This window comes from Arabidopsis lyrata, assembly GCF_000004255.2.
Source record: "Arabidopsis lyrata subsp. lyrata unplaced genomic scaffold ARALYscaffold_1, whole genome shotgun sequence".
NCBI lineage: Eukaryota > Viridiplantae > Streptophyta > Magnoliopsida > Brassicales > Brassicaceae > Arabidopsis > Arabidopsis lyrata.
Genome location: NW_003302555.1, coordinates 7,863,121 through 7,933,078, shown reverse-complemented (window position 1 = coordinate 7,933,078; position 69,958 = coordinate 7,863,121). Strand labels below are relative to the sequence as shown.

The following is a 69,958-nucleotide window of genomic DNA, read 5'->3' as shown; positions in this document are numbered from 1 at the left end:
GATGTTGTTCAAGACTCGTTCAATGAGACCGTTGAAGAAGAGGTTCTAGGTTTAGAGAATGAGGGAGATGTTATTTTTGACTCTGATCATTTAACTGAAGATGCAGCTCGATCTCAGTTTGTAGAAGTCTTTCGAATCTCATTAAATGAGATTAGTGAAGAAGAAGATCTAGGTTTGGAGGATGAACACGATGTTAACTTGTCCTATGAAGAAGCAGCTCTATCTTACCTTGAAGAAGTTGTTCAAGTCTCGCACAATGAGACCGTTGGAGAAAATGTTCTAGGTTTAGAGGATGAGCTATATCATCAAATTGAAGAAGAAGCTCGATCTCTTTCAGAAATTTCTCGATTCTCGCTCAGTGAGACCATTGAAGAAGAGACTATAGGTTATGAGGATGATTACGATGCTAACTTTTCCCATGAAGAAGCAACTCCATCTCAGCTTGGAGAATTTGTTCCATTCTACGGGCTGTCACGCTTATTGGTTCATCACGATGCTAGCTTTGACTTTGATCATCAAACTGAGGAAGCATTTCGTTCTCGGATTGCAGAAGTTTCTCGAGTTTCGTTCAATGAGACCAATACTGTCAGGTTAAAACCTGCGAGCAAGTTCGTTGTCGGATCTTTGAATAGGAAAATATACAAGAAGGCTAGAGATGTCGTCGTTGAGAATGCCATGTGCACTATTTGTTTGGAAGAGTTTGATGACGGAAGGAGTATTGTGACTTTACCGTGTGGACACGAGTTTGACGAGGAGTGTATTGAAGAGTGGTTTGTGAGAAATCATATATGTCCATTGTGTCGTTTTGAGTTGCCACATGAAAGATGAAGGGGACCGAAAAGGTTACTAAATTTTGAATAAAAGATTTGTGCAATATCATAGTATTTTTTTATTAAATCCTTTTCTATGGTTCTACACTATATGCTCTTGATTCAATTTATAGTGTTGGACTCTCATTCAAAAATCATAATTATATTGATCATACTCAATTATTATAGTGTGATTTCACGATTTTACGGTTCTTTGTTAATCTTTAAACGTTTTTATTTGTTTCATTATGCGATTAAGTAAAACCCTTGTTTGAAAAATCGCTAGGCGCTAGTCGGGCGCTCGGCATGGGCCTAGCGATTAATCGGAAAATCGGATTAAAATCGGGGATTAATCGGGGATTAGTTTTAGGGTTATTTTAATATTTTTAAAATATATTAATCCAATATTGTAAAAATTTATGATTTTTATTACAAATTTATGATTTTTATTAAAATTTGAACACAAGTTATTGTAAAACATCACAAACTCTCCATTCAAATGATTGAATAACAAAAATAAAAAGTTTTTTTATACTTGCAATCTAAAAAATAATCGGGGTATATAAGATTAGGCGGAAAATAATCGGATTAGGCGGAGAATAATCGGGTTACTGATTTTTTAGGGGATTAGTCATTAATCGAGGCGGATAGGGTGGGCCTAGCGATTAAGCGGGGAGTAATCGGGGCTAGGCGGGGATTTTTAGAACAGGGAGTAAAACATATCAATATCAAATATGATAAATACCTTTATATAATATTTTAGTTGAGTTAACATTTTCTTGCTTAACTAAATATAATCATTTTTTATCTACTTCATTTTATTTTTCAATAATTTCAAAATATTCATGTCACCAATCAAAACATTTAGGGAAATCTTTTAAATTTTTATACAACTTTGAAATATATAATATTTAATTAATCATGGATTTATATTGTTCATGTAGATAGATTTGAATAAAGGATTTATGTCTATCTTGTTGATTTTAGCAACTGAATAGAAATTAAATTATTATAAACGAATACAATAGATAGAGTTGGATTAGGAATTTAGGAATATTGTGATTAAATTATTGTGATTATAGAGTTTGATTGGATACCCTACAAGTTTCAGTTCCTCCAAGGGTTTTTCTTTTCCAATCCTTCTATATTGTAATCTAAAAAAAAGGGTAAATCAGATTTATAGTATCATGTAGATAGATTTGAATAAAGGATTTATGGAAATAAATGGAAACTTTGGAAAAAGTTGGAAAAAAAAAACTATTGTTAATATAATAAATATGTTTCCAAATCCCACCAGTAAAACAAATGCACGCAGAATCCTCTATAAATAATATTCGTGACAACAACATAAACACACAAGAACCATCCGAAGTTTTGAGTTCTTACTTTATTTTTTTCATCAACGTCTTCATTCTCCAATCAATCATGAGAGTATATTTGTACCACAATATCATACGCAATCCTCAACCAGAAAACGCCGGCACAATCACAATCAATGCAAAGATCGACGGTTACAATTCGACGTTTACTGGTTCATCGTTTACCGAAGAATTCTTCGACGAATATAACGACCAGTGTCGAAGCAAAGAAGACTTGAATTATTTCTTAATGGAATCAGGAATTGAAGACGACGATATCGAATATGCGATATCAGAGCTAATTTTCTATGTTTTTGAAGTAATTCTTCCCATATGTAGTAATTATAATCCGAGTGGTGATTTGTTAGTAGTGTCCTTGTTTCTTTCTCCTAATAATATCAGTTTGAGACCCGCAAGCAAGTTTGTGGTCAAGTCTTTAGCCAGGAAGATATACAAGAAGACTAGTAGTTCTACTAGTGATAGGTGCACAATTTGTTTGGAAGAGTTTAACGATAGAAGAAGAGTTCTGACTTTACCTTGTGGACATGACTTTGACGATGAGTGTGCCCTGAAGTGGTTTGATACCAATCAAGATTGTCCTCTGTGTCGTTTCAAGTTGCCATGTGAAGATCAACGAACTTGTTTGGTGCTGTGGCCGGAGTAACCTCGTTCGTAACACCTTTTTCGGTTTTTTTTGTCAGCAATCTTATATTAAAAGATCGTGTCAAACACCCTTTTGAGTTGGTTAGTATAATCTATATCTATATATAATAATATTTGAGAAGTGTTTTTGCTGACGTGTCGGACTCTCGGCTCTTGTTGAGTCATTGATTTTACGTAATTACTTAATTACCCTTAATGAAATCTAATTAATTTTGGAAAAATTAAATTGAATTTCGGATATTTAAGATGATAATGTCAAATATAGTTATAAATCTTAATTAGTTATGTTATTGTTCCATAACAAATAATTTAAAAATATATAACTTCCTTTTTGTAGTTATTATCGTCAAAAAAAAAGAAAAACCCTAAAAAAATCCTACACCGCCTCTTACCTTGATATAAATACCTTGCATGTTTACACTTTCGGATCATCACTAACCTTGATTTTTTGCATTGATTTTTTTTAGTTATACATCTTATTTTCGTTACTATAAATTCTAATGGTTTTTTTTAACGATTGTAGGTTTTGGATGAGTGAAAGCAACCATGATGCATAAAGAAGATTTAGTGATGTTTCAATTGATTAACGGGTAATCTTTTATCTTTAATGTCTCGATTTTCTTATTTTGTTATATTTTTATATGATTTACGTTACATATCTAATGTATGTCAGACTAATCAAGGTGCGGTTCAGAAATTTATGTTCCAAAACATTGTTACAAATCGATGGGGGAAAAGGTTTGATTTATATTTGTTCCTATCTATATGATATTGTGATTAATTTATGTGTTTTTATTTGTTTTACCGATGCTTTTGTGGAATTTCAAAATATTGAAAAGTTATGGCTAATCTCCACGAGCATGTAATCTCTCATATAACTTTGATCGTTTTTTTTTATGAGTCTTATTTTTTGTGTGATAATCAATGTTATTGTCAAATTATCTCCACGAGCATGTGATCTTCCATGTATTTTTAATCTACTCTTTGTTTTTCTTGTTTGATGAGTTTTAATTTTGTGTGGATATCATTGTTGTGATGTAGTCAAAATTCCAATAATGAGATACCAATATTTCGACTCTTTTAGGTATCACGTACGTTTCCCAACTTTATATTTGATACGTCTTCGCTTGTTAACAGAAAATTTGAAACATCGATCTCCATCTTCTAAAAGTGATTGAATTAAAATAGAATGACAACGTTTTAAAACCTAATTCCCAATTAATATTTGTGGTATATGTTTTTATGTTTTATTCCACTATGGTTGTGGGTCGATGATATCAATTATGAACATGTAGGTAATTTTATAATTTAGTCCTAATCAGTTGTCTGTTTTTGTGAAACTCCTAATCTATTATTTTTTTATTAATTAACCTAATAGACTATAGTCGTTGGGTATTCTTCTTCCTCTTATTCTCTTCACCGTATCTTCTCAGGGACATATTCCAAAATCTGATACACATGGTCTACAGTGTCACTCAACGTCATGTGGTGAGTTTTAGTTTTATACGTTCATGTTTAATGTTTGCTCTTCTGAGGATTTATTCTCTTCATGCAAGGTCTGTCTATTCAATTGTTCATCTTTTATTATCTGTTAAAGAGAGTTTGTTGCATTAATGTATCGTGCTCTACATTTCGAATTGTCATTTCGTTGTTACTTCCTGGTGTACAAAAAACGGCAGTGATATGGATTTGTGCTTTGCTAAATCTGTTTCTCAGTTCTCTGATGGCATTGAAGACAGAGTTGTGGTGGGGAGCCTTGATCTTAACCAATGCCGTTGGCTTCCTGATGAAATTGCTGGAACAAAACCAGAGGTATTTGTGTCGCCAACAATGCTGAACTTGAATCTGATATTGGACAAATTGAGAAGCCTAAGAGTATTTTATGTTATAGGGGATTGGTGTGGATTTTGCGAGAGCATACTTAAGCAACGTCTGTGTTGCAAAAGAGCTGCATCGTAATGGAGTTGGTTACAAACTCATTGATAAGTCCAAGAGAGTGGGGTAAGAATGTTTAATCAAACTCCTTAGACGTGTCCAGTTGGAGTTAAAAAAAGAGTTGTGAATATGGTTCAAGCATAACGGATATGTACGTGCATGTGATGGTAGCCAATGAAGCAGCACATAGGCTATACATGAAAAGCGGAATCGAGCAAGAGACTGCTGAGCAGCGTGGCAAGCTCGATACCTCAATAGACCACAACGGCTCCTCCTCTGGCTCCGCCTATCTTCTTCTTCCCTGGAGCTGATCCTCAGCTTTCTTCTTCCAATGGACGCTTTGCGATTCCTTCCTCTTCTCTCTTGTAAGTCTCTCTCTGAAACTCTCTGTTTTTTTCAATTACATTTCTCCGTTCTCATATTTTGGTTGAAGTTTTGGATTAATGAACAGCGTATATACTGTTCTGTCTCGTAATTTTTGTAATTCGTGTTCTGGGTTTGCGATTTCTGTTGCTACTCGCCACTAAATTCTCTGTTTTTCCTCTGAGCTTCTAAGAGCATCTCCAATGGGGGAGTTCTCTCCATGAGCTCTCTCAAATTTTTTATTATAAATTTTGAGAAAATGTTAGATGAGAACCTTTGATAATTTTTTTAATTTTTTTGTGTCCAATGGTAGGTTCTCTAGTAGGGTTCTTAGGAAAAAAAATATATAAAAAATTGTATATCATAAAAATTAATTTATTGCAATTCATAAAAAGAAGATTGTTGAAAAAAAAACAAGAAGAAGAATAGCAATGGTATTTAGGTGATCATAAAAAAAAAAAAGAAGAACAATGGTTTTTTTGGTTGGTGCTAAATTTTGGAGTAACAATAAAAAAAGAAAAGAAGAACAATGTGGATTTTTGGTTGGTGTTCCTTGTAAATTTTGGAGTAACAAGAAAAAAATTAAGAAGAACAATGGAATTTTGGTGAGCCGTAGAAAAAGAAGAAGAAGAAGCACAATGGAATTTTGTTGAGACGTAGAAGAAGAATAAGAACAATGTTTGTGTGTGTAATAATAAGAACAAGGATGTTGTTATATATAGCAAAGCTCAATCATATGGATGCATACAAAAAAGTGAGACTTGTGGTGTTTATACATAAAAACAAAAGCATATGCAACATAAAGCAAAAGCAAATGCAATAGGTCCGTGACTTGTGGTGTCTTCAGTCCTTGATTCTTTGTCTTCTTTCCACTTATACATCCCAAAGACTAAACTACACGGTGAAAATCATGGGTGACTGTGACTATAACTAACTGATCAAAAGAATGACAAGCAGATTACGATTATCATATTACCAAACCAGACACGGTGTGATGATGTTCACTTCAAAGTTGTTTACCTGATTTCAAGCCAAGGTCAGAGATAGTGAAGGAGGGGATAACATTCTTGAACTCCTGAAGCTGCTTGAAGTTCATCCATTGGGGTCATTGCTACTTCTGTTTCTCTCACTTCATTATTTTTCCCGGGCGTTGCAGCATCAGATGTTTTAGCAGACCTTTGAATAGACGCTCTTACATCCTCAAACAAAACAAACTCCTGACTATTCTCCACAGTGCAGTCACTTTGAAATGTAGAAATGGATTCTGTAGATCTATTAATATCCTCTAGAATGGTAGGTAAAGCTTTCTCCCACTCTTGTGATTGTTCTCCATCATGCTGGACAGTTCTTCAGGTTCCAAAACACCTGATATATTAACAATATATCTCAGCAAAAGTAAGTAACACATACAAACTACAACAAATCTAGGTGAACTTACCAGCGCTAGTGAAGAATTCATTGTCCCAGGCAAGACTTTTGCGCAAATTATACTATCCTTTCTTCATCACCTTCTTAGGCTCAGGCGACTCATGAGGTTGAAGTACCTCTTCCTTCTCTTCAATTGTAGAAACCAATATCTCATCATCACAATATAGTGTATCCCTCATGAAATTTAGATCTTTGTCATCCTTCAAACAATTTTCATCCTTATCTGCCTCTGAAATGTAAAACACAAAATTCACAACTTTAAATTAAAATCCAATGCCAGCTCGCTACAGTAGTAAGTAACAATGGATCTAAGTTCTAAGAAATCAATAAACCCTACATTGAAACTTGTCCAAGTAATCAATCAAATCAAGCAAAATCAAAATCCTCTAGTAATCAAGCAGATTAACAAAAACCCAGAACCCATAAATCCAAAATCAAAGGAGAGATATTGAAGTTCACCGGAAAACTCGTAGCTGGGTGGGTCAGGAAAGGAGGAGAAGAGAAGGCTATCGTCTTCAGAAGCGACATCAATCAAACCAAGGCCATCGGCTTCAACCTCGCTTTTTTTTTGTCGCGACAGAAATTAAAAAAAATGATTTTTTTTTTCTTTTGTTATAACTCTCCCTCCAATAGAACACTGACACGTGTCCGGCTCTCTCAAATTCTCAAAACTCTCTCAAGAGAATCGATTCTCTCATCTTAATTCAGTTTTGAATTATTTTTTTCCCAAAATCAGATGAGAACTCATCTAAATATGGAAGAGAACCTCCCATTGGAGGTGCTCTAAAAGCATAATCCATTTTGCGTAATTGAGATTTTTCTAATTGTGACTTTGATTTCTTCTCTGTTGGATCCACGGTTTTTACCCTTTCAATTGTTGTTTTCTATGAGTAATGCCTGTTTTCTTTCATTATGTTTTGGATCCAAATGCAATCAGTGTACAGTTTATAGTCTGGAAGCGGATTACTTCCAATTGGATCTGTTTCGTTCCGCATAATCACACTTGTGCTGTGAATCTTTGCTCTTGCGTTTTGAATAAGTTTACTTACTGGTACCGAATTGGTCGTTATTCTATTCATGAGATAAGCATTCCTGTTATGCTGCATCGTGTATTTCTTTATTTGTCTTTCTTCTCTTACTTACATACCCTGTGCTTATTCCACTGCCAGCGTTATTTCTTCTCTTCTTTAATGACATTTGTTTATCTAAGTTGGTAGTAAGATCATGAGGAAGAAGTATCTAGGCTTAGTTTTACCATAAAGTCTTTTGATTCTTTTCATGTGAGACAACACTTCATGGTTTCATCCAATTCAGTAGTCATTGACCAAAATTTTATCATTGCGTTTGATAAATAGATAACTTCCACTTCAGTCACCTGAGCATTGTGTTAACATCAATAAGTCCATGGCAAACACAGTGTTGGCAGATAAGACACCACTCTTTGGTTCCTTTGGTGTAACAAATTATTTTCACTTTAATGTTGGTAGATATGGTTTAGTCATATATTAATTACATGCTCAAATGATTTAAATTATAATACAACCAAAATAATTACGTCATACATTTAATTAATATGATTCTGATAATTATTTAATATTTAACTGCATAAAATTTGAAATAAATTTTCAAAACTATTTATGTATAATAAGAGGGGAAATTAATCAATCATATTTCTATTTTGAAGATAAATACAAAAAATAAGACATAACTAATAAAATTTGGTGCTTAAATGAATAAAATATACCTAAACTAGGACTGGGCATAAAACCCGAAATCCGAAAACCGATCCGAAAAATCTAGAACCGAACCTAAACCGAATAGTCCCTAAACCAGAACGGATAATAAATAATCCTATTCGAATTATCCGAACCAAACCCGATCCGAACGAAAACCGAATAGATATCCAAAAACCGGAAATAAACTTATATATCCAAAAATATTAGTTATATTTAGTTGTAATTTTATAGCAAATAACAAAAAATATCCTAAATAACCTAGATTCCATAATTTTTTTAGTTAGATTTGTTAAAATTATAAATATTTTTGTAAAATTTAACCAAATTTTAGAAAGATTAAACCAATTCTCATAGTATCTTGCCCATGTTATGTCTTTAAGACGTCAATACTATCCTGCACCCTATAATTCTAACCAATGAAAAGAACAAATATTTATTACCTTGGATACAGAGTTGACGAAGAAACCTTGGATAAAAACTCGACGAAGAAACTTGTAAGTGTTAATGTATGATGAAGCTTCCATGAACGTGAATTCGTGATCATAATGAAGAAACGTGTGAATGGAGACGGTTGATGGTTTTTTTTTCTTTTTTCTTTTTTTTTTTTTTTTTTTTTTTTTTTTCTTTTTTACCTTTTGTGTAAACAGATCTGTTTCATAATTTATCGGAAAAGGAATTATACCAAAAAAAAAAATCGGAAAAGGAAAATATTTATTATAATATTGATATATTTAAGATGATAATGTCAAATATCCGAAAATTATTAATCGGAGCATTAATATAAACATAAAAGAATACTATTCTAACCTTACTCAAATTAATAAGATTTAGATATCCGAAATTAATCGTAAACGGCTATTAATTGTTAAACTAATTAAAATAAAGATCAAACGTACCGGAATAGATGAAATTTTTGGTATGATCGTCGTGTTCGTCGTCGTTTCAATCTAAATATTTGGAAAAAAAACGAACAAAAAAAATAATATATAGATCAATGAAAGAGAACCCACCAATTTAGAAACGGTTATCACGCCATCGTATTGGTCGTCGGATGATTATAAGTCTCTAATCCGGAGATTGACTTGAACCCTGACAAAAACATATATTCATAGCATAAAATCGTAAATAGAAGGTAGAAGACCACCTATTAATCGGTTGTAACCTTGTGCAAACTCGATTTAATTTTGACGAATGAAATGTTGGTGTGGTGTCAAAACTTTCTTAGGGAGACTCGAAGATGAGAGAGCTGAAGTCAGAGATAGGCAGAGAGGTTTTTATGGAAAACAAACCTGCATTCATAATAAACACTACTATTAATTATTATTTTTTATGCAAGAATTAAATGGCAGTATAAAAAATTTAATGGTTAGTGCCGAAAAAAAAAGCAAGGATTAGTTATGATATCAAATCAAAATTAAATATCAAGCAAGATATTTACATAAAATTAAGGCAGGGGAGGATCTAAGAATTTTTTATATGACAATATCTACAACTAAACAAAGAAAATTTATATATTTTTAAAACAGAATCATTATTTGTTTTTTTGGTAAGATTAAAACCGAATCATTATCATATTAGTAAAATTATCATTTATTTATTACTATCCACGTTAATTTAAAAGTTTAAGAGAATATCTGCTTTTTTCTCATAAAAGGATGGGATAATAACATAACTCTTTTAGATTTATAACTATATTTGACATTATCATATTAAATCTATTAAGATAAATATATTTCTTTTTGAAAAATATAAATAAAATGATAATATAATTATTATAGATTTACAATTATATTATTATCCATGTCAAAATTTTAAAACATTTTACTTTTTTCTCACATAGGAAGATAGAACAATAACGTAACAGTTTAAGATTTACAACATAAAAATAATATCAGAATTGGAACGCCAAATCATAATCAACACAATTAACACAACTCTAATAGGAAATTAGAGTTATCTTGTGATTAAAATACTAAACAAACAAAACTAACCGAAACAAAACAAAAGTCTTCCTTTCAAAATCATTAACGTGACGGATTGCTGACTGATTAAGTTGAAGTTTTAGGCATTTAAAGATCTAGAAAGATTATTAAGGTTAAACATTTTTATTTATTTTAAACAACGTTTGAATGTTGACAAAAAAAGAAGAAGAGAGTGTTGGGACCATCGGGAGAGACAACGTTGAGCAGCTGCGAAAGAAGCCAACGTTGTCTATTATGTTCCTCACAGTGTTTGATTTGACTTTTGATGACATTACACTCCTATCCACTTGTTGTCTCGAAAGTTCATGCAATGAAAAATTATTAAACAAAACAATTTACTTTTATGTATAAATCCTAGGGAAGAACCGATCAAGCTAAGATCAATGGTTGTGGTTTTAGTACCGTATACTTCTCAAATATACCCGTTGAATAACGGAAATCCGCAAGACGGAGAGGAGACGAAGTCAACCTAGCTGGCAAAGGAGCTAACCCAGCTCCTTTGGTCTTATTTATGGTCATATGTATTTAGCAAAATATGGTATACAAACCGAACCAATCAACAACAAAACCTGGTTTTAAATTGTTGTATATTTCTCAAAAGTCAAAACCCATAATAACCAATGGAACAGAAGAAGCTAATGCAGAGCATACTTACGCTTGGAGTAAAGAGTGATGCAAGCTTCCATTGGCACACCCAAAAACGCATCAGAGCATGGAAAGAAACCTAAAAACCAATAAATTAAACAATAATTAAATCTTAGTGCATGGAAAACGAATCCTATACATACCAAAGTCCGAATCTCAGTGCCTTAGAATGACCTCGATACCAAAAACTTTAAGTTACTACTTCCATATATGTAATATTTTAGTTTGGGGAGAGAGATTGGCAACGAAGAGTAATTCCTGAATTTAACAGCCAAGTTTGTTATCCCTAATCTAAAGAGAGGAATACTTAAATTGTATTAACGACAAAAATTAGCCTCCTCTGAAGATTCATCCCTGAAATAAGTCATCTTTCTGACTTTGTGGCAACTGTGTTATCAAAAGTTGAGTGTTTCTTCTGAGAAAAGACATATTTGAAAATAATAAGAACATGTACCTCAACAAAATCAGGAGGTACCTCATCTTTTTACAACAAAAATAAACATACCAAACCATCGATGATTACCTTCTCAAAAGTTGAAACCAAACTTTTTGATTATAAAAATTGATTAGTGGTGAAAATAGTGAAACCATAAATACAAAAAAAAAAAAAAAATCAAATTTGTACATATAAACTATAAGATCACCTGTTTATTCATTGAATTAGGTCCAAATTTTCCATACACCAGTTCACATCGTCTCCTCCATACATCCACCCTACAATAAAAAGAAAAATTAAAATTAGGTAGATGCAAAAAAAAAGTTTGAAAAAAAAGAACAAAAAAACAAGGGTTAGTTATGATCTGAAATTGAATACCATGAGCAAGGTATTTATATTGAATAGGAGGCGGTGCATGTTTTAGAGTTTCTAAATTTTTCGACGATAAATACAAAAAAAGAAAAGAAAATTTACATATTTTAATAAGCAAATCACTATCATAATAATAAATATTTGTAAAACTGCCATTTATTCATTGTTATCCATGTTTATTTAAAATAATATTTACTTTTTTCGGTAAAAATATGGAATAATAACAACTATTTTAGATTTACTACTATATCTGATACTATCTTATAAAATATATTAAAATTTAAGGGAAAATTCCTTTCTGTTTCAAAAATAAGGCGGAACAATAATATAATTTTTGATTTACAATAGATAGACATGCATGGTATCCATATGCGTCATGTCACGCTGATCCATATTTTTTTCCAAAACTCGATCTAATTGCTATTATGTGCAAAAATCACCACCGTTCACGTTCATGTTCACGTTAGCACTCCATACCTTAATTCACATGTAAACCTCTCTGCCTATCTCTGACTTCAGCTCTCTCATCTTCGAGTCTCCCCAAGAAAGTTTTGACACCACACCAACATTTCATTCGTCAAAATTAAATCGAGTTTGCACAAGGTTACAACCGATTAATAGGTGGTCTTCTACCTTCTATTTACGATTTTATGCTATGAATATATGTTTTTGTCAGGGTTCAAGTCAATCTCCGGATTAGAGACTTATAATCATCCGACGAACAATACGATGGCGTGATAACCGTTTCTAAATTGGTGGGTTCTCTTTCATTGATCTACATATTATTTTTTTTGTTCGTTTTTTTTTCCAAATATTTAGATTGAAACGACGACGAACACGACGATCATACCAAAAATTTCATCTATTCTGGTACGTTTGATCTTTATTTTAATTAGTTTAACAATTAATAGCCGTTTACGATTAATTTCGGATATCTAAATCTTATTAATTTGAGTAAGGTTAGAATAGTATTCTTTTATGTTTATATTAATGCTCCGATTAATAATTTTCGGATATTTGACATTATCATCTTAAATATATCAATATTATAATAAATATTTTCCTTTTCCGATTTTTTTTTTTTTGGTATAATTCCTTTTCCGATAAATTATGAAACAGATCTGTTTACACAAAAGGTAAAAAAGAAAAAAAAAAAAAAAAAAAAAAAAAAAAAAAAAAAACTATCAACCGTCTCCATTCACACGTTTCTTCATTATGATCACGAATTCACGTTCATGGAAGCTTCATCATACATTAACACTTACAAGTTTCTTCGTCGAGTTTTTATCCAAGGTTTATTCGTCAACTCTGTATCCAAGGTAATAAATATTTGTTCTTTTCATTGGTTAGAATTATAGGGTGCAGGATAGTATTGACGTCTTAAAGACATAACATGGGCAAGATACTATGAGAAGCTTGACTATTCTGCTTCGACAGATCAACAGGTGAAATTCTATCACTAAATTATTAGATCTCTGTTATTGCTATGAATATATGCTTTATGTTAGGATTTCAAGTTTTGCCTTCGTTTAGAAGAATTATATTCACACGACGAAGAACACGATGAATTCAATTAAAGCTTCCTAACTGGTACTTCGTTGTTCCTTTTTTTTTTTTTGGTTAATTATCATGTGTATTGTTTCCAAAATTATTTTTTCCTGGTTAATTCCGAAATTCAATTTAATTTTTCCAAAATTAATTAGATTTCATGAAGGGTAATTAAGTAATTACGTAAAATAAATGACTCAACAAGAGCCGAGAGTCCGACACGTCAGCAAAAACACTTCTCAAATATTACTATTTCCGATTTTTTTTTTTTGGTATAATTCCTTTTCCGATAAATTATGAAACAGATCTGTTTACACAAAAGGTAAAAAAGAAAAAAAAAAAAAAAAAAAAAAAAACTATCAACCGTCTCCATTCACACGTTTCTTCATTATGATCACGAATTCACGTTCATGGAAGCTTCATCATACATTAACACTTACAAGTTTCTTCGTCGAGTTTTTATCCAAGGTTTATTCGTCAACTCTGTATCCAAGGTAATAAATATTTGTTCTTTTCATTGGTTAGAATTATAGGGTGCAGGATAGTATTGACGTCTTAAAGACATAACATGGGCAAGATACTATGAGAAGCTTGACTATTCTGCTTCGACAGATCAACAGGTGAAATTCTATCACTAAATTATTAGATCTCTGTTATTGCTATGAATATATGCTTTATGTTAGGATTTCAAGTTTTGCCTTCGTTTAGAAGAATTATATTCACACGACGAAGAACACGATGAATTCAATTAAAGCTTCCTAACTGGTACTTCGTTGTTCCTTTTTTTTTTTTTTGGTTAATTATCATGTGTATTGTTTCCAAAATTATTTTTTCCTGGTTAATTCCGAAATTCAATTTAATTTTTCCAAAATTAATTAGATTTCATTAAGGATAATTAAGTAATTACGTAAAATAAATGACTCAACAAGAGCCGAGAGTCCGACACGTCAGCAAAAACACTTCTCAAATATTATTATTTCCGATTTTTTTTTTTGGTATAATTCCTTTTCCGATAAATTATGAAACAGATCTGTTTACACAAAAGGTAAAAAAGAAAAAAAAAAAAAAAAAAAAAAAAAAAAAAAAACCCATCAACCGTCTCCATTCACACGTTTCTTCATTATGATCACGAATTCACGTTCATGGAAGCTTCATCATACATTAACACTTACAAGTTTCTTCGTCGAGTTTTTATCCAAGGTTTCTTTGTCAACTCTGTATCCAAGGTAATAAATATTTGTTCTTTTCATTGGTTAGAATTATAGGGTGCAGGATAGTATTGACGTCTTAAAGACATAACATGGGCAAGATACTATGAGAAGCTTGACTATTCTGCTTCGACAGATCAACAGGTGAAATTCTATCACTAAATTATTAGATCTCTGTTATTGCTATGAATATATGCTTTATGTTAGGATTTCAAGTTTTGCCTTCGTTTAGAAGAATTATATTCACACGACGAAGAACACGATAAATTCAATTAAAGCTTCCTAACTGGTACTTCGTTGTTCCTTTTTTTTTTTTTTGGTTAATTATCATGTGTATTGTTTCCAAAATTATTTTTTCCTGGTTAATTCCGAAATTCAATTTAATTTTTCCAAAATTAATTAGATTTCATTAAGGGTAATTAAGTAATTACGTAAAATAAATGACTCAACAAGAGCCGAGAGTCCGACACGTCAGCAAAAACACTTCTCAAATATTATTATTTCCGATTTTTTTTTTTGGTATAATTCCTTTTCCGATAAATTATGAAACAGATCTGTTTACACAAAAGGTAAAAAAGAAAAAAAAAAAAAAAAAAAAAAAAACCATCAACCGTCTCCATTCACACGTTTCTTCATTATGATCACGAATTCACGTTCATGGAAGCTTCATCATACATTAACACTTACAAGTTTCTTCGTCGAGTTTTTATCCAAGGTTTCTTCGTCAACTCTGTATCCAAGGTAATAAATATTTGTTCTTTTCATTGGTTAGAATTATAGGGTGCAGGATAGTATTGACGTCTTAAAGACATAACATGGGCAAGATACTATGAGAAGCTTGACTATTCTGCTTCGACAGATCAACAGGTGAAATTCTATCACTAAATTATTAGATCTCTGTTATTGCTATGAATATATGCTTTATGTTAGGATTTCAACTTTTGCCTTCGTTTAGAAGAATTATATTCACACGACGAAGAACACGATGAATTCAATTAAAGCTTCCTAACTGGTACTTCGTTGTTCCTTTTTTTTTTTTTGGTTAATTATCATGTGTATTGTTTCCAAAATTATTTCCTTTTTTTTTTTTGGTTAATTATCATGTGTATTGTTTCCAAAATTATTTTTTCCTGGTTAATTCCGAAATTCAATTTAATTTTTCCAAAATTAATTAGATTTCATTAAGGGTAATTAAGTAATTACGTAAAATAAATGACTCAACAAGAGCCGAGAGTCCGACACGTCAGCAAAAACACTTCTCAAATATTATTATATATAGATTAAGGTATGGAGTGCTAACGTGAACATGAACGTGAACGGCGGTGATTTTTACACATAATAGCAATTAGATCGAGTTTTGGAAAAAAATATGGATCAGCGTGACATGACGCATATGGATACCATGCATGTCTATCTATTGTAAATCAAAAATTATATTATTGTTCCGCCTTATTTTTGAAACAGAAAGGAATTTTTCCTTAAATTTTAATATATTTTATAAGATAGTATCAGATATAGTAGTAAATCTAAAATAGTTGTTATTATTCCATATTTTTACGGAAAAAAGTAAATATTATTTTAAATAAACATGGATAACAATGAATAAATGGCAGTTTTACAAATATTTATTATTATGATAGTGATTTGCTTATTAAAATATGTAAATTTTCTTTTCTTTTTTTGTATTTATCGTCGAAAAATTTAGAAACCCTAAATCATGCACCGCCTCCTATTCAATATAAATACCTTGCTCATGGTATTCAATTTCAGATCATAACTAACCCTTGTTTTTTTTGTTCTTTTTTTTCAAACTTTTTTTTGCTTCTACCTAATTTTAATTTTTCTTTTTATTGTAGGGTGGATGTATGGAGAGGACGATGTGAATTGGTGTATGGAAAATTTGGACCTAATTCAATGAATAAACAGGTGATCTTATAGTTTATATGTACAAATTTGATTTTTTTTTTTTTTGTATTTATGGTTTCACTATTTTCACCACTAATCAATTTTTATAATCAAAAAATTTGGTTTCAACTTTTGAGAAGGTAATCATCGATGGTTTGGTATGTTTCTTTTTGTTGTAAAAAGATGAGGTACCTCCCGATTTTGTTGAGGTACATGTTCTTATTATTTTCAAATATGTCTTTTTTCAGAAGAAACACTCAACTTTTGATAACACAGTTGCCACAAAGTCAGAAAGATGACTTATTTCAGGGATGAATCTTCAGAGGAGGCTAATTTTTGTTGTTAATACAATTTAAGTATTCCTCTCTTTAGATTAGGGATAACAAACTTGGCTGTTAAATTCAGGAATTACTCTTCGTTGCCAATCTCTCTCCCCAAACTAAAATATTACATATATGGAAGTAGTAACTTAAAGTTTTTGGTATCGAGGTCATTCTAAGGCACTGAGATTCGGACTTTGGTATGTATAGGATTCGTTTTCCATGCACTAAGGTTTAATTATTGTTTAATTTATTGGTTTTTAGGTTTCTTTCCATGCTCTGATGCGTTTTCGGGTGTGCCAATGGAAGCTTGCATCACTCTTTACTCCAAGCGTAAGTATGCTCTGCATTAGCTTCTTCTGTTCCATTGGTTATTATGGGTTTTGACTTTTGAGAAATATACAACAATTTAAAACCAGGTTTTGTTGTTGATTGGTTCGGTTTGTATACCATATTTTGCTAAATACATATGACCATAAATAAGACCAAAGGAGCTGGGTTAGCTCCTTTGCCAGCTAGGTTGACTTCGTCTCCTCCCCGTCTTGCGGATTTCCGTTATTCAACGGGTATATTTGAGAAGTATACGGTACTAAAACCACAACCATTGATCTTAGCTTGATCGGTTTTTTCCTAGGATTTATACATAAAAGTAAATTGTTTTGTTTAATAATTTTCCATTGCATGAACTTTCGAGACAACAAGTGGACAGGAGTGTAATGTCATCAAAAGTCAAATCAAACACTGTGAAGAACATAATAGACAACGTTGGCTTCTTTCGCAGCTGCTCAACGTTGTCTCTCCCGATGGTCCCAACACTCTCTTCTTCTTTTTTTGTCAACATTCAAACGTTGTTTAAAATAAATAAAAATGTTTAACCTTAATCATCTTTCTAGATCTTTAAATGCCTAAAACTTCAACTTAATCAGTCAGCAATCCGTCACGTTAATGATTTTGAAAGGAAGACTTTTGTTTTGTTTCGGTTAGTTTTGTTTGTTTAGTATTTTAATCACAAGATAACTCTAATTTCCCATTAGAGTTGTGTTAATTGTGTTGATTATGATTTGGCGTTCCAATTCTGATATTATTTTTATGTTGTAAATCTTAAACTGTTACGTTATTGTTCTATCTTCCTATGTGAGAAAAAAGTAAAATGTTTTAAAATTTTGACATGGATAATAATATAATTGTAAATCTATAATAATTATATTATCATTATATTTATATTTTTCAAAAAGAAATATATTTATCTTAATAGATTTAATATGATAATGTCAAATATAGTTATAAATCTAAAAGAGTTATGTTATTATTCCATCCTTTTATGAGAAAAAAGCAGATATTCTCTTAAACTTTTAAATTAACGTGGATAATAATAAATAAATGATAATTTTACTAATATGATAATGATTCGGTTTTAATCTTACCAAAAAACAAATAATGATTCTGTTTTAAAAATATATAAATTTTCTTTGTTTAGTTGTAGATATTGTCATATGAAAAATTCTTAGATCCTCCACTGCCTTAATTTTATGTAAATACCTTGCTTGATATTTAATTTTGATTTGATATCATAACTAATCCTTGCTTTTTTTTTCGGCACTAACCATTGAATTTTTTATACTGCCATTTAATTCTTGCATAAAAAATAATAATTAATAGTAGTGTTTATTATGAATGCAGGTTTGTTTTCGATAAAAACTAGATTGGATTTATGGAAGCACGTCATTGTTTCCAGTGCGAGGAAACAAATGTCGTATCACTGCTGTTGTGGCTCTTTAGTACTTTCGTTTCTGTTTATGGCTTTGCTTCGGTTGTATGGTTAGTCATCAATCATTGATCTTCTCATTGTTTGAATATTGTTGCATAGGAAAAATCTTCCTTTTTTATGAATCTTTCAAAAGTTGGGTCCATGCTATTCTCAGTGATTGATTACGTTTATTGAATATTTGTGTGCTTCCTCTGCTGATATTCTAATTCATGCTTTATTCGTCGTCTTTGATACACTCTGATTAACCATTGTGGACCTCTAGAGTCTAATTTGCAATATTAATGCAAGTCTCTTTAACTTACGGATTATGAAGAGCATCCTAAGATCGTTTAATTTGATTCAAGCTTTATGTGGCTAATGTTTGGTCTTGGATGTGAATTAGTCTATCATGTTTCTTGGAAGGTAGGAAGCAATCTTGATGTTTACCAAAATCCAATGTGCTCTTTTGTAGCTCAGTTTTGAAATATGTACTAATTATTGTAGAGGGAACCCAAAACAAAGAGACCATATGTATGATTTTATATGCGAAGAGAAGCTCCGAATTTGAAATCGTCTCCACTCCGGTGATATGTGGCCATGGTGTGAAGGAGTCTGGAGCCATGGTTATTTCAGATTCGGACATAACCGTAATTGTTAAACTAATAAAAATAAGATCAAACGTACCGGATTGATGAGAATTTTTGGTGTTCTTCGTCATGTTCTTCGTCGTATGGATCTAACAAAACAAAAAAAAAATATATACCCCAAAATTTTTTTTTTGTTTGTTAATAGAGAGAACCCACCAATTTTGTAGCGTTGATTGTGACATTGAATTGTTTGTCGGATGAATATAAGTCTCTAATCCGGAGACTGAAGTTGAACCCTAACAAAAACATATATTCATAGCATAAAATTCATAAATAAAAGGTAGAGCATCACATAGCTTTTTCTTCAAAGCCAACACATCTCTCTTTGTAGCCGAATTACTCTCCAGTTTGGTATATACTCAAATTTTCCAATGACTTCCTTCTCGAACCTGGAGCGTTTTTGCTTTGCCGGATATTTTTAGGATATGGCTCTTATGTATCTCTTGTGAGTCACTTGATATGTTGTTTAGGTAAAACTTTTGGTTTGAAAGAGAATGATCTACGACAAGCATAATCGGTTATTTGTTATATATGTGGCCATGTTCATATTGCTTTCTCCACAAGCAATTTTCCAGTTTTGTAGCATTCGATATTTAAATTTAAAAGCTTCAATACGTTGTATACATGTGTATGTATGTACATATATGAATTATTCTCAGTTGCACACAGTGGTTTCTAAGGGATAGATACTTGCTCTCTGTAACCCTCTCATTTTTAGTACCTATCTTCAGTGTTTACTTTGCTAAGAGCTTCTTGATAGGCATACATCTTTGCAATCTCAGATCAATATACTACAAATACATATACGATACAGTTAAGAAAATGATATTTCTCTTACAACTTTTTATATGGTTTTTATAAACAAGAGATCAACTAAAGGGTTACGCAGCGACCAATGGCGAAGGTAGAGACAAAGATACTACAATAGGGACGATAAATATGACACGATATATACAAAGGAGATGCCTGTTTCTATACCATTGAAATTTTACGTACATAACTACTTCAAAGAGCAAGATGACTTACTTGATAGGTAAGAGATATGGTAAGAGATTATATTTTTCAATTATTTGTTTCCAACTACGAAAAACTCCAGTGACATACAATCTAAAAGCATGAATATGTCATAAAATCAAGAATACAACAAAAACCAGGAAGATGGGCCCAAATTAAAGTCCGAAACTGGACGTGGGGAACCCACGGACAGTGGCGGTCGGAGCGTTACAAATATGAAAGAAACGAGGAAGCGTGAATATGTCATAAAACCAAGAGTACTACAAAACCAAGAAGATGTGCTCAAAGAACGAAACTGGACGTGGGAACCCACAGACAGTGGCGGTCGGGGCGTTGCTAATATGAAAGAAACAAGTAAGCATGAATATGTCATAAAATCAAGAGTACGACAAAACAAAGAAGATGGGCCTAAAGACCGAGACTGGACGTGGGAACCCATGGACAGTGGCGGTCGGGACGTTGCTAATATATTGTTGGTTTAAATATATAGATTTTTTATATTTAATTCTATTATATATATCAAGATATAAACACTAATAATTGTTTGTGATTCAAAAACACTATTAATTGTTGATTACTAATATTATATATCAAAAGTTATAGCGTTTTACCATAATTCTATATTAATGTCGTTATAAAAATTAGACTCTTGACAAAATTAATTCAATAAATATCCCTAACTTGATAACCCTAAATATTAATTATTAATTCTGGTCTTAATCAACATACAACCCCGCGCTGGGCGCGGGGACCTCCCCTAGTTATCTAATTAAAATTCTTTTTTTGTTAACAACTTCAACTTATATCAAATGACGCTTTTTTGTTAATATGTAAACATTTTTATTTGTTCATTATGCGTAAATATATCAATACCAAACAAGATATATGCCTTTTTATAATATTTTAATTGAGTTAAGATTTTCTTGCTTAACTAAATATAATATTTTTTAAGCTAATTCATTTTTATTTTTCAATGATTTCAAAATATTAATGTCACCGATCAAATGTTTATACAACTTTAAAATGAAACCGTCGATTACCTAAATATATAATATTTAATTAATCATGGATTTTACTTTTCTGAAAAATAATGGATTTACAAAATAAAAGTATTGTTCATATATATGTAGATAGATTTGCATAAAATTTTAAGTCTATCTTGCTGATTTTAGCAATAGAAACTGAATATAAATTAAAAACCATTAATATAGATCGTTGAATTAGGACTTAACTTCAAATCCTCCATGGGTATTTCTTTTTTAAATCCTATAATGTGATATACAAAAAAAAAAAATGGTAAATCAGATTTATAGTATTAAAAAATGAAAAATAATAAATATGTTCCCAAATCCCGCCAGTAAATAAAATGCATGCAGAATCCTCAATCCTCTATAAATAACGTTGTGGCAACAACATAACCCGCACACGAATTCCATCAACATTTTGATTTCTTATTTTATTATTTCATCATCGTCTTCTTTCTTCAATCAATCATGATAATAGATTTGTACCACAATATCATACGCAATCATCAACCAGAAAACGCCGGCACAATCACAATCAATGCAAAGATCGACGGTTACGATTTGACATTTACGAGTTCATGTTTTGTCGAAGAATTCCGCGTTGAACAACACAATCTGTGTCACAACAAAGTAGCGTTTAATGATTTCTTGGTGGATTCAGAGCTAATTAACGAAGACGATATCCAATCTGCGTTATTTGAGCTAATTCTCTATGTTTCTGGAGTAACTTATCCCTCAAGCGGTAACTATTATCCGGGGGATGATTTCCTAGTGTCCTTGCTTCTTTTCCCTGACGCTGATCCGATTGAAGAAGAGGATGAGATTGAAGAAGAGGTTTCGATTGAAGAACAGGATCAGATTGATGAAGCTGTCCGAGTTTCGTTGGAGGAGACCACTAATATCAGTTTGATGAGACCCGCAAGCAAGCTCGTGGTCAAGTCTTTAGCCAGGAAAATATACAAGACGACCACTAGTTCTACGGGTGAAAGGTGCACAATTTGTTTGGAAGAGTTTAATGATGGAAGAAGAGTTGTGACTTTGCCTTGCGGACATGAATTTGACGATGAGTGTGTCCTAACGTGGTGTGAGACTAATCACGATTGTCCATTGTGTCGTTTCAAGTTGCCATGTGGAGATCAATGAACTAGTTTGGTGTTGTCGCCGGAGTCATTTTCCGTTTTGTACGTACCCAATGTATTTTTCGATGTAACCTCGTTCGTAACGCTCTTTTGGGCTTTTTTTTGTCAACAACTTTAAATTAAAAGATCGGGTCAAACCTTGTTCGTAACGCTTTTTTAGGTTGATTAATATAATTAATTAAATTTAAGAAAAATGAACTAGTTTAGCAACAAAATCAGTATCAGACTGTAGATTGGATTTAGGGTCAATTATTCTAAATTTTGGGTCAAATGAGCTAGTAACGCATTTTGGATTGTTTCCTATAAATTCCTTTTTTCTCTTAAATTTTGGATAAACATATTCTTTTTCAGTATTGTATCCATGTATTTGCGGTTGTAACCTCGTTCGTAACGCTCTTTTGGGCTTTTTTGTCAATAACTTTAAATTAAAAGATCGGGTCAAACCTGGTTCGTAACGCTTTTTTAGGTTGATTAATATAGTTAATTAAATTTAAGAAAAATGAACTAGTTTAGCAACAAAATCAGTACCTGTAGATTGGATTTAGGGGGAAAGTCGGCTATTTCATACCCAAGCTAAACAACAGTGTTCAATTCATACATGACAATTTACTCTGTGCCAATACATACCCAATCGATTAAAAAATTTAAATTTCATATCCAAACTTATCAAATTGTGCGAAATCACACATCTCTTGTCTCTACTGTTGACGTGGATGCCACGCCGTTTATGACGTGTTTGCCACGTTCTTCATGACATTGTTGCCACATCATCATCATTTTAAACAAAAATAAAAATTAATTTTTTTTCTCTTCTCATTTTTTATTCCATCACTATCATCTGACGGAACTGTGAAAAAATTATATATTTGATGTAAGAATTTAAAATCTTCTTTTCGAAACTTATAACTAATATTTCAACCGAAACTAATATTTAAACCGAGTTTATAAACTCAAAATTCACAATTCTTCTTCTAAAAATATTCAAATCACTGTCATCAACCACATCATCAACGTCATCAACGACGTCATCAACGTCATCAATTACGTGGCATCCACGTCAGCAGTAGAGACAAGAGATGTGTGATTTCGCACGAATTGATAAGTTTGGGTATAAAATTTAAAATTTTTAAAAGATCAGGTATGTATTGGCACAGAGTAAACTGTCATGTATGAATTGAACACTGCTATTTAGATTGTGTATGAAATGGCCGACTTTCCGGATTTAGGGTCAATTATTCTAAATTTTGGGTCAAATGAGCTAGTAACGCATTTTGGATTGTTTTCTATAAATTCTTTTTTTTTTTCTTAAATTTTGAATAAACATATTCTTTTTCCGTTTTGTATCCATGTATTTGCCAATGTAACCTCGTTCGTAACGCTCTTTTGAGATTTTTTTGTGTGAACAACCCAAAGGATGGGTCAAATGAGTTAGTAACGCCCTTTTGGGTCGGTTAATATAATTTTTTTTTTTAATTAACTAGTTTGGCAACAAAGTCAGTACTAATCAGAAGTCCCATAATGTTGCAGGCAGAGCCATCCGTCTTAGTGTCGACTGTAGTAAGTAAGACTGTCCATCGTTGGTATGACATAAGTAAGAAGCGTTAGGTAGGAGATCATAGTGCTGCAGGGAGAGTTGCACGTCGTGGAGTTGTTCGTGGAATTGTTCATGATAATTGCATGAGTTGCATATAGTTAGATTTGATAGAGTGATCATTATGAGTTTCTTTTTTATCTTAAAATTCAATCCTTTTGTTTTGTGACAAAAGAGTTTTGAAAAGCTACTATTAAGAAGAGGAAGAAAGAAACAATATATTGGTCTCAAACACTTGGCCAACATCTATAAAAACATTAATAAATTGGTAATTATATTTATCATTCTTGTAAAACATAATATATGGTTCCTAGACAACATCTCTTATACACAAAATGCCTAAAACTCCCCTGAGTATATGACACAAGCTCACACATACAAAAACATGTACACACTCTCTCTCTCTCTCTCTCTCTCTCTCTCTCTCTCTCTCTCTCTCTCTCTCTCTCTCTCTCTCTCTCTCTCTCTACATATATATATTTATCTTGGACATTGTAGGCAATGGCTCATACTAGTCCTTGGTCAGGCATAAGTCCAGTCATCATACATACATGAGCCATGTCTTGAGTTAGTTCGGTTGCTGCAATCACCAAAGATACAGAGACATATTCAGTTTAGTGGATCATCTAGCTACATAGTTCCAATGGAGGTGTAAACACAAACCTGGTTGTAAGAAGTCTGACCAAACATTGAATCTGGAACCCAATTTTGATGATGGTGATGATGATGATGATGATGATCATTGACAAACATGGACTGATCATGAGGAATCTGAAAGCAGCCACCATTATTATTAGCCATGGGATCATACATTGAAGGATCTTGTTGTTGTTGTTGTTGTTGTTGTTGCAAGTTGTTCAATTCCATTTCAGATTTTATCTTTTTCTCTTGATCGTCTTCCATTCTCAAAGTAGTACCAAATTGTGTAGGATATGAATATTCCTCTTTAAGCTGTTGTAAACCTAAACAACCGTTTCCTTGTTGTTCTAAGTGTTCAAACTGTTGTCCCGGGTTGCTGCATATCTGATCTTCTGGTTTTGTAGACTCAAAGAAGCAGCTTGAGTAAACGGGAATCGAACCATCCATCTCTCTGTTTGAAAACAGTAGAGCATGACTTGAGTAATCATTTTTATAATGAAACGGTTTTTAAAATTGTGACTTAGACTCTTACCTATGAGGAAGAAAACTGGAATCACCAGGTAAAATTGTTTGCTGGTTATCATTATCAGGAAGCCAGGACATCGAGTGAGCTTCTTGCATACTACTGTTACCTCCCATCGCCATAGGCAACTGTATCCCGCTGTGAAACTGCAGTTAAAGACTTTGGTCTGGTTAATAATATGTCCTGAGGATAGAAAGAGAGAGGGAAGGAGACAAAATGGTTATAACCTGTGTTGTTGCACATTCTATTGGCAAAAGTTGGTTCTTTCTGTAATGTTCCTGAAAAATGAATGGAACATCTTCGTAAACAAATTTCGTATGGGTTCAGGAAACTGAAATGAATCCTCAATCTTAGGTCTATATGACCGAGTAAAAGGAAAAATATGATAAGGCACCTTGTGAATCTGGATTCTTTCAATAGATTTCCTCAATGATTCTTCCAATAAATTGAGGTGCTCAGTGTTTTCTATTCTATCGATGTTCGTCCAACAACTGAAAACAGCCACCAGAAGAAAAAGACTCAAATATGATTGAAACTATATTTCAAGAAGCAAAAAACTTTATAACTCAAGACACTATAAATTTTCACACCTCAACCTCCTATGACACTCCATTAGCTGAGCTTGGTAAATCGCTACTTGGTTACTTAGACCCTGCCATGTGGTCATGTTAACACAGACTTTAGAAATTTGACTCAAAGAGATTAAAAAGTATCTAAGGAAGTTATATAAAAAAAAAAAAGTATCTAAGGAAGTTCAAGAACCGAAGATTGTTGATCCATACCTCAATAGTTTGATTCCTGCAGGATAAAGAAGACAACATCTCTGATATGTGAGAGGCTTACAATGACAAAATATGGTTATTAATTGAAAGAACTCATGGCAAGTACCTTGCTCCTAAAAAGTCATGTATATTTACATCATGATCCAGTTTTTTAAAAGTTTTCTTCAATGCCTGCAATTGAGCAAAACAAATCAGTACAAATTTGAGTTTCAAACAAAACAAAACGTTGATGATATAGAAAGGAAGAAACTCATTGAGTTTTTATGTCTTTACTTCAAGGCTCTCCAGTTTCCTGTAATATTAAAATAAAGAGACTTCAATTTAGTTTCATAACACAAAATTACATCAAATCAGTATATTGCCAGAAACTTGGATACAAAAGTAATCCAAACTGTAACATAATGCTTACCATACCTTTTTGTCCTTTCTTGTGGAGTTAATTGCGCAAACTTGGAAATAACCTCTTCAATGCAACTACACAAAAGCCAAGTTAAGACTCAAATCAGTATATTGCCAGAAACTTGGATACAGAACCTCAATCTATCATCCCTCTGAAAGATTCAGGAAGCCAAATCACTCTTTAGTACTTAAGTATAGGAAAACAACGAAGAAGAATATCTGAGAATTGATAACTGAAAGAAACTATAAGAAAACTAGGGTTTGTTTTAGGGTCCCTAATCTCTCCCAAGCTCCCAACTAAACCAACTTTCAAAATACTCCTAATCTGTGATCTTCTCAATACTCTCACCATTCCAGCTAAAACCAATAAGACTTTTTCTTCTTTTTGGGACAGAAGAGCAATGAGAAGATTATACAATGCATCCAAAAATGGAGATATGATGCATTGAACAGAAAACTAAAGGTGATAAAAGGAGCAACAAAACTTGAGAAGGATTTTTGATAATTTATACCTGTGTTCTCCATGGAAAGCAGTAGCCCTTCCGGTAGGAGAAAACATAAGAAGGACAATATCAATATCACACAAAATCGATAACTCTTTGGCTTTCTTCAATATCCCAGTTTTTCTCTTCGTGTATGTAACTTGCCTGTTGCTTGTGCTCTCAAGTCTTTTAATCTTCAACTTAACCCTACCCATCCTGTACAAAAAAACAAAACACCATCAAAATCCCCATAAAGAAAGAATCGAAATTTCAAAGGATTAACATTTTGTTCTTCGAATACTCACTTCAATCACCTGATGAATTACTTATAGCAAGGGATTGGTTATAAAAGATGAAGAAGAAGAAGAAGAAGAAGAAGAGCAGAAAAAATTCAATCTTTGAAGATGGGGGACGTCTAAATTCGGACACAGAGTCTCTCTCTAGACAACAAAATTCACTGTAACGGAAGATTTTTTTTTAAAAAGGGTCTTTCGCAGCAGAAACAGAGAAAAATATGGGTCTTTGCGTCGAAACAAGAGAAGAATTCATGAAAATGAGCACAGAGGAGGCGAAGTCACAAAGAAGAGAAAGATCATGGAGGAAGGAAGAAAGAAAGAAAAAGGCACCAAAAAAATTTGTCCCGAAGAAGAAGAAAAAGTTTGAATAAGAGAAAAAGGGGAAAGATTAATGGTGGAACAGAGAGAAAGCTCACAGAAGCAGACGAAGGGACAACCTTTGATTTCGCTGGGAAACTTAAGACGTCGACCAACGGAATTGTGTGCTGTGTGTTAGAGAGAGAGACAAGGTTAACCAAACCGGTTTTGCTTAATCAATTGCTTTAAAAAACGATCCAAACTGACAAAACCAAACCGGTTTTGGCTTAATTGATTTAACATGTTTATTAGTTGGGCCAAAGTAGAAAGCCCATTAATACCTTTGACTTGTCTCTGCCCTAATTAGCTCCGCCTCTATTCCTGCAATTCGTCTATTTAACACTTTCTCGATCAACCCTAGAATTGACCAATGTTTATGGTTTGAGATTCGATCTTTTGCAAGTTTCTTGGATGTTATTGTTTATCTGAATTTTTGGTTTTGTGTGATTTTGATGCCTGTGATGGTGTTAAATATACTTTGAGAGATGCGTCTCTACTCTCTAGGAAAAAAAATCAACTCTGAGGCATTTTTTTTCCTTCTCTTTACACATCTGATTTCTCTTGTTTTACTCTGGACTCTCTGAGCTTATTAATGATTTGGTTTTCGTAGCTCTTCTAGTTTCTGCTTTGATTTGGTTGTCTGATTAACGCAAGTGATGATGAAAAGACAGGGACATCAGAGTCTCCTAGTTAGGAGATGAGAATGATGACTAATGTCTAGATGGGAATCTCTCTGATGCACATGTCTATTTTAAATATTATCAACTTTGATCTAGTGTTGTTCAGTTTTTATTTGGTTGTTGTTTTTTTTTTTTTTTTTTTTTGATAACAATTTTGTTTGTTGTTTTGTTTTGTTTTAATACTCATTAGTGATTAAAAAAAAAAATTGGGTTGTTGGTTCTGCCAATGATGTGCCTTAACAATTGCACGTATTATCAGATTTTCAGTGATGAGTATCACTTATTTCTGAGGCAAACCTTGATTAACTGTTTAGTAAAATTGTCTACAACTGGTTATTATTATATACCTTTAATGTTTGTCCTGTTCTAATCGTTAATCATAGAATTGATTCGGATACATTTGAAGCTCTATTTGCAGGAAGAATCACTTGCAAGAAATGAAGTAGGACGTTACCAACATGAAGCTGGACTCAAGAAAACAGAAGATTTTGAAGATTAGATGAGAAACTGAAGTTTATTGTGTTGTAGATTTTTGTATGTCCCATTTGAATTGTGTAAAACATACCCGATAGTTGAATCTCTTCTCTCAATAAAGATTCTTTTGTTTCTTGAATGTAATCTTTCATATTCAATGAAGTATTTGTTACTGCTCATCGAAAAATTTAACTTCAATCTATCAACAAACTAAGCAAGTAGCTTCGCAAAGAACATAATCACTATAAGCATCACAAAGAGTTAAGAAGATGACACTTCTACACTCTTTGAGTTTCTTTTTTACAAGTGATCAAAAAGGATAAATAGAGAAGAAGAAGAAGAAAACAAAAAAAAATCCAAACATGATCATATTCGGACAAACATGTTCAAGATCAAAGAGAATCAAGACTCTCGGTTCGGCTTCTCACAATCCGATGGAAAACTTCTCTAACTTTCCTCTCAAACGGATCCAAACCATTTTTCAAAGCTTCACGAACCTGAACAAGCTCATCAACTCTCTGTTTCACCTCAATCTCCTTCTGATCATTCAACGGGAAATGAATCGAATCGATCAATTCATTCATCAACCTCGAACTCTTCTCAATCATATCAATCTCCTTAAGCAAACCACAACAATTCTTCCTATCTCGTCTCTTAGATTCCTCAACAATCTTATCGTGCAACGACATAACCGGAGCTGCCCATTGGAAATGCCTAGGGACAAAGAAGTTAACTTGCAATCCACGGTCTTGACAAGGAATCGCAGCTACCAAAACCCACATCACAAAAAGCAAAACCGAAGTCATCGTGTAAACCGGTACAGCTAAACCATTGCTCGCAACGACGTCGTTTGGTCTAGGCGTTGCTAAGTTATTAGCCAAAGCTTGTAATTGCTTAGAAGCTGACCATGATCTTGAAACACTCCAAGAAAGAGATCTGAAATGTCCAATCGAACGGTGGTGACTGTCTTTGACTCTTCCAAATGAACGGTTCCGATGAGCTAGATTGGTTCCAGAAGGATGATCTTTCTCGTCGAGCATTCCGATTGCTAAATCAATCAGAGCTTTCTTAGCTCGCCGGAGCTGTCCTTCTCCGATCGGACGGTGACTATCTAAAGCAGAGATAACGATGTCGGCAAGTTTCTCCCATTGACGGATCTGTTCGATTCCGTCGCGGATTGCGTTACAGACATCGAGAGCTTTGATGCTCCGTTCGAAGTAATCTGAAATCAATCGGTCCATCGGAGACTTTGAGATCTGAGATCGGTGGTTGAATACAATAGCTCGAAACTCTTCTTGACAACAGAGGAAAGAATCAAGAAGCTTGCCGATCCATTCGAGAGAGAGAAGGTCGTATGAAGAGGCGTTGAGATCGATGAATTTCTCGGCGACCTGTCTTTGAAACGAATCTAGCTCAACCTCCATGTTGCTTGGCTCGTGGAGGCTACTACTTCCGGCGACGAGTGTTGTTGAGTCAACTTGGTCTCGCCGTAAACTTAGCAACGACCTTCCAAATGATCCTTGAAAATCCGTAGCTGGCATCCTCAGAACAGATGCAATATCGAAACTATTTTCTCGAGGAAACCAGATTTGTGTTTCTGTAGAAAATTCTCAGACTTGGAAAATAAAAGGCTTTTTTTTTTGTTGGATTAAGAGAGAGTGATGATGATTGATGAAAGCTAGAAGAAGAAGAGATGTGTTTATAAAGCGAGAATTTTGACCGCGTATTTTAATGTATCTGCTTTAGAAACATTCAATAGTATTAGATCATTTCTTTTTCTTTTTAATTTTCATTAATAAAGCTTTAAAAATGTGACAAAATAAAGCTATAATTTGATTTGTTGTGTGTTCTCATTCCTCTTATTTTCTCTTTTTGTTACTCGGTACAGTACACGCAGTGGACACGTCTAGTGGTAATTAAAAAAAAAAAAAAAAGGTACACAGATCTGTCTGAAATTGTGCAGTGTAAAAAAAATCTCAGTTGGGGAAATCGTTTGGTCACGGGGCTGTGATGTATGAAGTCGAGAATGAGACATCATTGAGTGCCACGTGGAGATAATGGGAGCTGTGACGGAGACTAGGTCAATACAATGCACATGTGGATAAAAAGACAGCTAAGTCTTCGTTGGCGTGTAATGAAGAGAGAGATTGGTAAGTAAAGGGACTCGGTCCTGGTTGATTCTTTCTCTTCGTTCTAGAATGCTCAAGGACAAAAAAATGTTGACATGTAATTTTGTAATAAAATTATATAGTATTCTCTCCGTTTCATGTTTTATGAAGAGTGTCGTTTTAAGGTTTTATTTTTGTTTCACAAAGAGTGTCGTTTTAGGTTTTTAATGCAAAATTTAATGATTTTTTATGTTTTATGACTATTAGTATTCTGCAGATTGTTTTACTATTGGGCAGATTATGTGTAGGTATATAGTTAATGATGTTTTTGTTTAGAAAAAACAAAAAATTTAATGTTTTCTTAATCTGTGTGCAAAACAGTATCTATTAGCTGTTGACATGTAATTTTGTCTATTTATCTATTACATTTATAACGAATAGATAATTACAATGGAATATAGTAAAATGTGTCATTAACAAGTCATCAATCATGTTTGGGCCAGAATTAAAATTGTACAACTATAAGAATTAATTGACACACGACAGAATACACTACATGCAGATTTTTTTTTTTGGTTTAAATAAAAATTGTTACATCATATCCCCTGTCATGTGTTTCTAACACACACACACAAAAAAAAAAAAATATCTGAAAATTAAACTTAAATTTGAAAAGAAAACAAACAATAAACCACACGTGTGATTTACAAGCTCGAAGAGGCGGCTTTGGAACATGGAAGCACGAAGGTTACTGACAAAGACATGACAAACTCTCCTTCTTCACTTCTCCTAACTTATTTTTATTTCTTAAAGATTGATTAGTTTTGTTTTTTGTCAGGTAAAATCGTGCAGAAGCGTATTTCCCGCTAATTGTTTCTCATCAGAATCACTAGGCCTGGGATATTGAACCGAACCGATTTGTCCGAACCGAACGGAACCGGAATTTGGATAAATCGGTTCGGTTCATATTTGTAAACTTGCACCGATCGGAATGATTATAAAATTAGTTCGGTTATGCATTCGGTTCGGTTCGGAATAGACATAACCGACGGTTACCCGAAAATTATCCCTAAGTATATAAGCGTTATATCAGGCATTAGTTGTTAAAAAAATAAACCCTAACCTAATCGCAGTCTCTCTCTCTCAGGCGGCGAAACTCGAGATATTGAGCTTCGATCTTCATCATCCGTTACTCCGTGTGTTCTTCGACTTCGATCTTCATCACCAGTGTTCGATTGTAGTTGTTTTGTAAGTTCTCTCTCTTTTAATCTCTCGTTTCGCCATTATCTCTTACACTGGTACTCTCTCTCTCTCTTCTTCTTCTGTATCTCATCGATTCCCACTTCCACTTTCACCCTCCTTCTTCCTCCGACGGTGGCGGTGGCGGTGGCGTTTGACACATCTCTTGTCTCTCTGACTATACCTTCACATATTTAATCATGAACGTTACTATAGATATGAGTTGGCTTTGAGCATTTTGTTTTTATGTGTTGTTATTCATTTGATTATGTAATCTCTTGTCTGATTGTTTGTTCTTTTAATTGGCAGATGGAGTCGGAATCAGAAAACAACAATGATGACAATCTTGGTCAAGAGATTGATAGAGAAGAAGATGGTCCACCTCCCTCTTCAAGCCTGTCCTTGATCACAAGGGAGATACCATTGCATCACATTTGATTGGCTGCCTAGATGAATGGGGCATCAAGAAGGTCTTCACAGTCACTGTAGATAATGCAAAAGCAAATGAGAAAGCTTTACGGTTGTTCACAGAGGATTTGATTATGCGAGATCCTTATGCGTTAGTAAAAGGTGGTGAGTACCTTCACATGCGTTGCTGTGCTCATATTCTAAATTTGATAGTTAGAGATGGGTTAGCAAAGGCTAATCATAGTATAATGGCTATCAGAAATGCTATCAAGTATGTGAGGTCATCGGGTGACAGACTCAAGTCTTTTAAATCAAGGGTTGAGACAGGAAATGCAAGTAGAGGAAGCTTGTGCCTCGATGTTGTCACTAGGTGGAATTCCACCTATCTTATGCTCACAGCCGCAATCAAGTTTAGGGGTGCATTTGATAAGATGTTGGCTGAGGATAAATTGTATAATGAGTATTTCATGGAAAAGGATGAGGAAAATGGAGAGGCTGCTGGTGATGATGATGAGGATGCTGGCAAACGAATTGGTCCTCCGACTTTTGCTAGCTGGGAAGAAGTGCAAAGGTTATGTAAGTTTCTGAAAATCTTTTTCAATTGCACTCTATCCTTTTCAGCATCTAAATCAGTGACATCCTCTATTTGCTACAATGAGATTGTGACCATTGAGAGAAATTTGATCAATCTAAGCACCAACAGTGATACACTATTGAAGACAGAAGCTATGGCGATGAGGGCTAAATTTGAGAAGTATTGGGATGGTCTTATCAACATGAATCCGCTTGTGATTATTGCAAGTGTTTTTGATCCGAGGAACAAAATGCAATTTGCAAGTCTTTGTTTTGACAAGCTGTATGGGAAAGATAGCCTGGAAGCTAATCATCTTAGATCAGGGATTAGGGGTGTGATGAAAAAGCTATATGAGGAGTATGTGGTGAGGCTGAGCACCTCTTCTCAAGGTGATAGTGGTGCAACAAGAAGTGATCAAGGAGAAGCAGCCGATGTAAGTGCCTTGTTTGATTTGGCAGATGATGATGGTTATGAGAGGATGGACTCTTTGTACTCTGAGATGGTAGCAGAGACTGCAAATGAAGAAGCTAGTAGTGAACTTGACATTTACTTGCTTGAGAAACAAGTGCCAAGAACTATAAATGGTTTGGGATTGGATTATGATGTCTTAAGCTGGTGGAGGAAGAACAGTTCTAAATTCCCAATCTTATCAGAGTTAGCAAGAGATGTGCTTGCCATTCAGGTCTCCTCTGTGGCTTCAGAGTCTGCATTCAGCACCAGTGGTCGTATTTTGGACCCTTTCCGAAGTTGCTTGTCACCACACATGGTTGAATCATTGATTTGCACTCAACAATGGCTTAGAAATACCATTCATGAGGAGAAGTTAGCAAACTTGGTTCAAATGTTTGAAGAATTGGAGTTTCATGAGTCTTTAGGTAATCATTCTGTCTTTAAGTTTTTTTGGTTTTTACTATAGACTCAATTGCATTTCATTTGCCTTGTGTAGGTTCACAGACTCATGCCCAATCATCAGTTGGCCCTTGAATTGGAGTTGGAAATTGAGGTACACTCGATCTTTTACTTTAGTCTTTCATTAACAAGTCAGTTTTGTTTTTTTCTTATTTTTCTGCCTAACAGACAAGGTGACGACAAACACATATGATCTTCAAGGTTTAAAGGCTTGTCTCTTTCTCTCTCTATTTTTGATTTTTGAACAACAAACTCTTTCTCTTTTGGCGTCAGGAGAACAATGACAACTTACCAAATGCATCCATGCTCTATAGTAACTTAGGCGTAATGGATCATTGGTTTTTTGTCATTCCTTTCAGGTTAATTGTTTTTTGGAAGATCTTATGTATCTATTGTATTTCATTTATGTCAAGTTATTGAGTTGTTGTTGTATATTCATGATGAATGCTCTGAATTTGTAATAATTTTAATTTTCTTCTTTTTGGTAGAAAACCGACTAAACCGAATTACAAAAACCGACTAAACCGTTTCCGAACCGAACCGAACCGAATTATTAGTCGGTTCAATTCGGAATAGGTTTCAAATTCCGAATAAACCGAAAAACCGAAGAACCGAATCCGAATTAACCGTTCGGCTCAAAGTCGCAGGCCTAAGAATCACTTTCCGGTGTATACGACCAATTAGTAAATTATTTATATTAAATAATCACTCTGACCCAACTTGGGACCGAAGAAAAGCAAATTAAGATTGTTTACCAAACATAATTATTTATATTTTTAAAAAAATCAGATTTCGTCAACATTTTAAAATACTCGAAACAAAAAAAAAATCTGATGGAGACAATTGCTCCTAACATGATCGTTCAATGATCCAGAACACAACAAAGAAACACATAACATATAATATATATATATATATATATAATGTTGTATGACTCATATAAGACAAAATATATGTGTATGTGAATTAGATTTATGATTTACAAGTTAGTTTTCTACTTAGTAACAGCTTCTTCAAGCTCTCTTAAGCCACCAACTTTCTGTTCAATTTCTTCAATAAGTTCTTCACGCCATAGCTCTGCTCTTGCTTTCTCTTCTATGTCTTCTTGCTGCATCATATAAGCCAAAACACAATAACAAAACTACCCAATCTTATGATAGTTGTACATTACTACATTGTGAATCTGTGATAAACCAAAGGTCTATGGCCCGACCAAGCCCAACCCGGCCCAACCTCCTTACTAAGCATGATTGATCTATCCGTAGGATCAATGTTGCATTGTTAATTAGTTTGTTACCTACCATATACCAGATCTGTTAAGCTTTGTATTAAAATTCTCATTGAAAAAAGTAACAATATTCATAAATACTTCAGTAAAATTCAAACATATATACACTTGTAAAGTTGATAAAAGCTTGTAGAATCATTTTCTAAAAATATAGTAAACGTAAATGCAACTGCAAATGCAAATATGCAAACATAAAGATTGTAATTTCTTTTTAGATGACCAAGGTTGTGGGTTCATTTAAAGCAAATATACCAACGGGAACGTTAACCTAAAGCCACCTATGTTGCTTTGTTTAGGGAGGTTTATCGTATGCTGGCTATAGAGACATATGTAAGGGTCAAACCGGTCCGCATGGCCTACTAACTACTAAGACAACGGTGGGTTTTTCCATTGCAGTTTCCCTAGGTATCATTTGTATGTATATCTAAGTGTTTTTTTTTTCTTCAAAATTAAGATAGAGAGATACTTACAGTTTCATAGACCCAATATCCAGTTCCATCCCCTCCATCTCCACGGTACTCCTCCGAGTCATAGAATGGATCCTATATTTATCCAATATATATCACAAAGTATTAGGATCCCAATGCAGCAAATGGATCAAAAGATTCAATTTGAGTTATTTACATACTTTTGCGGAACCGAAGTACAAACATCCCCAACAAGTGAACATGATGTAGAACATATCTGCCAGATCAAGATCAATATCAAACAATCAAAAAACAAGTCAAAGAAAAAAAAGATTCTTTATTTGGCCAAAAAAAAAAGAAGAAAAAAGATTATTTATAAAATCTCTCAAGAAACCCCAAATTTTTTACTTACAGACATTCTTGATAGCTTTATCACTTAGATGCCACACGTGTTTCTCTGTAATGATATCACGCATTCCTTCTATTTGTTGAACCATCACTGCCATTAATGGCAAATCATGTGGCAATGCCTTTCTTACACATAAGCTTCCTCTCATCAAATTCTTTTCCCTCTTCTCATTAACTTTCATCTAATTTTCAAATTCTAAAACGTAAATTCACAAGAATAAGGAGAATTTTCTAATTTTAGTCTTAGTTAGAGAAAATTACTTACAGATAGCGAATATCCATGTTTTGGTCCTGAAATCTGCTTAGGCTACAACACAAGACACAATTCTTAAGTATATTTATTTTTCTAATGAAATAATTTGTAAGAATATGGAATAATATGTACCGAGTGACTGGAGGAAGAAGGGATATGAAGATTTGTGAATGTGAAACTTGTGAAAGCTTCAGCCATTGTTACTTCTTGATGGTGGCACTGGAGGAGAGAAAAGACTGTTACAATATTTTTTCTATTATTCATTTATTTTAACTTTTAAGATTAGATTTTTTGAGGCAGAAAATGTGTGGATAAGGGAATTGGTATCGTCCACTCTTCACTCTTGTGATAAACAAAAAAAAAAAACAACAGCATCAATGCGTATGTTAGCAATCACATAAACTCTTTTTAGTTTTAAAAGCGCAATTTAGCAATGACAGAACACATATTAGCTCTTCTAAAAGAACGCAAGCTAGCAGCAAATAACAACAATTTGCCTTTAAGAGTGGTAAGTTATTTGCAGCAAATTCAACAACAAACTTTCCTATTTTTACTCAATTACTCGTCTCAACAAACTTTTGATTCGTGCAGGTTAGCAGTCAGTAAACACGTTCACTCTTCTAAACGTGCAAGTTAGTAACCATCACCAAAGTTGCTAAGATCGGTCAATTCAAACTTTCCGCTTACGTCTTCTTCCCAAATAATGTACATTAATTATTCGTTTGAATAGCGCATATTAGCAGCTATCGCAAAATTTTGAAATGATATATTCCATCTAATTCAACTCTCTATTCGCGCATGTTAGCAATCACAATAACACGTCTACTCTTCTTAGCAACTAATTAGTCAAAGTTGGAAAGAAATCTCCGGCAAAGTCAACTTCTATCGCTTGAATTCTTGAATGCGCAGGTTAGCTTAAAACTAGCGCATGTTAGCTTAAAACTAGCGCATGTTAGCATCGTTTCAGGAAATTGGTAATCAAACTTTCCACTTTCGTCTTCTTCCCGTGTCTGTCTTTAATCTCCCCTGTTTGGTGACTATATTCCAATTTCCACCAATCTTCTCCTCAAAAAACATCTCTCTCTTATCTCTTTCCTCTTCCTCAAAATTCATTCACCATGAGTCGCATGATGGGATTGTTCGATCTCGAGAAACACTTCGCCTTCTACGGTGCTTATCACAGCAATCCGATCAACATTCTAATCCACATCATCTTCGTTTGGCCAATCGTCTTCTCAGCTTTACTTCTCCTCCACTCATCGACCCCAATTTTCGATCCTTCTCAATTAGGGTTTTCTCAATCGTTGACCCTCGACGGCGTTCTGCGATTTAACGTTGGGTTTATATTCACCTTGATTTATGCTCTGTTCTACATTGGTTTGGATAAGAAATCTGGATTTGTAGCTGCTCTCATGTGTTTCTCTTGCTGGGTTGGTTCCAGTTTTCTCGCTGCTCGATTAGGATCTTCTCTTGCCTTTAAGGTCAGTTTTTTTTTTCTCCAATCTTAATTTAGGGTTTTTGAAAGAAAAAAAAATCATCTTTTTGGAGGAAATAATTGCCAAGGAGCATGTTTATGAGAGAGTATGTGCATCCATGTGTTAGTCTCTGTGTATATTTATATGAAGTGAGTGTGGTTCATGCATTTATTGTTCATTGTTTTCTATGCTTTGACTTGAAAGCCCCTTTATATCATTGGTTATGGTTCAGGGAAGAAGAAATAGATTTATTTATATCATTAGTCCTCATCTCTGTCTCTGGGTCCCTTCATTAGCTATTAACGTTGAGACATCAGTACTAATATCCTGTCTCTGGCTTTGAACATTCATGATTAGTTATTGCAGCATTTGTCCACTTTTGCACGATTCTGATTCCTTGGTCTTAAGACTTGTCATGTTCGTAGTGTTCTTGACTTCTTAGTGAAGAGGATTTGATGGTCTCAGATAATTAGACATATGTGTTGTTCTTTACAACAAACAGTTGTGATGGTCTCAGATAATTAGAATCTATGTATCTTCTGTGGTCTGAATCATTTGATTAGTTTGTTATATCTATTCAAGAGAAAAGGGGGAAACAGTAAATACTTGTCGAATCCCTTAGTTGAAATCCCTCCGTTATGTAGAGATACTGTAACAATTTAACGGTCTCTTCTCAGGTTGGGTTAGCATCTCAGCTGTTATGTTGGACCGGGCAGTTCGTTGGCCATGGAGTGTTCGAGGTAAGTTCATTTGGCTTTTAGAAATCATTGTTTTGATTCTCCTTTGCGTCTTGTCATCCGTATTCAAGAGGCCTAAAACAGATGTTATTGATTCTTGTCTACTCACAGAAACGAGCACCTGCGCTATTAGACAATTTACTCCAAGCTTTTCTCATGGCTCCTTTCTTCGTGTTGCTCGAGGTAAAAGATGTTGATTTTATGTTATATGTTTTGTTTGTTATCTCCTGCTACCTTCTTACTACTGCTGTGGAAACCGTAACCAGAAAACTTGAAAAGTTAATGTAGAATTGTGTGAATGAATACAGGTTCTTCAGTCAGTTTTCGGGTATGAACCATATCCCGGTTTTCAAGCGCGTGTGAATGCCAAGGTAGAAAGTGACATCAAGGAATATAGGGCAAAGAAGCAGAAGAAGAATAAGATCACATAAGTTTGGATTATATAACTGAAGAACTTGAACCCATTCTCGTGTTTCTATAACCGAAATGATAATAAGACCACCATGGATTGGTGTATATGTGTGTAAACTATATGTTTCAATATTGAAAAATGCAATATGTTTCGGTCACTCAATGATCACAGGTCAATTGTTGTTCCGTTCGACTTGTTTTAGTCCGTTCTGGCTTAATCGTCTGATCTTATTGTTTCGCATAGCTAATTGTGATGTAACCATTGGGATCCTTAGATTTCAATTGTTTATTGGTAAGTGTTGAAGTGCAAATATTATGTTTCTACGACTCTAACTACGTGATTATATATTGTATAATCCATTTTAGTTCAACATGTTTGTGTTTGAGAAAACAGATTTTATAGAAAATCAAATTTTTAAAAAAGAAAGCTTAACAATGCTAATAGATAAACAAAACTCTAAGTGGGTGCAGCCTGGAGTGCAACTACGCGGGTGTTTGGTCTGGGATGGATCCGCTATGACCCCTTAGGCAACGCCCCGACTAGGTCCTCGGACTCAAGGCACTTATGGCATAGACTCTGGCACTAAGGAGTGCTCTGTTTTCCTTGAACATGGACCCGGTTCTGGACAACACCAAGCACTTGGAGATGTTCTGGGATTCTCAATCCTCATCTCCTCCCTCAAATCAAAAGCAAGCTCTAAGGAACTCAAAGCTATCCTGCATGATATCACTTGTTTGATTGAATCTTTTTCTTCAACCACTTTCAATTTCGTCCCTCGTTTGGACAATGTTGTAGCGGATTCTATCGCAAAGGCTGCCCTTCTTGCAGCTAACTCTCCCTCCTTTATTGGAGTGTAACATTTCATCTTTCTAATTCAATTTCAGTTTGATCAAAAAAAAAAACTCAATATATCTAATACTTAAAATTTAAAAGCAACTCATTATACACATGTGTACGGGCAGCAAATGACCCTTGTATGAGAGAAAAATATCTAGTTGCAGGAAACCAAACTCAAATATCTCAGGGAGGATTTGAGTACTTTTCTTCGAATGTAGTTCGATCACTGGAACATAAAACATAAAACATACTCTAGTAAGGCGTGAGAGAGTATATCACTTATGTAATTAGTGGCAATATAATGTCACTTATGTATATCCTTGAGCATAGGAGTTCGACTCCAATTCGCCCACAAATGGTTGACAAAAAAAAAGTTTAGTAGACTCGTTTAAAAAAACATAACGGTGCGAACAATTAATTGTTTTGATGTGAGGTACGAACTACAAAGTGATTCACTTTTTTGAGTAATCCTAATTGTTTAGACCATCTACACAATTTATTCTGTATTATATATACATTTCTATAGTAATTTTAATTTGAAAATTTAGATTTCCTTCTATAACTAATGTATGTGTGTATAACGTAACTTCATCTTTCATTAGAAGAATCTATAATATACATTGTTCTATTTTATATGTGTTTTTAAAGATTTTTCGTTTTTCTGTGCAAAATCTAATTTAATTTGATGTTTATGACTATTTGTACTATGTAAATGTCTTTTTATCATTAGCTGAATTTTTAACTAATTATGGCCAAAAATAAAAATATTTAATTGTTATAGATAAACATCTTCTAGATGGAAACGGAGGTGGCCAGGTGGGAGGAATACAACTTCTTTTTTTTTTTTGCCTTAAATCAAATACTTTATTCATCTTTTCTCTTCTCCCCCAAAGTGAAACATTGTTTTGAGTTTACAACAGATGAGATATAATAGATATGAAATGCGACAGTTGATCTAAACAGTGGATCACATAAGTAGAAAGATAGATAACGAAACTTTGGTGAAGCAGATATTGTTGATTGAATCTTGTTAATTAATGTGGATTGTGTTAGTTTAGTATTGGATGTACCTAAACCAAGTTGAGAGATATTATGATTCAGCAACTTTCTTTATTGTTGATACTTTAATCCATTTATTAATAGTAGTAATCAATCTTGAAAAAATCCTTAGAATAATAATGCAGCGTTGAAGAAAAAAAAGAACAATAGTAATGAAATGTTGAAAGGGGAAGAATAATAATGAAGTGAGGGCGCATAACTATCACGTGACTAAATGTGTAACGCAAATCGATAACGAAGCGCGTTTTCCATGTGTCCATAACGATGCCGTCTTAAATGTTGGTCTTATTGGTTTTTTTTTTTTTTTGTCATCCGAAATTGATTAATTGTTCAGAATAATAATTTCTGAGAAATGTTGTTTACATAGGTGATATAAAGCAATTTTGTACAAATTTTTCGTGCAAGAATACCCGTTTCTACATTAGCATTACGAAAAATTAAAGATAAAAAGAAAGATGAGAATTCTTCCTTTTCGCTATGAAATTCCTCCAAATACAATGAAAACGTCGGCTATTTAGTTGGAAAATACACCATCTTCATTCAGTTGGTCTTATTGTCTTAACGATATTGTTTTAAAATTCTACTTGGCTACGAATACTCTATGTCACAAAACTCACAGCAATGTCGATATTTCTCGATTTATACCGTATTTTTTCTTGCACCATATTTAATATATGCGTTGACTTCTATAAGCCGTCGTGCTAGTATTTTAGTAGTTTCCAAAAAAAAAAATTTTACAGCAAATAAAAGAAGAGAATTATTATGTAAAGTATTGTTAATATGAAATTGAAACGTTTTTTTTGTTTTCTTTGTCAAATATCGATAAAAAAAGCTAGAATGTGTATGGATCGTTACATTCGATTTGAAACGTTTTCCTTCTGTTTTCTTTCTCAAATATCGATAATTAAGAAAAGCTATAATATGTGTGGGTAATATATGTGCTACTGCTACATGCTTGAACATCGGAAGCTTATCGATATTCGTCTTTTGAATATGAAACTTATAATTAAAGCATAATTTCTTAGGATTTTTTTGTTTTTGTTTTTTTTTTTATGTGTCTCATCAAGCCAATAATGTAACTCGACGAATTAGTAATTAATGCATATGGTTCTACCAGCAATCCTACATTACTTATACTTAGTATTTATTTTTGTATTCCCTTCGTTTTGTTTCACAAATCACTATTACAAACAATGTTATATATACAGTTCATAACAAATAATACAAAAGGATATTATCAAAATAATTTGAAAAAACAAAAACATCAACTTCGTACATTGAATACATAACGTTGCATGATAAAATCCAAAGCAGCGTGGACCAAAAAAAAAAAAAAAAGGAAAAAAAAAAGTACTGCAATTATCACAATAGTTTTGTCTTCTTCTCTTTTTATGCTTATTTTCCTAATAGTTTCTGCTCTTAGAGAAGCCCAATGGTGGAATCCTTAAAAGGACTCTTAAACATTTTTTAATCATAAATTATGATAATTTTAAAATTAAGAGTTTGTGATGAATCCTTAAAATTTTTTGTGTCCAGTGGTAAAATCCTTAAGTGGGTTTCTTAAAATTAAAAGTTTTTTTAATCACGTTTAGAAATCTGCTAATTTGGATTAATGACGTTAACTTTAACGATAAGGAGGAGGGTTAAAGTTATGGGCTTAATTATTAATATATAGATCATTTATGTTATTCGGCCCATTGTCAAAATTATTCAGCTCGAGGTCGTCTCCAATCTCACGCCACCGATTCCAATCGCCAACCCTCTTGTCTCTCTCTCTAATCCCTCTTCCTTGGCCGCATAAACAAAACCATCGTTGCCGGAGTTTTGATCTTCACCGACTGAACAACATGTCTGTTTCTGATGAGGAAGACGAGTGTTTCCCTCGATTGATTTGTGTTTATTCTTGATTATATAACTTTGATTTTTTCGTTTAATTCATAATTGATTTGTGTTTATTCTTGATTTATTTGATCGAATTTGGATTTGGTCGTTCTTACGTGCATTGTGAATCGCGAAAACAAAGTGAGAGAGAGAAAGAGAGAGTTGGGCAAAATGAATCGCGAAAGAAACAAAAAAAAATTGTTTTCTCACTTTTCAAACCAATGACGCGGTGACACGTCAGAGTCTCTTATCAACCCAAAAAACTCTAAAACAAGAAACGTTTCTTGGGTTTAATATCAATTTTGGGGAGAGTTACACAATGGCATACTTTTCTGGAGTTTGATAACAAAAGAGACACATTCTAAGATTTTCATCTTTTCTTTACTGTTGAAATTCAATCAATACAATTATGCCCCTGCTTTACAATACCAAGCCATACAAACACTTTTCTTTGTTTTTTTCTTCTTCCTTCGCCACATCTCTTTCTCCCACTCTCTCTCTTCTTTTCTTATTTTTTTTCTCATTCTTTTTTTTTTAATTATCACATTAATTACTTAATATTATATATATTATCGTTTTATTTTAAACAACAAATTAAGATTCAATTTTTCCTATATTTTAAGATCTATTTTGCTATATTTTAGATGAATAACTATGTTATATATTATCCACTTGTGATTGAACATTTGTTCGTTATTAACTTTACATCCAGAGATACTTGAACAAACATACTACACCAACATTTTTAACTACCAATCATCCAAGCATATCCGCTAAACTCAAACCGATATGTAAATTCGTTTTAATGAATAACACTAAATCATAACCCCTACTTTGTAAACCCAAACCAATATATAACTTCGTTTAAATGTATAACTCTAAATCCTAACTACCTTAAAAATCCAAACCGATATGTAACTTTGTTTAAATGTATAACAACAAACCCTAATCCCTATCTTATAAACCCAAACCGATATGTTAGTTCGTTTAAATGTATAAAAAATATATTTTAACATAAATCCTAAACCTTAATACTAAAAGGACATGTTTTAGGATGTCAATGTGTAGCTTATCTGTGTCAGATGTACCTATGTGGACGTGACCATTGGCAGTTATGGTAACTTTCTATTATGAGACTTTTGTAACTTCTTTAAATGTATAACTCTAAACCCTAACCCCTAAACCTGTAACACTTAACGGTATATCGTAATCCATAAACCCTTAATCCATGAACCCTAAACCCTAGACCTAAACCTTAAACACTAAACACTTTTAACGATTTAAATAATCTATCCATGTGGAGTTGACCATGAGAGCAGGAAAATACTCATTCAAACACTAAAATGGGACATAAAAAATTGGCACATGTATAGTCCACCAAGAAACCTTATCCTTATTAATCCATGTGGTCAGAGTTTAGCGGATATGCTTGGATGATCGATAGTTAGATATATTTTTGTAATAGTAAGTCTCATAATAACTTTTTGTTATGAGACTTTTGTAACTTCTCATAAGATTTAGATTCTCTCATCTCTAACCAAAGTCTCGTTTCAAACACAACCCTAATTGAAACAGAGTGTGTGGCTTTGCATACCATGGATTTGCATACGAACGTGTCAGCCAAATTATGTTTATTAATAATACCATCCATGACATTGTGAACAATTGTTCGCTTCGACATGTTCATACTATCCATGTACTAGCCTACTGGATTCGAACAAATGGATGACTTAAATAACCACCAGCTTGAAAAAACACAAATAAAAGTTTTGGGTAACTGTATGTGCTTGGTGAAGACCTTATGTATTGTCGGCTAATTGAAAATCATCAAGACTTGTTGCATGCTTGGGACACCATCACAACCAGCAACACCATAATGGATTTAAGGTTCTCTAAACACTTTCAGATCATCCACTTGGATTCGGCCATAAACACTTGTCCATTTTACCATAAGCACTTGTTCATCGTAGTACTTACGAAAGTTAATAACACCAAGATAGTCAACATACTTGCCATCATCCATATATACAATCTTTGATGGATACCTTACTTGTCATGTTCTTCTCTTTTTTCAAGCTTTGCTTTCACCATCTCTCACCTTGTTCTTCTTCTTCTTACCCTAATTTCAAAATCCAGAACTATCCACCGAAATTGGCGGATGTATAGTCCACCGAAAAACTTTATCTTTATTCATCCATGTGGTCAGAGTTTAGCGGATATGTTTGGATGATCAGTAGTTATAAATATTGGTATAGTATGTTTGTTCAAGTACCTTTTAATATCCATTTAGTAATAAACAAATGTTCAATCGGAAATAGATAATATGTAATATAATTATTTACTTAAAATATAGCAACAATGGATCTAAAAATATAGAAAAAATTAAATCTTAATTTATTATATAAAAAAATATACAATATATGCTATGTTAAGTAACTAAAATATAATTATTCACCTAAAATATAGTAAAATAGATCTTAAAATATAGTAAAAATGAAATCATAATTTATTGTAGAAAGAAAAATATACAATATATGTGATACTAAATAATTTAAGTGATTGAAAAGAGAATGAGAAAAAAAAAAAAAAAAGAGAATTGGAGAAAAAAAGAAAGAGAGAGACGGAGTAGTGATGAGGAAAGAAGAAAAAAAGAAGAATAAATATAACTAAAATTGAAAGACATAAGAGTTGGTTTGGTTGAAGGGTATATTAGTCATAACACACAAAAGAAACTTGAAGAAAGTATAATGTGTGCCAACATAAAGACAGTGAAAAAGTATAAGGCGTAAATATCTCATCAATTTTGATTTAAATTTGGGCTTTTTATTTCAAGAAATTTTAGCTTAGAGCCCTTTAAAAGCCACCATTAATGTATATATGTATTAAAAATAGAAAAAGCATAAGAAAGAATTGCATACTTTTATTGTCAACAGACAACAGATGATTTTCTTCACGATCACCAAATTTAATTTATGAACTTTCCTATCATATTCCGATCCTCTGCAACCATTTATATGTTAGTATAAGACTTGGGCCACTTGGCTATAAAGAAATCATTCTCTAGGTCCTAGTGGTACATGTGAATGCTCGACGATCTAACACAGTACACTATATTGATTAATCAAAGGAAATATGTTCATTAAAACTCCAAATGATAGTATTTATAGTCTATAGACTCCATCGTACGACATCGTTTCCAAGTCCATAACACCAATCTCCTCCATGAAACGCCTAATTTTCTCGTCGTCCCACATCAGAAAATCATCTTCTTGATAATCATTAGCTAGAATCTTCTCATCATCCTTCTTCAACTCTTCTACTTCCAGGTCGTCTTGACCATGGATGCTTGTGATTCTCGGATCCGAGAAGATGTTCTTGATCACGTTGTCCACACAGTGTTGTCTAGATGAGATACCAGTGGCGATCTTGTTAAGGAGATGGGCTGAGCCGGAGGGCGAGGAGAAGGAGGAAGAATATGGACTCGCCGTCGCGGAAGAAGAGCTGCTGCATTCTGTGTTAAACGACGGAGTTTTGACGGCGAGGTTATTGATGATAGGCTGGTGGGTCATTGGGTCAACTCCGTTTCTCTCGAGTCTTTTCTTGAGACAAGAGTTCCAATGGTTCTTGATGTCATTGTCTGATCGATTGGGCATCTGCTGCGCTATGGCTGCCCACCTGCAATTTTCAATAAACAGCAAAAAATTTAGTACAAATTACCATTAACATAAAAGTCGCAGAATAATTAATTGTATCAATTCCGACCCAAAAAAATCTAATGTATCAATCAATTTTTATTCAATTTATAGAATTTAGATTTTATTACTTAAAACTTTATATACAGGATATATATAGCAACCTACCACAAATTAAAGTTTTTAAAAGTATTATTTTCAGTTTCACTAATACATCATTTGTATTTCCTTTCATAATATCTCTTTTAGCAGTATGAAAATGAATTCATAAGTAATAAAATTGTCTTTTACATTTATTTCTTACAAATATATGGTGCCAGTTTGACTAACATAAGCAGTTTCCGAAAACCCTTTTCCAGAAAAAAAGAAGAAGAATATAAGCAGTTTCCTCACTACTAATCTAATCGTGTACTGACATACATATGGATTCTGACAAAGAGGTATTTCTTAATTGAGTAATTAACCTGTTCCCGAGAACAGAATGTAAATTGATGATAGCTTGTTCTTCTTGAGGAGTGAATTTGCCTTTCTTAATCCCAGGCCTTAGATAATTAAACCACCTTAATATGCAGCTCTTTCCACATCTCCGCAAACCTTTTTGATCACCATAAATGTAAGATTAAAAATGTGAAAAAGTAGCAGTAAATTATCACCATAAATGTAAATTTTGTGCTTTTGTTGGACTGTATAAATAGTGGCAAACACAAGGGTAGTAAACAAAGGACGGTATAATTTATGTACTTAATTATTGACAAAGAAAAAAATGGAAACAAAAATTGGGAAGATTTTAACTTTTCGAAATTTATGTGACTCAAAAGTTTGAGGATCATATGACTTTTTAATATATGTATATACAGTAGTATATTTGTTAGTATATATAGATGTGAAAAACAGCACATGGAACTTGGAACACATGCATCCTTCGTTTAGTTAAATCTGGAGCTTAGATACATACCAGCTCTGCCAGGGAGGAAACGCCAGTCACCGATGCCGTATTCGTCGATATAAGCGACGAGTTTCTGGTCTTCCTCCTCCGTCCATTCTCCTCTCTTCGTCCCGTCGGCGTCGAACCACGTCGGTCTCCCCATAAAATCTCTCACCACACGTGTTAGCCTTAAGATAGGAGACGAGATGGGAAATTTTTTAAGGATAGTAAATAGTTTATATGAAAAGATTGAGCGCTTTCAGATTCACACAAGCTTTGGCTTATTTATTTATAAATGGTCCTCTTGAATGAGTGAGAGTAAGAGGCTAGTGTATAAATAGCCTCTCTTCTTTATTTGACTAAAAAGAAAGAAAAGAAATGTTGTTTTTGGTTTATATAATTATTTCCTTTTTTTTTTGGTTAATTACTAGATTTGAACCCCCTCATGTTATTTAAGATTTTTTCAAAAAAACAATTTTAATGTAAAACAGTTACAAAAATTACTGAAATGAGTCGTATATGCCAAGAGTAATTAACTATTTAACTTCATGTGTTGAATTGGCACTTAATTGCCGAGAGTTATGTAGTTAAGGTTTGGCCAGAGATGTATAAGTTAAAGAGTTATAATTCTTAATAGTTCATGTACTGAATTTTTTTTTCACATCATTTCCAGCTTTGACATGTCAAATACTAGTTTTCTTCCTCTTTGCTTCTGTCTAATATATAAAAAAGTATAAAGTCAAGGAAAAGATATTTCAACTAATTATACAAAAAATGGTAAATTCTGCATTTTTATTTAAAAATTTTAGTTCTACGAAAATAAATGATTTTCTGTTGTTTGGTTAAGAAAATCGTTTTCATAGTTTCTCTATATATGGCCCATGTAGTAACTAATCTCTTGTCTCTTCACACGTGCTTATATTACTTCTTCCATAAAAACCAAATTCTTGAAAGAATATGATTTGTCCCATTTTTCGGAAAATTAAGTGTATGTCCCTTTCCTTTGCTGCGTATAATAATAAATCTACGATGATTTCATTTATTTGTTTTTAATTATTTTTATTATGTTAATATGGAGAGAAGCAATATACATGGACGCGTGAAGATAAAACGCCACTAGAAATTTAATTTTCTCAAATGGAATGTTTTGGACCTTTTGGTGTGGTCGAGATAATGAGATCGTATATAAGTAGTATATAACCACGGAAAATGTGCTTAAACATGTGTGTCTGGTACTCTCATTATTTGCATACGAACATTCAGTATGCGCGATTTTTATAGAACTTATTTTTGATAAAATAAATCTACAGTTTCATTAAGCTTTTTTTTTTATAAATTAATTAAGTTAAAAGTAAAAAATAGTTAAATGTAGATTTTATGGATGATTTGGATTTATCGAGGTTTTGTACAAATTGTGTATTCGTATTAACATATTAATCTTTGTGAAACATAAGAAACATATTATAATAGTTAATCTACTTATTATTAATTGATTTCGAACTAGAATTGCATGCATATTCACACAATATCAGAAATATTATAAAAAATAATCGAATTACAAGAATCACGTAGTAGTATAGCACAATAAACTATGACGAATATAACGATACAAATGGTAATTCTGTCTAGAACTCAAGGATACATGTTAAAAATCGAAAGTTATATTAATAACATGCATTTTCTTACAAATCATCAATTAGCTAGTTTTGAATTGGAAACATATGTTTACATAATTACATATAAAACTATAAATTATGTCGTTGGGCAAAATTTAAAGTTTATGCCTGAATATATACATATATATATTTTTATATATGGTTCACACTGAATCATTGACGAAAGGAATATTTTTTTGGAAAACAGGATGATAGAGTCGATGTTGTTGTGAGCCTATAGAGACCTTAATGGCTTAATTTCTTACTTTTTTTCATCATCACCTTGATTTCATTGACTAGTTGATAAGAGATGTCACATGTGGAGCAGCATGATGGGTCAGAAATGTAGACAATTCAATTTTCTGAATCAAAGTGTCAATTTTGTTATTTACCAAATATATCAGTTCTCTAATTTTTTTAAATATAAAAAACATTTTATCCTAAACATGAAGAAAAGTAGAGGGGTCAATTTTGTTTTAGTGGACCTTCAATTTTTTGTGTTTGGTACTCCCATGTCCCAAATTATAGGATGTTTTAGCATTTTTTCTTTGTTTCAATTTATAAAATTTTCGCAGATTTCTATGTATAATTTATGTTTATTTAATATGTTATGACCATTTATTTAATTATTCTTTAATCTTTGTGATTTTACACAAAACATCTTATAAAATGGGATATAGTGAGTAATTTGTTTTTGTCATCTACTATTTTTTTTTACGAAAAAGGAAACACAAAAATGACAATAAATTGGACATCAAAAAGGAAAAACAATTGAGATGAACATATAAAATGAACAAACATAAAATTGAAAGTCAATGATTGGTACCAAAAGTTTGTGTTATACCCATCAAAAACTAAATTTCATGACTTGAATCAATGTTAATAATTATATGCGTGGCTTAAACATAGTTATGGTTGGATTAAACATAGTTACGGTTTTGATTGTAGAACAAAATTGTACCAATTAATTTATAGTTAACCTCAATTCGGCTTGGATTCAAATTCATTTTAGAAATTCGGTTCTAGCTAAATACCCAAGTTTTGCAACATCAAGTTTCGGCTAAAGTGGGCTTTAAGAGTCCAAGCTAAACACAGGCACGAGCATGACATGTGAAAATATCCATGACCAAAACCAAGTTATTTCATTGGTTATGGCCTTTAGGCTAGACGAAAGCTTACCAACACCAATAAAAGTTGGTAGCCGCCAGAAGATAATCCCGACTAATCGGCAGATAGAAGCCGAAAAAAAATTCGGAAGGCAAAAAGATTTTTCGACTTTCTCTTTTTCTCACAAATTTTAGAGAGAAAACAGAGAAAGCTACTTACTTGATTTTTTATTATTATTATTTTAACCAAATTCGTAAAATATAATATAGTGATTTGTGGTAATATCATATTTTTGTCAAATATTCATGTTCGAAAAAAAACAGAAATAGCCATTTTTTACAAATAGTCATTGCAAATAAGTCAGTAACAAATGCGTACTTGGCGGAGCGGATCAAGCGTACCAAGTGTACCGGACGGAGCGGATCAAGCGTACCAAGCGGATCGATTGGAACAAATGCGGATCAAGCGTATCTGGCGGAAAAAGTGTGGATCAAGCAGATCTGGCAGTCGAAAAAATGTTTGAATGGTGAAAGCGGTTCAAGTCGTGCGGTTTAAATATTTACATAACAAAAAATATTAATTGTTAGATAAAATATTTTAAAAAGTTATACAAATTAATATTAAATTAAAATAAGCTAATTTACAGAATATTATACACATAATAATAATTATATTAAATTAAAAAGTACAATATTATTTTGCATTTTTGAATATTTATTTTTTCAATTCATTGTAAAATATTTACATGATTTTGGTATTATTAACATATCTTAGTGTTTTAGATACAAAATACTAAAACAAAATTCTAACAAGTATAACAGATAAGTTTTCTTCTAAACAATTATCTAATTTGTCATTATATATTTATTTTGAAATCAATAAAGATATTTAATTTAGAAAATTTGATTTACAAATATTATATATATATATACACTTATGGTTATAAATATATTTGTATAACTATAAAATAAGTAGATTTGAATTGAATATAAATTATTCAATATAAATATTATGAATTAGTTCAAAAACTATGATATTAAAAAATATTTAAAAATGCTAAGAAGTATGAACACATCACAACCACAGCAAATAACAAGAGTTTTTACTGTACAAAGCAGATCACATATTTTCTTCATAAAACGGCGTTCCAAGTTAATTGTTTATTATTATTTTTTGGAAAGTTGCTTGCTTTCTCTCATATGTGTGAATGGCAAAATATTTGCGTTACGTCCGCTCCGCCTATAAACCGCTTTTGAACCGAGTCTCCATTCAGGCCCTAAGACTGTAAGCAATAGGCTTATTGCCTATCATTCTGACTTATTTGCAATGACTTACTGCAGCAATATATCGGCTCCGAATGGAGAAAGCGTATCGGGCGGAGCGGATCAAGCGGATCAGGCGTACAAAGCAGAACAAAAGCGGATCAAGCAGATCTAGCGGTACAAATGCGGATCAAGCGGTTCGAATGCTTTAAAATATGTGTTGAATGGTGAAAGCGGATCAGACGGTGCAGATAAAATATTTATATTATAAAAACGTTAATTTTAAATAAAATATTCTACATAAATTAAAATTATTTATAAATATGTTTTATGTATGTTTCTAATTATATTATGCTAATATTTTGAATTATACCTGAAAATATATTTATCAGTATTATTACTATGTTTCAATAAATTTAAATGTATTAGATTATAATGAAATACTTATAATACATACATAAATCCATATAATTTATTTTTTATTTGTGAAATAAAATAATATACATAAATGATATTAGTAAAACTATAAATGATGTGTTTTATACTGATTACTAAAATAATTTATGAATATAGCAGTTGCTCCACTCGGCCCGCTTACATTTTTACATTTTTTTCCGTTTACCTCGTTTTTTTTTTTTTTTTGGGCTCATATCTCTTTTTGGCAAGATCAAATCTTTTACTACAGTACTCTTACTGCAGCAATATATATATTTATGCCACTTATTAACAAACATTTGTTTCAATATATAATAAATATTTAAATATTCCATAAGCATTTAAATGTTTATATATCTTCTGCAAGCGTGACCTTACATTACAGATATATTATATAGTTTTCCATCTCTTTAAAAATATTATAGACTTATTTTTACATCAAATATTTAATCAAATTAAATTAAAATCTTTCCCAGGATTTCGTTTAAATTTATTTTTACAATTGTATGTCCTAACTGAAAAACCTATTTTATATGTTAAACACTCTCTCTCACTCTTTTTTTCTGGATAAAATATGCTACACGACTTGCTCTTTATGTTTAGGGAACTATTTTCTCTAAGTCAAAGTGGCCGGGTACACGTTAATATTTTTATTTTTGAATGAATGTAAAATTTTATTCATACAAAAAACTATTTTTACAATGAATGCATCATTCTTTCAAAAGTTTTAGAAAAAGAAACAGAGTTTATGAATTAAGTTAAGCTTGCCAGTCGAACCATATCGGAAGGCCATCGGCATATATATGTTTGCGGAGATCTGAGTTGAAGGGAGGAAATCTTGTTCCGTATACCCGATCTAGACACTTGATATAACTGAGCTGGTCCACGTTAATATTCATTTTTGCAACATTAATTAAAGCATAGCTAAATTAGCATATGTTAACAACACATCCATGCACTCACACTACATTGAGTCAGAAGAGATGATCAAGTATGTGAGTACTGTCGTACATGACAGCGTCGTACGAAGTCATCTCGTACTCCATTGCACCAATCTCCATTAAACGCCTAACTTCCTCCACGTCCCATATCTGAATATCATCTCCTTCACTACCGTCAATCTTCTGATCCATCATTGAATCTTTTTCTTCTCCTTCTTCTTTTTCTTCTCCTTCTTCTTTTTCTTCTTCTTCCTCTTTTACTTGATCATTGCTTTCGATTATTGGCTTCGAGAAGATGTACTTGATCCGATCGAGACTGTGTTGTCTAGATGAGATACCTGCGGCGAGCTTGTTGAGGAGACGAGCCGAGCCGGAGGAATGAGGGCTTTCCAGCGATGGGGACGTCGTGGTGGAAGAGCTACTACAATCTGCGTTAGTGGTCTTGATAGTGAGGTGTTTGATGATGGGCTCGTGGGTCATCGGGTCGATTCCCTTTCTCGAAAGTCTTTTCTTGAGACAAGAGTTCCAATGGTTCTTGATATCATTGTCTGTCCGATTCTGCATCTGCTTCGCTATGGTTGCCCACCTGCAATTTTTCAAGAGTACCAACAACAAGATTTAGAATGCCCTTTATCAAAAAAAAAAAAATAATAAGATATCTTTGAAAAAAAAAACGGAAGATCCCAAATAAAAGTTAAATTAATTAATCTCCGAAATTCGTGGAAATATCAGAGCATGTACAGTGGGAGGTTCTCTCGAAGTCTCTTAAAATATATTATTATAGTATACATTAATTAATTTAATTGTATAATTAAATTTTAAGTAATAAATTTTATTTATAACCAATTACAAGTTGCCATGTGTGACATAAGTCTCTCAAAAAGTTCTCAAAAGTTCTCATGTGAGAACTCATGCTCATATCTCTATCTTAGTTTTTTATTATTTTCATTTTTTGTATTAATTCTTGAAAACACTTGTTAATCATTGTATTAGAACCTCCCACTACACATGCTCTCAGTTTCAATATAAATTAACGTTAGAGCTAGTGGTTAATCATTACTAAAGTGTATATATATGGATTCTACCAAAGTATATAATGTTACATATATTTAGTATTGTGCATATAACTTGATAGATAATTAAACTTTTTGATATTCCCGTTTTGATGTAAAAAATTTTAAAACTAACCTGTTTCCAAGAACAGCATGAAGTTGGATGATATCTTCTTCTTCCTGAGGAGTGAATTTGCCTCTTCTAATCCCAGGCCTTAGATAGTTAAGCCACCTTAATCTGCAGCTCTTTCCACATCTCTGCAAACCTGTTTTCCATGATAAATAATTCGAAATGGCAATTTTTATGGTAAAAAGAAAAAGAGTTTTATTGTGCTTTCGTACGTAGTGGCAAACAAAAGTAGCTGCCAAGAATTAAACTTTTTAGCAACAGTGGAGAACTGGAAAGCAAGGAAAATGTAAAGCTTTAATTAACATTTCGAGATTGGGTCTTTTGAAAAAATGATTTTTTTCCAACCACTAAGTATGTATATGGACAAAGCCCAGGGAACACCTGTCGGTCTTGGGCACCGTTAATAGATAGCAATCATTTTTTATAGTATCATATGGATAGAATTGGTATGAGTTTCTACTAAATAGATTCGGGGACGAATAAAATAATCATCTAAAAAATTTATATTCAATCATGGACTAAAAACCATTATAAAATATGGGTGTATGTGTACGTACTTTTTAATTTTCATTCTTATTTTGGTTAAAATCATTAAAGGAAAAAAAGTCATCAGTGTTTTGAATCCAAAGAACATGGATTCTACTATTCACTTCAGCATGTAGATGAGAATCTTTACATATGTAGCAAATTTCCAATCCCGATAATTTCGGTGTGTAATATACCCACTTATGAGTTATGACTTAACTCATCATAGTCCCTAATAATACAAATGAGAACTTTCAGCAAAAAATAGGGAAAAAAGTACAAACAAAGTATCTGCAATATTTTCTAACCATTTTAAAATATTTCAAAGACATATATACGAACCAAAAACAATGTTAAACATTCTATAATTAAGTACCCATGTCTTTTTTTCTAAAGGCTAATTGATTTATACATGTTCTTAACCCAACTTTGTTGCTATATATACATGCAGTAACTTGCTTTCATAGGCAGCAATTAGAATTTATCTAGACTTTCTATAAACTCCTTGTTCCAAAAAGTAGTTTATTTAAGAAAACAGAGAAGAAGAAAATATGTTGTAACACTGGTTTGCAAAAACAAAACATATAGATGCATGCACTTCTCTATGATTATGAATATAAATACATACATATATCCTTAAATATAAATGCACTTCTCAATATGTTTATGAATATAAATATAAATATCGAAGTATTTTGCTACATATATATGCAATAAATATGAGCAACTAGAATTTATCTAGACTTCTACGATTAAATCCCTTGTTCCAAAAAGATATATAATGAAAAAGCGAAGAAGAAGACACAATTTTACCATGAACACAAACTATAAATGACATGTTTATATTATACCAGCTCTTTTGGGGAGGGAACGCCAATCACAGATGCCATGCTCGTTGATGTAAGCGACGAGCTTCTGGTCTTCCTCCGCCGTCCACTCTCCTTTCTTCATCCCTTCGTCGTCGAACCACGTCGTCCTCCCCATTTTTCTCCGGCCAACAAATCTATATCGTTATCCGGGAAAAAAAAACCAATCTAATATTGCCACGTTCACCACCTCACGAAAAGACACTATTTAAATAAGTTAAATTATTTATTTGAAAGTGAGTCTCTCTCTCTTTACACGTTTTACTTTAGTAGAATGGTCTCGAGAGAATGAGTAATGGGATGTTATTCTAATTAGGGCTGTACAATTATTTATAGCCCCTCCTGTTTTGGTTTTATTATATTTCGACCGTTGGATTTTACTTCGAATTCCTTGCCGTTAGATTTCGTTTTTTTTTTTTTTTGGTAGGGTGAGGGCTAGATTTCGAAAAGTTGATTATCAATGTATCAAGATTTTTTTTCTAAAACCATACAAAAATACCCAAACCTTGCCAATATTTATGTGTTAGGCAAAAAGGGAAGAAAATAAGATCATAAGTTCATAACTAACACCTTGACAAGTTCTTGTAAGTATATATCTTTGGTTATATTAATTTTTTTTAGTTATCCAAAGATCAAAATCTAATAAGAAGATTAAAAAAGAGAAAAAAATAAAATAATAAAATTCAATTGTGATTATATATTTATTTGTTCGTAAGCATGAAAGTTTTGATAAATTTGTGTTTGATCAAAAAATCAAAATTATCAATATATATTAATTTTTATAGAACATTTTAAAAATTTGTTAATAAATGTTCTATAAAAATGAATATATACTGATAATTATGGTTTCTTACATTATTTTATTTAATTAGTCACTTTAAAGTGACTGACTAAATAAAATAATGTTAATTAGTCTGATAGATTATTTATCATTATATTTAATGAAATATTCGTAGACAGCCTAGAAACAAAAGTGGTTAGAAGTTAGAACTAAAGTAAGATAATCTTGTTATAATAAATGGTAAAATGGTATTACTATTATTCTATACCCACACATGTGAATACAGAATACTGAATAGTATTAGTTCGTTGTACGTATTATACTTGGCTAGTAACAAAAATATGATAGTCGTACTTTATAGCTAATAGGAACTATAGTCAGGATATATACTAAATAAACTATTGGAACGGTTAATTAGTAGAAGAGTAAGTGCTAAGGCACTGGCGCACTGCAGATTGCAGATGATACAATTTCACTAAGTCAAGTAAATAAATCCAAGAAACAGTAAATAATCGACCAGTGTTGACATGTATCTTTTTTTTTTCTCACATATTTGTGAATTTTTCAATGTTATGGAATAGTTAGACGTATAATTAATATAGAAAGAAGGAGGATGGTCCGTTGACTGCAAAAGACCTGTCTTTCTTGGTCGAACGAATTCCGTCTGTGTGAAATCTTTTTGCTTTCTCATCCTTTTCATTTTTCCTCATTCACACTCATGCGCCTACTCAGAGCTGTGGTGTGCAAAACTTATCACTGATGTGGGAGACCCTCTTCTTTAGTGAATTCTCTAGTCCACATATCATCATTGCATGATAGACATTTTCATGTTACGAGAAATAATTCCCAACAATCATTCACTTTTTCTTGTTTTTTTTTCCTATAATATAATTATCTTTTTTTCAGTGTATACATATAAGTTTCTTGTAATTTGTATCTGTACTTTTTGTTTTGTATATGTATATATATATTTTTTTTCGTTATGAAAGTCATCTATCTATCTCTTTCGGACAAAGATTATCCCTTAGTTTAAGTTTTGTTTTAAGTAGATGTTTTCTTCTCCTACAATAGCTACAAACATATCAAGACAAAGGTGATAGAGGTCTCATCTCTCTTCACAAATTAAAAAACTATATTTAATTTTTGGACCATATGAAAATATAACAGGATTTGGTTTAATTTGTTAAATAGTTTGTCCCAGACAAAACAAATAGACAATCAAATATAGTGATTATGGTTTTGATTAGTTACATAAAATAGAAGTGGTAAGGATTGTAAGGCCTTTTATGTAATGTAACCAATCATAGGAATTATACGAAAGTGTGCTTTAACAAAATAAACGCATTGCATTTGTTTAAAAGAAAAAGAGTAGTACAAATGTAAAACTACTAAAATAGGATTATTGTTTAAAATGCCATTTAAAAAAAAAAACTTACGAAAATGCCTTTTTTTAAATAATTTACGGATTTTGCCATTTTTTAACACTTAAAAATGTACGTATTTATGATTTTTTTTTGCAAAAATATAAAGTGAAGTGGTTGTACAAGGTGGTGAGGTGATGCTAGATTTTCTTAACCATTTTACTTGTATTTATTATATTGTTTGTGACATGTGCTCAGCTGATGTAGTACAAGCCAATATGTCATTTTTAACGGCTTAAACGCGTCATCAAATAATTGCTTCTCTCCGTGTATGATATATTCACATGATCAAAATGATTCAAACAAGAAAGAATGACATGACACTTTTATTATCGAAGGTAAAGTGTGAAAACTTCATCTCAAATATTCTAAAATGTAAAAGGAAAGAAAAATATTTTTAAAGTATACGACTTTTATCGAATTTAAGCACGTGTCTATAATAAGCATGGACCATGGTTAAACCAAAAAAAAACAGATTTGTCGTTTTATACATTATTAATGCGTGTAGACAACAGTGAGAACTGAGAACATGATTAACTCGGCTCAACTATATAAAAGTGTGAAACCAAAACAAATTATAAATAATTTAAGTTTCTTGCATATCCTTTAATTTACTTTCTACCATTACAAATGAAGTTTTATCTGTTTCCATCTAATATATAGATTTTTTATTATTATTGTTGGGTCGACAAAACTTGATCCATAATTCAATTTTTATTACAAAAATCTAATTTTTATTACGAAAGATAATACTGCAGCTAACTGGAATATTGACAAAAAAGTGTTTTGAAAGTATCATATATGAGTTCTATGTATATATACAAACAGAAGTCACATGAAGGGTTTCTAGAAGTCCCAAAACATTTGAGATATGAATCTTGTAAATCTGTGGTTGAAATTGAAAAACAAAAACTAAATGAAAGATGAAAAAAGAAACAAGATAAGGTTGATGTTGTTGTGAGTGTTTCTTGGGATGTGGTATGGTTGTCCCATGTGGAGCAACATGATAGGCCTGAAATATAGAGATTTTAATTTCAAAAGTCATTTTTTTACTTTAATAGATATCTCTGGCTTTTTTTCCGAATTTGTCCGAAAAATCCCGGACAAACAGAGATAGACAACCAATTTTGAATTTTCCAAAACACGTAAAATATATTGAAAGTACAGAAATAACTTTCTTCTGTGAAGATGTGGAGATTGAGATATCCATATTTGAAAAGGATGTTTCAACTTTGTTTACAAAAATATATTTAAGGTATCATGCTGTGTATATATGATATGTGTCTAGCTCGCTAGCTATTCTATTTTTATATCGGTTCAAGCTTCTTTGTTAATCAGATTTTTTACCGTATGTGGAGGCAAAGAAAGATGAAGGTGTTCAACTTAAGAAAAATGCCATTTATGTATTACATATCATTGTGTGATTAGATTTAAGAAAATAATAAGAAAACTTAAAACGATAACTATTAGATAAGATATTATAACTATGTGAGTTTTTGATATCCAGATTAACTCTGTAAGCTATTGGCTATCCACATTTTTGAATGATTTGAGCGGATAACGAATAAAAACAGATATAACGAATATTTTTCCGTAACTTTAGTTTGAAAATGAGCCATACCGGCCTGGTAACAAAGCTCGTGGGAGTGACCATGTAGAAGTGACATCAAAGAACATAAGAATGGGCTAAGTTCTTCAGTTAATCTTATTACAACCGAAACCCTGATGTCATCGTTTTATTGTTGACATCCATTCAATAGAAGATTTACAGGTTGACAAAATTATGACTCGACAACAGTGATATATGTTTCAAATTATTTTATGATGTACTATTTATTTTGTTACGACAAGTAATTATTATTGTTCATCGTTTAATGTGAATTCCAACATAGGAATTCTTTATACATTAACATTTATTTTTTGTGAAGCAGTCCATCAAATGTCATCCTCTGTACTGTACACTGGACAACCAATTCCGCAACACTGGTTGAATTTTGATCCCATAATGTTTTTCTACCTCATTCAATTTATACTAGAAATTACAATGAACAATTTTAAAAAAACTCGTCATGTCAGAGTCGTTTTGAATACCAAATAAGTCTGTCTCCATGCATGCCCCTATATATATATATTTTTTGTACATATATATATCAAAATATGTCTCCCGTTCTCCGTTATATAAATCGTGAAATCATATATTCTATGTAACATTATTAGGAATATAGCCTAACTTAACCCAAAAGCTAGCTCAAGAGTTGATGATTGCTCAGTGGCGGAGCCAGAAAATCTACTCGTCGGGGTCAAAAAAAATTTTAAACTAAAAAAGCAGAAATTCAAATTAAAAAATAAAAAAGTCATGACAAATACAAATTTCAAAGATACATTCGACGTTCACTCATGTTTTGGAATCGTTTTATCACCGATTCGTTTGTAATATTGTCAAGTACCTGTTTTTCGATAAAACAAATTAGACAATTACTTAAAAATACATCACCAATACGGTTACGCAAAGTCGTCTTCACGAAAGTCATTACGGAGAAACATCTTTCGACGGTTGCAGTCGCAACAGGAAGAATCAAAGATAGCTTCAGAAGCCGATATACCAAAGGATGTGAAAGATGTTTTCTTGTCTCCACCATCACACGAGCAAGATCACCAAGACTCTTTAAATCTGTAAGCCTTTCATCTTTTTGCACATTATCAAGGTAGATGTCAAGATGATGATCAAGAGATTTACGCTCCATAAAATCAAAGTCGTCTGGATAAAACTCAGCCAATCTCTTGAGCAACGACTTATCAAACTGACAAAATGAATCAATCGGACTCAAAGATGATGTGCAAAGAAGTAGTTCAGAATTCACCTCATCAAAACGATCATTAAACTCTTGAAGTTGCATATCTAAGACAATGTAGAAACAATTCACCTTATAGTGATGCATGTTGGTTATGCCAGTTCTTTTCCTTGATCTTCTTGGATCAACAAATTCTTCCTCCATTATGAGCATTCCAATGTCATTTTGATCACAAAAAGAACTAACTTCAACCATAAAAGCATCCCATCCATCATCTCTAAGCTTTTGCAATTGACTTTTAGTAGATTCCACCAATGAAATAGCATTCAAGATATCTTGGTCTTTCCTTTGTAAAGCCTTTGATAAGTTATCAGTGAGACCCAAAACAAGCAACATCAACTGTAGATAGAAAACAAAATCAAAGGTGTGAAAATACTTGAGAACTATGTATAAATAATATTTTATTGGGCTTAAAACTATGTATAAATATTGTATCTTAAAATTTTACAAGGATCTATTAGCTAAAAAGAATCTTACGAGGGTCAATTGTCTTATTGGACATGGGTCAATTTAATTTTTGTTATAAACGTTCAACTAATTTTGAAATTTTCATCAGGGTCATTTGACCCATGTGATTGTATATTAGTCCGCCTCTGGGATTGCTATATCCTTTATAAACATTTTTTTAAAAAGTTTGTGTTCGTGTGTTATTAAGATATCAGAATGCTTTGGGCAGAGTCTTAAATAAATAATATACATAAATTAAAAATAAGTAAATAAATCATATACTACTAATCACATACGATCACGTGACTAACGTGGAGTGGGATTCATAAAGACGCCCATTTTACATGTGGGGGATCCCAAATTCCCAACGATGTCGCTTTCCACACACGTATACAGATTTTTTCCATACAATCAATAACAAAGTCCTTCTATGTTTTTTTTTATTAATGTTTAGCTATTAAATTGTTAAAAATATAATCAAGTATCATTAGCTCAACAGATAAAGATCTTAAGCGAAGTTTAGAGGTCGTCAGTTCGAATGATGCTTGGGACGAATCTAATATTACATGTTGTGATTTCGGGCTTAGGGAGATTACGAGCTTTGACCCAGAACCTCCTCGTATTCAAAAAAAAAATTATTAAAAAATAAAGTAAATACAAATGCTCATCTCTATCCCATAACAACATAGGCATTTGTCATAGGTTCAAAACCATTTTCAAAAAATTTAGTGAAAAAAATCCAATTTTTAGAATATTTTTTTTAGTAAGAGAGTTAAAAAAAAATTGGTATTACCAAGGATCCTCCCATAGATTGAGACAATACTGTATAGCATATGATAGATGTGAGTTCTTTTACTCATTATTAATTGATTTTGAATTGAAAATTTTGTCCTCGTAAAATTCTTTTTTTTTTTTTGGTGAGCCACGGGGAGACAATGTCTCCCCGCTAATTTATTCAGAACAAAAATAAAAAATTACAAACGGACCGATCTCGGAAACGAAGTTCCTCGACTATCCTCCAACAAAATAGTCTCCACAACATTCGGAGCTAACTCAAACATATGAAAGCCAAGCGGCAAAGTAAAAGCATAGTTTGCTAACCCGTCAGCAAGACGGTTAGCCTCCCTATAAACATGCGAAATCCGGACTATCCAGTCCTTTGTAAGAAAGCCATGCCACAAACGTACCAGGAACGACAGAGGGTGCGAATCACTAATCCCTGATTTTAAAAAACCCACCACCAACTCCGAGTCTACTTCCAACTCTAGTCTCGTGATCCTCCTCTCCCACGCGATATATAGCCCATAATAGACTCCCCAAAGCTCCGCTAGCGGGGCAGAGCAAATAACAATATTAAGCGCAAAACCGCCACGCCAACGCCCCATACCATCCCGTAAAACTCCTCCCGCCGCGGCCAAGCCTGGATTTCCACGAGAAGCGCCGTCTGAATTCAGCTTCACCCATTCGCCTAGCAGCGGCTGCCAAGCTATTCTTCTCTCAACTCTACCCCTAACATTCTTCTCAACCCTATGAATCTCATTGGCCTAATACACTTCCTTGGCCCAATCTTTCACAAATTTCACTCTATCTCTACACTTTCCGGTCTCGCCAAACACATAGCCACATCTCCACTTCCATCCCCACCAAACTCCAACCGCAAATGTCGTAGACCACTCACAGTCACCCGTTCCTTCCCCCACCCGCAGGTTTCCGTGTAACCAAGTGAGGAGAGGAGCGTTGAAAAACTCTTGTTTCCTCCGTTCTGGTAAAAGGCGGCTCCATATTCCCGAAATAGACGGGCAGTCTCTCAAGACATGAATAATCGTCTCTTTACCACCTTTGCATACTTGACAAATATTGGTATCCCCGATATGCCGCCTAAATCTTTCAACATTAGTCATGATAGCTTGATGACTAACTAGCCACAAAAAAGTCTTCACCCTCTCCGGTACTTTAATCTTCCATATCCTGTTATAAAAGCTAGTCATATCCGGTTTGGGAGACTTATCTCGCGTGATCATGGTATACGCCGATTTGACCGTGAACCGTCCATCTGCAGCTTCTCCCCAAGCAATACGATCCCTGGATCCTGTCACGTTATCAACAACTATCGCGGCCAGTTCCAATCTTGTCCTTGGCGTGACTTAAGGCACAATCGCATTTAAACACCAGCCCATCCCTTCCTGCCACAAGTCCTTCACCCGCCACTGTAAAACCTCATTAGGTAACTCCGTAATAACTCTCTCCACCAACGGTGCATTCAACAGCCACTTGTCGGTCCAAAATCGTATATCCCGACCATTGCCAAGCACCCACCTACTTCCTTTCAACCCCACTTCCCGTAGACCTGCTACGATGCTTCTCCAGGTCGACGACCTAGGTCTCTTAGCTGCCAGCCAGCCTTGATCTTGTACACCCCCAACCTTGTATTTTTTTCTCAAAACATGGGCCCAAAGGCTTTCTGTTTCATTCATGAGTCTCCAGCCCACTTTTGAAACTAAAGCCATATTTGTGGATGTCGGATTCACACACTCAAGTATTTTATTAAGTGGGAAAAATTATTCTTGAAAGACAAAAATGAATGTATAAAAACTTGTGAATTGTTACAAAATTTGCTATATATTTCTCTCCTCAGAGGAAGATCCCCCTTACATGGCCATCGGCCTCGATATTTATACATAGAGAAACGACATTAAAATGAGTAATAAAGCACAATTATTCCTTCTTAAATGTGTCCGTTTTGATTCTTCGACTTTAATGCTCAACGTTTGAATTTGAGTTGACTCCGATCTTCGTGGGCCTCGCCTTTTCGGCCCAAATATCCTTGAACCATCTTACCCATGCCTTCTTCATCGAACTCATGTCGCAATGTAATCACTTCGGATTCTCGAAGTGGTGACAGCCACTTCGACCGTTCCTTTGACTCCTGGGTCCAACGGACTTCATTCTTTATGGGTCATTATCTTGACTACGTGGCAATCTTTGGTTGGTCTCGTACTTCTGGTGCGGGATCCGACACCAACAATTAGCCCCCCAAGTTCTTCGAAGTGCTATTCCAATTCGGAGGACTTTAAATGCTCAAATAGCCAAAGATTGCGCTCGAGAATCTTTCTGATTTCCCACCGAAAATCTCATCACTCCTTTAATTTCGGCACTAGCCTTTTTTAACTGAGTGACATCTGTCATCATTATGACCGTATATTGTTTAATTACTATTAAAACGGAAAAAACCTTCCCACTTCCCACACGACTTCCGAGGCGGTTTCATCATTAGCTTGAGGTAACTTCTTTTCACCATTACTCTCTTCTTTTACTTTTGTACTTTAATCAAAAACTCTCTCTTCTCTTCTTCACAAAAAACTTCTCTTCGCCGGATCTTGAATTTTTCATTTTTATTCGATGACTTCTGATTCTGAAAGACCTGAATCTCCGTCTTACGACGAGAGGCGTTCTAGTAATGACGAATGCACTCGTCCTAACGACATCGCCGGTCCTCATTACAAATCCATCTGTACTCTTCAATCCCTTGAGCGATTGAAGGGACTTTGTCAAATTCCTCCTGGAATTATAGCGGAGGCGCAAATAGCCGACCCTACGGAATCTCCTGAGAACCACCGTGCCGGCTACTTTTGTGTTTACGAAATTTACTTCAAGGGCTGCGGATTGACCTTCCCCCTTCCTGAAGCCCTAGTTCGATTCTTGGCGGCTCTCGAGATCGCTTTACCTCAATTAACCCCCAATCTCCTCCGAACCATCCTCGGGATTATAACCGTTGCGGTGGAGGCCGGCTACGTCATTGGAGTCCCCGAGCTGAATGAACTCCTAAGCGTAAGGAGTTCATCAAAGAAAACTGGGTACTTCTCAGCGTATCCAAATGCCAATAGAAACGTCATCTCGCACCTCCCGAACAAGGATGAGAACTGGCACCATCCTTGGTTTCTGATTAGGAAAACTCCCGCTTCGATTGGGAATCTTTCCGATGTACTCCCATCGAAGTGGTCTGCGAAACCTGGTAGAGACTAGGTCGTATATTCCTTTATTGTTTATTATTATTTTTTACTGACCGAATTCGTTGTTTCATTTCGCAGCTTTCATCGCTTCAACTCTCCCGACCGAAGAATTTGTCAAGTTCTTCAAAACAATCCTTGAAGGGGAAACCCTTTGGAATTCTTTCACCCTCGACCGGTTTGTCGAGGCCAACCGGAAACTCAGGATGAGTCCTCCCAATCTACTTCATCGTCTTCCGCCTCCTCCCTCAACTCAGGGAATGTCAGCTCGGGCCCTCGCTGCCCAGCGTAAGAAACTCTCCAAGCCGATAGCAGAGGCTTGTGATGAAAACAAGGCGTTCCTTGCGACCGCCATTGACAAAAAAGATTACAGCAGGACCCTGCTGGTCGATGACAACAGCTCCGAGGGAGCCAGATCCGTTGCTGCTTATAGGTTAACACCTCGCCGCGAGCGCCGCGACGAGCGTTCTCCTCGGAGAGAGCGGTCTCCTCGTCATGATTCTCCTCGTCCTCCCCGAGACGATTTTAGCAACGAACCACTTAAGAATTTGGTTCGTAAGAAGAGGGACAAGTCGTCCCGTGATGACTTGTCTCCGCGAAGGGAGAAATCAAGGGCCCGGACTGACCGTTCACCTCGATCCTCCCCTCCTACTGAACCAATGGGTCCTCCCCGTCCTGTTGACATGTCTTCTTCTTCCCAGTCCGTCAGCGAAAAGACTGCTCGGAGTGCATCCCCTAAAAGTGGAGATTCTGAATCTCGAGATGCTTCCTCGAGGCTGAAGCCTGCTCTTGTCCCTCAAGTCAAATCGCTTTCAGGTTTGGTGATTTACACATGCTTAAACTTTTTGTCTTTATTCCAATTTTTACAATTCTTCCTTCTTCGCAGCTATGGAGACAGAAGGCAGCGTCTTCCGATGCTTCAAGACCCGTTCGGGTTCAATCTTGCCAGATTTCAACAAATGGCGCCCTGCAATTTGTGAACGCTATTTGCTTCACGCTTATCATTCATCTCGGGTTAGTTCCGTTTTCTTCCCCCCTTTTTTTTGTTTTTTATTGTATTGCCATTCTGCGAACTGACTCGCCATCCCGGGTTCATGTATGATGCCAGGCTCATAGCGAACTTAACGACATGATCGAACATTACGAAGGGTTGGTCATTGGACGGGAGAAGGAGATTGATATGTGGAAGAAGAAATTCTCAGCTCTTGAGACTGAACTCAATTCTTCTGCTGGCTCCAAGCACGATCTGGAGGATAAGGTCGACAGGTTAACATCCGAGCTGGCGCAAGTAAAGGGGGAGCTGCAAGACTACTACGACCGGAATTACAAGCTCCAGGACGAACTTTCTGGTGTTCAGGGTAGACTTCATGAATCCGAATCAACCGCCGACACCTTGAACAACCAACTTATCGAGCTTGACGCGAAATCCAAGGCGCTAGCCAAGTTGCGTGATTCTGAGTTGGCAAGGTCGGCATCGAAGGCCAGAAAGGAGGTTAAGGGACGCGGGATGGAGTTGATCCAAGGGGCCATTCGCTTCATGCAAACTGAGAAGGCTAGGTCGGACTTAGAGTCAGACATCAAAGAGCATGAAAGCAACCTGATTCTGCTGGATCAAATCCATGAAGCAGATTTCTCTGAGGAGCAAGAGAGGACTGAGCTGTCAACTAATCTTTCTGAAAAACGGAGTCGCTTGGCAGCTCTTCCCACTTCGACCTTCAACCCGCTTGACTTCGAGGAATTCTTTACTGAATCACCTCCTATAAGTGAATCGGGTTTAGACTGGGCAGGTAACGCTTGGCTCCTGAGGCTTACCTTTTCTTACCTTGTACCTTTGATTGACTGGAATTATTATTTCTAGGTTCAAGCGAGACGGAAGGCATTGTCCCGCCCGTAGCTCCTGTGGTGCCGGAGGTCACTCCGGAGGTTGGTTGTACCGCGGAGGGTGGTCAGGGAGCTTCATCTGATCAATCACCAGTCAAGGAGGTGAATGAAACTCTGATTGCTGAGCCGGAGTCCGAGGTGGAGATCACTCCGTAGTGGCTATGTCCACTTTAAATTGGGGATTGTCCCTTTAATTTTAAGACTTAATTCCAAACTTATTTTTGGCCTAAGAAGGCTTTATTGTTTCTTTTGAACAAGATATTTGCCTGAGGAGGCTTTTAAACCTTTCTAGGTTGTGACCCCAGGGGGTTTGGTTAAAATTATATGCGGGTTTGCAAAGTCCGCTTTTAACCTTTTGTGGCCTTGTGGCAATGCTTTCGAGATTTTTAGGCTGATCAGACCTTTCTCTTTAGAATGCGAGAGCTGAGCTCGGCTTAAAGCGAGTTCCCCACTTCGGGTTTAGTCAACTCGGTAAACTTGTTGGGCTTGGGCCTTAGAAACTTTTGTAGTTAATGCGACGGTTGCTCTTTCCCTTCTCAAGGAAAACGGCTCGTCTTTTAATGCAATAATTGCCTTTTCTCGATTTTCCAAAAATGGTTTAAACCACTTGGGCACGCTACCATTAATGGATTTATGGTTCCAAGACAAACCCTAAATCATTATAAATAAAGGCTCACCTACCTCTTAAGCTTTATTTAAACATGACTCTAGAATCTTGCTTGAGAAATATTTTAAGAATGGAAAACGAAACAGTAGCCCCCGTTGATCCCGGCAGCCCACTCTTCTTGTCCGGCGACGGCTTTGAACCGGCCGGCGTTCTCTTCCCTCACGCCGTCTTTCACTTTCCTTCGAAGGAGAAGAAAGAGGCTTGCGATTTTATTGACAAGGTAACTATTAAAGTTTTTGATTTAAAAACTTCTTGTTTCGTCTTATTCACTCATTTTTATGTTAGGTTGCCGACAAGCACCGTCGCTTGTGTGAAGAGAGGCAGCGGCTGGGACTCAAAAGGCAGACGCTCGAGGCTCGCATCGCTCGGGTGGAAAGGAAGATACGGGCCTTCGAGAGCGATCCCTTTCAGTGGGAGTGGCGGAACTTCGACTCCGTTGCTGAAATCCCGAAGATGCTTCGGATGTATCTCCGCGCTAGAGGAGTCCCGGGTCCCGTGAACGCCCCTGTCTGCGCCGTTCCCTTCGACAGTGAAGAGGAAGAGGACTTGGAGGAGGAGGCCAGCAACTGCCGGAAACGCGTTCGGGATCGTTCCGAGGTGAATGCCACGAACAAGGCGTCCACTTCGGAGACTAATCCGGCGATGAAGGAGCCTGTTCCTGAGCCTCTCCCATAAATGTCCTTTAATTTCTTCACTTCTTCTCTCTCTTTTTTTTTTTTAAAAACTCGTAATGGGCTTCGGCCCCCTTTTATTTATGGAAACGCTTGCAACTTTCCTCTCTTTTAAAATATTTTCGGAGATGCACCTTTTAATGCAGGATCTGTTCGAGGGCATGAATCTCTCCGCGAATCACTCCATTCCTTGGATAGAATCCACAGCTTGCTAAGGATATGGGGTTCCTATAAATTATAGGTTCGATTTCCCTTTACTTCTCACCCTTTTTTTTTTTATTTTAGCAGGTATGGAGTTCAACCTTCGCTGTTAAGAATCTATGCCCGACTTCTCCAGAATCGGAATGATGAATGAAGATGTTCCAAATGAGCCAAACAGGCAGCCTCCTCCACTTCGCGGCTTCTTGAGATCTCAGATCCGAGCCCCATGTGCTTTGATCAGGGATCTCCCAATCAGAGACCAAGGAACGGCGACGGCATTTATAGAGGCGCTCGAGCTTCAACACCGGAAGCTTACGTCGGAAAAGAGGAGACTTCGGAAGAGGATTAACCGGATGCAACGCAGGCTTACTACAGTGTCAAGAAGTCTTCACATCCTTGAATCTCACCCCGGAGAGTGGATTGAGCTTGGAATTTCTGACTTTGCTCGAATTCCGGACTGCATGATGCCGATCCTTGATCTTGCTGGTCAAGGAGTTGAAGTGTTCTGCTCATCAACAAGATTCCCATAATCCGAAGTGTACGATGAAGGACATGTCGTTTTTTTTTTTTAAATAATGCTCTATTTCCAATCTCTTGTATGTTCGCATAGCTGAACCTTTATTTGCTTCATTTGTTCGCACGATCGAACCTTTTTCCTTTAATAAAGAAATAAAACCAATTTTTATTAATAGCTGAACTCGTTTCCGAGCTGCCTACGTACCCATCTCGGGATCAAGCCACACCGTAGTTCATGTACAAAAACAATGCATATAGCTTTAAACATAAAACTTCTTTAAGTTGATCACATTCCAAAGTCGCTTGACTGGATTGTCTTCTAAGTCTTTCAACCTATAAACACCGTTCCGAACCACTTCGGTAATAATGTAAGGTCCTTCCCAGTTAATACCGAGTTTACCGGCACCTTCTTCTTTTTTGTTGTCAAAGACGCGCCTTAATACGTAATCTCCCACGAAGAAAGGCCTACTTTTAACCTTAGAATTGTAATACCGGGCTGCTGCCTGCTGGTAGTTCTGGATCCGAATTAGAGCTTGATCACGCCTTTCATTTATGGTATCTAGTGAATCATTAAGCATTGCTGAATTTTCTTCCTCATTTAACGGTGCTTCTGTTCGGCGAAGTCCGGGCACATTGAGTTCAGCTGGTACTACCGCCTCCATGCCGTAAACCAAAGAGAATGGAGTTTCTCCTGTAGGTCGCCTAGGGGTTGTACGATAGGCCCACAGGACGGGTTGGAGTTCTTCATACCATCCTCCCTTTAGATGACTTAAGCGCTTCTTGAGGTTGCTTAATATTGTCTTGTTCGCGGCTTCAGCTTGACCGTTTCCTTGCGGATATCGCGGAGTAGAATAACTAACTTTAATTCCCCAGTCCGCACAAAAGGCATCAAACTCTTGTGAAATAAATTGCGGTCCATTATCAGTGACTATTTCGTATGGAACTCCATGTCGACATATAATGTTTTTCCAAATAAAGGTCTTCACTGCCGAATCCTTGATACCCACATACGCCTCAGCTTCAATCCACTTTGAAAAGTAATCCGTAAGGACTAAAAGGTACTGTACACCTCGAGTCGATTTGTGTAATGGTCCAATGATGTCCATTGACCACCTCATGAACGGGTATGGGGCGGAAATGGAGGAGAATAATTCCGACGGTTGATGGATTAATGGTGCATGGAGTTGGCAGCGCTTGCATTTTTGGGCGTACTTAACACAATCTGTGATCATAGTAGGCCAAAAATACCCCATTCTTTTAACTTTAAAAGCCATAGCTCGTCCTGATGAATGACTCCCACATAATCCTTCATGCACTTCGCTCATGATGATTTCGACTTCGGGCCCAAAAATACATAATAGGTAAGGGTCACTGACACCTCGTCTATATAATGCATCCTTTGACAGACAAAATTTTGCGCTAACGA

At 34.1% G+C, this 69,958-nt stretch overlaps 10 protein-coding genes and 1 long non-coding RNA gene across 13 annotated transcripts in view; 5 read left to right on the top strand and 6 right to left on the bottom strand.

Annotated features, from left to right (window-relative positions):
* LOC9329075 (E3 ubiquitin-protein ligase rnf8-A) overlaps positions 1-1,055 on the top strand; it is a 1,856-nt gene extending 801 nt beyond the window's left edge. The window contains exon 1 of the mRNA XM_002892967.2: positions 1-1,055. This exon is cut by the window's left edge and continues 801 nt beyond it. Within this exon, the coding sequence (XP_002893013.1) occupies positions 1-828 (828 nt within the window). The 3' untranslated portion in view covers positions 829-1,055.
* A 988-nt stretch (positions 1,056-2,043) lies between these two features.
* Positions 2,044-2,925, top strand: LOC110224619 (ERAD-associated E3 ubiquitin-protein ligase HRD1-like). Its single transcript, XM_021010948.1, has one exon. It carries the CDS (start codon positions 2,115-2,117, stop codon positions 2,829-2,831), a length of 717 nt encoding a protein of 238 aa, XP_020866607.1. The 5' UTR covers positions 2,044-2,114; the 3' UTR covers positions 2,832-2,925.
* A 247-nt stretch (positions 2,926-3,172) lies between these two features.
* LOC110225243 lies at positions 3,173-4,927 on the top strand. The gene is made up of 5 exons (XM_021014477.1): positions 3,173-3,420; positions 3,504-3,568; positions 4,264-4,318; positions 4,547-4,642; positions 4,722-4,927. The coding sequence occupies exons 2-5, from the start codon at positions 3,531-3,533 to the stop codon at positions 4,833-4,835; spliced, it is 303 nt and encodes a 100-aa protein (XP_020870136.1). The 5' UTR covers positions 3,173-3,420; positions 3,504-3,530; the 3' UTR covers positions 4,836-4,927.
* An 867-nt stretch (positions 4,928-5,794) lies between these two features.
* On the bottom strand, positions 5,795-7,289 carry LOC110224563. The gene is made up of 3 exons (XR_002329045.1): positions 7,016-7,289; positions 6,567-6,785; positions 5,795-6,493 (listed from the first exon to the last, which is right to left on the bottom strand). It is a non-coding gene; the product is annotated as an uncharacterized LOC110224563 (long non-coding RNA).
* A 14,158-nt stretch (positions 7,290-21,447) lies between these two features.
* Positions 21,448-22,433, top strand: LOC9326363 (RING finger protein 44). Its single transcript, XM_021013923.1, has one exon. The coding sequence runs from the start codon at positions 21,610-21,612 to the stop codon at positions 22,282-22,284; it is 675 nt and encodes a 224-aa protein (XP_020869582.1). The 5' UTR covers positions 21,448-21,609; the 3' UTR covers positions 22,285-22,433.
* Positions 22,434-24,318: 1,885 nt separating this feature from the next.
* LOC9326362 (agamous-like MADS-box protein AGL65) lies at positions 24,319-27,536 on the bottom strand. 3 transcript variants are annotated; one of them, XM_021011731.1, is made up of 12 exons: positions 27,002-27,529; positions 26,727-26,912; positions 26,230-26,289; positions 26,089-26,107; positions 25,922-25,986; positions 25,816-25,831; positions 25,624-25,685; positions 25,428-25,524; positions 25,261-25,311; positions 25,043-25,179; positions 24,535-24,961; positions 24,319-24,451 (listed from the first exon to the last, which is right to left on the bottom strand). In XM_021011731.1, exons 2-12 carry the CDS (start codon positions 26,909-26,911, stop codon positions 24,440-24,442), a joined length of 1,131 nt encoding a protein of 376 aa, XP_020867390.1. In that variant the 5' UTR covers position 26,912; positions 27,002-27,529; the 3' UTR covers positions 24,319-24,439. The 3 variants fall into 3 exon arrangements, with proteins under 3 accessions (XP_020867390.1, XP_020867389.1, XP_002890300.1); XM_021011730.1 differs by having other exon boundaries at positions 24,319-24,961; positions 27,011-27,536; XM_002890254.2 differs by having other exon boundaries at positions 24,319-24,961; positions 27,002-27,535.
* A 1,148-nt stretch (positions 27,537-28,684) lies between these two features.
* LOC9326361 lies at positions 28,685-30,245 on the bottom strand. The gene has a single exon (XM_021011732.1). The coding sequence runs from the start codon at positions 30,042-30,044 to the stop codon at positions 28,896-28,898; it is 1,149 nt and encodes a 382-aa protein (XP_020867391.1). The 5' UTR covers positions 30,045-30,245; the 3' UTR covers positions 28,685-28,895.
* A 4,323-nt stretch (positions 30,246-34,568) lies between these two features.
* On the bottom strand, positions 34,569-36,511 carry LOC9329074 (photosynthetic NDH subunit of subcomplex B 4, chloroplastic). The gene is made up of 6 exons (XM_002890252.2): positions 36,230-36,511; positions 36,110-36,151; positions 35,849-36,026; positions 35,658-35,713; positions 35,500-35,571; positions 34,569-34,849 (listed from the first exon to the last, which is right to left on the bottom strand). Exons 1-6 carry the CDS (start codon positions 36,359-36,361, stop codon positions 34,736-34,738), a joined length of 594 nt encoding a protein of 197 aa, XP_002890298.2. The 5' UTR covers positions 36,362-36,511; the 3' UTR covers positions 34,569-34,735.
* Positions 36,512-36,894: 383 nt separating this feature from the next.
* On the top strand, positions 36,895-39,031 carry LOC9326360 (uncharacterized endoplasmic reticulum membrane protein YGL010W). The gene is made up of 4 exons (XM_002892965.2): positions 36,895-37,578; positions 38,250-38,312; positions 38,421-38,492; positions 38,618-39,031. The coding sequence occupies exons 1-4, from the start codon at positions 37,216-37,218 to the stop codon at positions 38,738-38,740; spliced, it is 621 nt and encodes a 206-aa protein (XP_002893011.1). The 5' UTR covers positions 36,895-37,215; the 3' UTR covers positions 38,741-39,031.
* A 6,385-nt stretch (positions 39,032-45,416) lies between these two features.
* Positions 45,417-47,438, bottom strand: LOC9329073 (transcription factor MYB122). The gene is made up of 3 exons (XM_002890250.2): positions 47,146-47,438; positions 46,655-46,784; positions 45,417-46,173 (listed from the first exon to the last, which is right to left on the bottom strand). Exons 1-3 carry the CDS (start codon positions 47,276-47,278, stop codon positions 45,660-45,662), a joined length of 777 nt encoding a protein of 258 aa, XP_002890296.1. The 5' UTR covers positions 47,279-47,438; the 3' UTR covers positions 45,417-45,659.
* Positions 47,439-52,444: 5,006 nt separating this feature from the next.
* On the bottom strand, positions 52,445-55,652 carry LOC9326357 (transcription factor MYB34). Its single transcript, XM_002890249.2, has 3 exons — positions 55,074-55,652; positions 53,704-53,833; positions 52,445-53,101 (listed from the first exon to the last, which is right to left on the bottom strand). Exons 1-3 carry the CDS (start codon positions 55,204-55,206, stop codon positions 52,549-52,551), a joined length of 816 nt encoding a protein of 271 aa, XP_002890295.1. The 5' UTR covers positions 55,207-55,652; the 3' UTR covers positions 52,445-52,548.
* Between the last annotated feature and the right edge of the window lie 14,306 nt (positions 55,653-69,958).

Coding starts and splice junctions, on each gene's coding strand:
- LOC110224619 (XM_021010948.1), top strand. CDS start 2,115: ATGCACGCAGAATCCTCTATAAATAATATTCGTGACAACAACATAAAC.
- LOC110225243 (XM_021014477.1), top strand. CDS start 3,531: ATGTTCCAAAACATTGTTACAAATCGATGGGGGAAAAG. Junction 3,569..4,263: donor ACAAATCGATGGGGGAAAAG/GTTTGATTTATA, acceptor GTATCTTCTCAG/GGACATATTCCAAAATCTGA. Junction 4,319..4,546: donor GTGTCACTCAACGTCATGTG/GTGAGTTTTAGT, acceptor TCTGTTTCTCAG/TTCTCTGATGGCATTGAAGA.
- LOC9326363 (XM_021013923.1), top strand. CDS start 21,610: ATGATAATAGATTTGTACCACAATATCATACGCAATCATCAACCAGAA.
- LOC9326362 (XM_021011730.1), bottom strand. CDS start 26,911: ATGGGTAGGGTTAAGTTGAAGATTAAAAGACTTGAGAGCACAAGCAAC. Junction 26,290..26,726: donor GCTTTCCATGGAGAACACAG/GTATAAATTATC, acceptor GCTTTTGTGTAG/TTGCATTGAAGAGGTTATTT. Junction 25,525..25,623: donor GAGTGTCATAGGAGGTTGAG/GTGTGAAAATTT, acceptor GGCTGTTTTCAG/TTGTTGGACGAACATCGATA.
- LOC9326361 (XM_021011732.1), bottom strand. CDS start 30,044: ATGCCAGCTACGGATTTTCAAGGATCATTTGGAAGGTCGTTGCTAAGT.
- LOC9329074 (XM_002890252.2), bottom strand. CDS start 36,361: ATGAATAATAGAAAAAATATTGTAACAGTCTTTTCTCTCCTCCAGTGC. Junction 36,027..36,109: donor AACATGGATATTCGCTATCT/GTAAGTAATTTT, acceptor TTTGAAAATTAG/ATGAAAGTTAATGAGAAGAG. Junction 34,850..35,499: donor GATATTGGGTCTATGAAACT/GTAAGTATCTCT, acceptor TATATGATGCAG/CAAGAAGACATAGAAGAGAA.
- LOC9326360 (XM_002892965.2), top strand. CDS start 37,216: ATGAGTCGCATGATGGGATTGTTCGATCTCGAGAAACACTTCGCCTTC. Junction 37,579..38,249: donor GATCTTCTCTTGCCTTTAAG/GTCAGTTTTTTT, acceptor GTCTCTTCTCAG/GTTGGGTTAGCATCTCAGCT. Junction 38,493..38,617: donor CTTTCTTCGTGTTGCTCGAG/GTAAAAGATGTT, acceptor GAATGAATACAG/GTTCTTCAGTCAGTTTTCGG.
- LOC9329073 (XM_002890250.2), bottom strand. CDS start 47,278: ATGGGGAGACCGACGTGGTTCGACGCCGACGGGACGAAGAGAGGAGAA. Junction 46,785..47,145: donor TTTCCTCCCTGGCAGAGCTG/GTATGTATCTAA, acceptor GTGATCAAAAAG/GTTTGCGGAGATGTGGAAAG. Junction 46,174..46,654: donor CATTCTGTTCTCGGGAACAG/GTTAATTACTCA, acceptor TGAAAATTGCAG/GTGGGCAGCCATAGCGCAGC.
- LOC9326357 (XM_002890249.2), bottom strand. CDS start 55,206: ATGGGGAGGACGACGTGGTTCGACGACGAAGGGATGAAGAAAGGAGAG. Junction 53,834..55,073: donor TTCCCTCCCCAAAAGAGCTG/GTATAATATAAA, acceptor CATGGAAAACAG/GTTTGCAGAGATGTGGAAAG. Junction 53,102..53,703: donor CATGCTGTTCTTGGAAACAG/GTTAGTTTTAAA, acceptor GAAAAATTGCAG/GTGGGCAACCATAGCGAAGC.